Source organism: Micromesistius poutassou (genome assembly GCF_964030765.1).
Source record: "Micromesistius poutassou genome assembly, chromosome: 23".
Lineage (NCBI taxonomy): Eukaryota > Metazoa > Chordata > Actinopteri > Gadiformes > Gadidae > Micromesistius > Micromesistius poutassou.
Window position 1 is genome coordinate 3481120 of NC_140293.1, and position 72089 is coordinate 3553208.

Sequence of the window (72089 nt, forward strand, 5' to 3'; positions counted from 1 at the left end):
GGTTATCTTGGAGAGTATAAGAACTTCAGAACACGCAATGGATATGGCTGTGTAAGTCAAGTAAAACTACCCCAACAAGTACCACTTACTAAATGTACAAAAACAAGTCAATGCTCCAGTTAGGGTAATACTTTTGACAAATGCATCCAGTGGTTTCACAAAATGGGTTGGAGTTGAAGGCAAGACCCAATCAAGACAACCCCAAAGAGAAGCACTTATGGAATGAAAATACCACCAATGCCTCTATTTCAGATTATCTTGGAGAGTTTAAGAAAGTTTTACGAAGATGCAGTTGATATGGCTGTGTAAGTCAAGTAAAACTACCCCAACAAGTAGCACTTACCAAATGTACAAAAACAAGTCAATGCTCCAGTTAGGGTAATACTTTTGACAAATGCATCCAGTGGTTTCACAAAATGGGTTGGAGTTGAAGGCAAGACCCAATCAAGACAACCCCAAAGAGAAGCACTTATGGAATCACAATACCACCAATGCCTCTATTTCAGGTTATCTTGGAGAGTTTAAGAAAGTTTTACGAAGATGCAGTTGATATGGCTGTGGAAGTCAAGTAAAACTACCCCAACAAGTAGCACTTACTAAATGTACAAAAACAAGTCAATGCTCCAGTTAGGGTAATACTTTTGACAAATGCATCCAGTGGTTTCACAAAATGGGTTGGAGTTGAAGGCAAGACCCAATCAAGACAACCCCAAAGAGAAGCACTTATGGAATGAAAATACCACCAATGCCTCTATTTCAGGTTATCTTGGAGAGTATAAGAACTTCAGAACATGCAATGGATATGGCTGTGTAAGTCAAGTAAAACTACCCCAACAAGTAGCACTTACTAAATGTACAAAAACAAGTCAATGCTCCAGTTAGGGTAATACTTTTGACAAATGCATCCAGTGGTTTCACAAAATGGGTTGGAGTTGAAGGCAAGACCCAATCAAGACAACCCCAAAGAGAAGCACTTATGGAATCACAATACCACCAATGCCTCTATTTCAGGTTATCTTGGAGAGTATACGAATCTGAGAACATGCAGTGGATAAGGCTGTGTAAGTCAAGTAAAACTACCCCAACAAGTAGCACTTACTAAATGTTAACAAGACAAGTCAATGCTCAAGTTAGGGTAATACGTTTGACAAATGCATCCCTTGGTTTCACAAACTGGGTTGGGATGGAAACAAGACAATCCCAAATACTTTTGAAATCAAAAATCCAACCTTTCTGGCTTCTCAGTGTTGACTCACCTGGTGAAAAACATGGAATGATGTGCCAGGTTAGAATCTGCTCATCTCATATAGAGGATGCTCTGCAAGGGCCCTCCCCTTTTCTTTGTTTGCAAAGTATCGACTATTTGGGAGACGGTTGCTAACGACCAACATTTTGACCTGGGTGAACGATTCCTCAAAACATTCAACTAGTATCAAGTACAATTTGCATTCGATGAGGTGACAATCAAGACAACCCCAAAGAGAAGCACTTATGGAATCACAATACCACCAATGCCTCTATTTCAGGTTATCTTGGAGAGTTTAAGAAAGTTTTACGAAGATGCGGTTGATATGGCTGTGTAAGTCAAGTAAAACTACCCCAACAAGTAGCACTTACTAAATGTACAAAAACAAGTCAATGCTCCAGTTAGGGTAATACTTTTGACAAATGCATCCAGTGGTTTCACAAAATGGGTTGGAGTTGAAGGCAAGACCCAATCAAGACAACCCCAAAGAGAAGCACTTATGGAATCACAATACCACCAATGCCTCTATTTCAGGTTATCTTGGAGAGTATAAGAATCTGAGAACATGCAGTGGATAAGGCTGTGTAAGTCAAGTAAAACTACCCCAACAAGTAGCACTTACTAAATGTTAACAAGACAAGTCAATGCTCAAGTTAGGGTAATACGTTTGACAAATGCATCCCTTGGTTTCACAAACTGGGTTGGGATGGAAACAAGACAACCCCAAATACTTTTGAAATCAAAAATCCAACCTTTCTGGCTTCTCAGTGTTGACTCACCTGGTGAAAAACATGGAATGATGTGCCAGGTTAGAATCTACTCATCTCATATAGAGGATGCTCTGCAAGGGCCCTCCCCTTTTCTTTGTTTGCAAAGTATCGACTATTTGGGAGACGGTTGCTAACGACCAACATTTTGACCTGGGTGAACGATTCCTCAAAACATTCAACTAATATCAAGTATCAATTTGCATTTGATGAGGTGACAATCAAGACAACCCCAAAGAGAAGCACTTATGGAATCACAATACCACCAATGCCTCTATTTCAGGTTATCTTGGAGAGTTTAAGAAAGTTTTACGAAGATGCAGTTGATATGGCTGTGTAAGTCAAGTAAAACTACCCCAACAAGTAGCACTTACTAAATGTACAAAAACAAGTCAATGCTCCAGTTAGGGTAATACTTTTGACAAATGCATCCAGTGGTTTCACAAAATGGGTTGGAGTTGAAGGCAAGACCCAATCAAGACAACCCCAAAGAGAAGCACTTATGGAATCACAATACCACCAATGCCTCTATTTCAGGTTATCTTGGAGAGTATAAGAATCTGAGAACATGCAGTGGATAAGGCTGTGTAAGTCAAGTAAAACTACCCCAACAAGTAGCACTTACTAAATGTTAACAAGACAAGTCAATGCTCAAGTTAGTGTAATACGTTTGATAAATGCATCCTTTGGTTTCACAAACTGGGTTGGGATGGAAACAAGACAACCCCAAATACTTTTGAAATCAAAAATCCAACCTTTCTGGCTTCTCAGTGTTGACTCACCTGGTGAAAAACATGGAATGATGTGCCAGGTTAGAATCTGCTCATCTCATATAGAGGATGCTCTGCAAGGGCCCTCCCCTTTTCTTTGTTTGCAAAGTATCGACTATTTGGGAGACGGTTGCTAATGACCAACATTTTGACCTGGGTGAACGATTCCTCAAAACATTCAACTAGTATCAAGTATCAATTTGCATTTGATGAGGTGACAATCAAGACAACCCCAAAGAGAAGCACTTATGGAATCACAATACCACCAATGCCTCTATTTCAGGTTATCTTGGAGAGTATAAGAACTTCAGAACATGCAATGGATATGGCTGTGTAAGTCAAGTAAAACTACCCCAACAAGTAGCACTTACTAAATGTACAAAAACAAGTCAATGCTCCAGTTAGGGTAATACTTTTGACAAATGCATCCAGTGGTTTCACAAAATGGGTTGGAGTTGAAGGCAAGACCCAATCAAGACAACCCCAAAGAGAAGCACTTATGGAATCACAATACCACCAATGCCTCTATTTCAGGTTATCTTGGAGAGTATACGAATCTGAGAACATGCAGTGGATAAGGCTGTGTAAGTCAAGTAAAACTACCCCAACAAGTAGCACTTACTAAATGTACAAAAACAAGTCAATGCTCCAGTTAGGGTAATACTTTTGACAAATGCACCCAGTGGTTTCACAAAATGGGTTGGAGTTGAAGGCAAGACCCAATCAAGACAACCCCAAAGAGAAGCACTTATGGAATCACAATACCACCAATGCCTCTATTCCAGGTTATCTTGGAGAGTATAAGAACTTCAGAACATGCAATGGATATGGCTGTGTAAGTCAAGTAAAACTACCCCAACAAGTAGCACTTACTAAATGTTAACAAGACAAGTCAATGCTCATGTTAGGGTAATACGTTTGACAAATGCATCGGTTGGTATGGAAAGAAGACAACCCCAAATACTTTTGAAATCAAAAATCCAACCTTTCTGGCTTCTCAGTGTTGACTCACCTGGTGAAAAACATGGAATGATGTGGCAGGTTAGAATCTGCTCATCTCATATAGAGGATGCTCTACAAGGGCCCTCCCCTTTTCTTTGTATCGACTATTCAGTGGTTTCACAAAATGGGTTGGAGTTGAAGGCAAGACCCAATCAAGACAACCCCAAAGAGAAGCACTTATGGAATCACAATACCACCAATGCCTCTATTTCAGGTTATCTTGGAGAGTTTAAGAAAGTTTTACGAAGATGCAGTTGATATGGCTGTGTAAGTCAAGTAAAACTACCCCAACAAGTAGCACTTACTAAATGTACAAAAACAAGTCAATGCTCCAGTTAGGGTAATACTTTTGACAAATGCATCCAGTGGTTTCACAAAATGGGTTGGAGTTGAAGGCAAGACCCAATCAAGACAACCCCAAAGAGAAGCACTTATGGAATCACAATACCACCAATGCCTCTATTTCAGGTTATCTTGGAGAGTTTAAGAAAGTTTTACGAAGATGCAGTTGATATGGCTGTGGAAGTCAAGTAAAACTACCCCAACAAGTAGCACTTACTAAATGTACAAAAACAAGTCAATGCTCCAGTTAGGGTAATACTTTTGACAAATGCATCCAGTGGTTTCACAAAATGGGTTGGAGTTGAAGGCAAGACCCAATCAAGACAACCCCAAAGAGAAGCACTTATGGAATCACAATACCACCAATGCCTCTATTTCAGGTTATCTTGGAGAGTATAAGAATCTGAGAACATGCAGTTGGTAAGGCTGTGTAAGTCAATTAAAACTACCCCAACAAGTAGCACTTACTAAATGTTAACAAGACAAGTCAATGCTCAAGTTAGGGTAATACGTTTGACAAATGCATCCCTTGGTTTCACAAACTGGGTTGGGATGGAAACAAGACAACCCCAAATACTTTTGAAATAAAAAATCCAACCTTTCTAGCTTCTCAGTGTTGACTCACCTGGTGAAAAACATGGAATGATGTGCCAGGTTAGAATCTGCTCATCTCATATAGAGGATGCTCTGCAAGGGCCCTCCCCTTTTCTTTGTTTGCAAAGTATCGACTATTTGGGAGACAGTTGCTAACGACCAACATTTTGACCTGGGTGAACGATTCCTCAAAACATTCAACTAGTATCAAGTATCAATTTGCATTTGATGAGGTGACAATCAAGACAACCCCAAAGAGAAGCACTTATGGAATCACAATACCACCAATGCCTCCATTCCAGGTTATCTTGGAGAGTATAAGAACTTCAGAACACGCAATGGATATGGCTGTGTAAGTCAAGTAAAACTACCCCAACAAGTACCACTTACTAAATGTACAAAAACAAGTCAATGCTCCAGTTAGGGTAATACTTTTGACAAATGCATCCAGTGGTTTCACAAAATGGGTTGGAGTTGAAGGCAAGACCCAATCAAGACAACCCCAAAGAGAAGCACTTATGGAATGAAAATACCACCAATGCCTCTATTTCAGATTATCTTGGAGAGTTTAAGAAAGTTTTACGAAGATGCAGTTGATATGGCTGTGTAAGTCAAGTAAAACTACCCCAACAAGTAGCACTTACCAAATGTACAAAAACAAGTCAATGCTCCAGTTAGGGTAATACTTTTGACAAATGCATCCAGTGGTTTCACAAAATGGGTTGGAGTTGAAGGCAAGACCCAATCAAGACAACCCCAAAGAGAAGCACTTATGGAATCACAATACCACCAATGCCTCTATTTCAGGTTATCTTGGAGAGTTTAAGAAAGTTTTACGAAGATGCAGTTGATATGGCTGTGGAAGTCAAGTAAAACTACCCCAACAAGTAGCACTTACTAAATGTACAAAAACAAGTCAATGCTCCAGTTAGGGTAATACTTTTGACAAATGCATCCAGTGGTTTCACAAAATGGGTTGGAGTTGAAGGCAAGACCCAATCAAGACAACCCCAAAGAGAAGCACTTATGGAATGAAAATACCACCAATGCCTCTATTTCAGGTTATCTTGGAGAGTATAAGAACTTCAGAACATGCAATGGATATGGCTGTGTAAGTCAAGTAAAACTACCCCAACAAGTAGCACTTACTAAATGTACAAAAACAAGTCAATGCTCCAGTTAGGGTAATACTTTTGACAAATGCATCCAGTGGTTTCACAAAATGGGTTGGAGTTGAAGGCAAGACCCAATCAAGACAACCCCAAAGAGAAGCACTTATGGAATCACAATACCACCAATGCCTCTATTTCAGGTTATCTTGGAGAGTATACGAATCTGAGAACATGCAGTGGATAAGGCTGTGTAAGTCAAGTAAAACTACCCCAACAAGTAGCACTTACTAAATGTTAACAAGACAAGTCAATGCTCAAGTTAGGGTAATACGTTTGACAAATGCATCCCTTGGTTTCACAAACTGGGTTGGGATGGAAACAAGACAATCCCAAATACTTTTGAAATCAAAAATCCAACCTTTCTGGCTTCTCAGTGTTGACTCACCTGGTGAAAAACATGGAATGATGTGCCAGGTTAGAATCTGCTCATCTCATATAGAGGATGCTCTGCAAGGGCCCTCCCCTTTTCTTTGTTTGCAAAGTATCGACTATTTGGGAGACGGTTGCTAACGACCAACATTTTGACCTGGGTGAACGATTCCTCAAAACATTCAACTAGTATCAAGTACAATTTGCATTCGATGAGGTGACAATCAAGACAACCCCAAAGAGAAGCACTTATGGAATCACAATACCACCAATGCCTCTATTTCAGGTTATCTTGGAGAGTTTAAGAAAGTTTTACGAAGATGCGGTTGATATGGCTGTGTAAGTCAAGTAAAACTACCCCAACAAGTAGCACTTACTAAATGTACAAAAACAAGTCAATGCTCCAGTTAGGGTAATACTTTTGACAAATGCATCCAGTGGTTTCACAAAATGGGTTGGAGTTGAAGGCAAGACCCAATCAAGACAACCCCAAAGAGAAGCACTTATGGAATCACAATACCACCAATGCCTCTATTTCAGGTTATCTTGGAGAGTATAAGAATCTGAGAACATGCAGTGGATAAGGCTGTGTAAGTCAAGTAAAACTACCCCAACAAGTAGCACTTACTAAATGTTAACAAGACAAGTCAATGCTCAAGTTAGGGTAATACGTTTGACAAATGCATCCCTTGGTTTCACAAACTGGGTTGGGATGGAAACAAGACAACCCCAAATACTTTTGAAATCAAAAATCCAACCTTTCTGGCTTCTCAGTGTTGACTCACCTGGTGAAAAACATGGAATGATGTGCCAGGTTAGAATCTACTCATCTCATATAGAGGATGCTCTGCAAGGGCCCTCCCCTTTTCTTTGTTTGCAAAGTATCGACTATTTGGGAGACGGTTGCTAACGACCAACATTTTGACCTGGGTGAACGATTCCTCAAAACATTCAACTAATATCAAGTATCAATTTGCATTTGATGAGGTGACAATCAAGACAACCCCAAAGAGAAGCACTTATGGAATCACAATACCACCAATGCCTCTATTTCAGGTTATCTTGGAGAGTTTAAGAAAGTTTTACGAAGATGCAGTTGATATGGCTGTGTAAGTCAAGTAAAACTACCCCAACAAGTAGCACTTACTAAATGTACAAAAACAAGTCAATGCTCCAGTTAGGGTAATACTTTTGACAAATGCATCCAGTGGTTTCACAAAATGGGTTGGAGTTGAAGGCAAGACCCAATCAAGACAACCCCAAAGAGAAGCACTTATGGAATCACAATACCACCAATGCCTCTATTTCAGGTTATCTTGGAGAGTATAAGAATCTGAGAACATGCAGTGGATAAGGCTGTGTAAGTCAAGTAAAACTACCCCAACAAGTAGCACTTACTAAATGTTAACAAGACAAGTCAATGCTCAAGTTAGTGTAATACGTTTGATAAATGCATCCTTTGGTTTCACAAACTGGGTTGGGATGGAAACAAGACAACCCCAAATACTTTTGAAATCAAAAATCCAACCTTTCTGGCTTCTCAGTGTTGACTCACCTGGTGAAAAACATGGAATGATGTGCCAGGTTAGAATCTGCTCATCTCATATAGAGGATGCTCTGCAAGGGCCCTCCCCTTTTCTTTGTTTGCAAAGTATCGACTATTTGGGAGACGGTTGCTAATGACCAACATTTTGACCTGGGTGAACGATTCCTCAAAACATTCAACTAGTATCAAGTATCAATTTGCATTTGATGAGGTGACAATCAAGACAACCCCAAAGAGAAGCACTTATGGAATCACAATACCACCAATGCCTCTATTTCAGGTTATCTTGGAGAGTATAAGAACTTCAGAACATGCAATGGATATGGCTGTGTAAGTCAAGTAAAACTACCCCAACAAGTAGCACTTACTAAATGTACAAAAACAAGTCAATGCTCCAGTTAGGGTAATACTTTTGACAAATGCATCCAGTGGTTTCACAAAATGGGTTGGAGTTGAAGGCAAGACCCAATCAAGACAACCCCAAAGAGAAGCACTTATGGAATCACAATACCACCAATGCCTCTATTTCAGGTTATCTTGGAGAGTATACGAATCTGAGAACATGCAGTGGATAAGGCTGTGTAAGTCAAGTAAAACTACCCCAACAAGTAGCACTTACTAAATGTACAAAAACAAGTCAATGCTCCAGTTAGGGTAATACTTTTGACAAATGCACCCAGTGGTTTCACAAAATGGGTTGGAGTTGAAGGCAAGACCCAATCAAGACAACCCCAAAGAGAAGCACTTATGGAATCACAATACCACCAATGCCTCTATTCCAGGTTATCTTGGAGAGTATAAGAACTTCAGAACATGCAATGGATATGGCTGTGTAAGTCAAGTAAAACTACCCCAACAAGTAGCACTTACTAAATGTTAACAAGACAAGTCAATGCTCATGTTAGGGTAATACGTTTGACAAATGCATCGGTTGGTATGGAAAGAAGACAACCCCAAATACTTTTGAAATCAAAAATCCAACCTTTCTGGCTTCTCAGTGTTGACTCACCTGGTGAAAAACATGGAATGATGTGGCAGGTTAGAATCTGCTCATCTCATATAGAGGATGCTCTACAAGGGCCCTCCCCTTTTCTTTGTATCGACTATTCAGTGGTTTCACAAAATGGGTTGGAGTTGAAGGCAAGACCCAATCAAGACAACCCCAAAGAGAAGCACTTATGGAATCACAATACCACCAATGCCTCTATTTCAGGTTATCTTGGAGAGTTTAAGAAAGTTTTACGAAGATGCAGTTGATATGGCTGTGTAAGTCAAGTAAAACTACCCCAACAAGTAGCACTTACTAAATGTACAAAAACAAGTCAATGCTCCAGTTAGGGTAATACTTTTGACAAATGCATCCAGTGGTTTCACAAAATGGGTTGGAGTTGAAGGCAAGACCCAATCAAGACAACCCCAAAGAGAAGCACTTATGGAATCACAATACCACCAATGCATCTATTTCAGGTTATCTTGGAGAGTTTAAGAAAGTTTTACGAAGATGCAGTTGATATGGCTGTGTAAGTCAAGTAAAACTACCCCAACAAGTAGCACTTACTAAATGTACAAAAACAAGTCAATGCTCCAGTTAGGGTAATACTTTTGACAAATGCATCCAGTGGTTTCACAAAATGGGTTGGAGTTGAAGGCAAGACCCAATCAAGACAACCCCAAAGAGAAGCACTTATGGAATCACAATACCACCAATGCCTCTATTTCAGGTTATCTTGGAGAGTATACGAATCTGAGAACATGCAGTGGATAAGGCTGTGTAAGTCAAGTAAAACTACCCCAACAAGTAGCACTTACTAAATGTTAACAAGACAAGTCAATGCTCAAGTTAGGGTAATACGTTTGACAAATGCATCCCTTGGTTTCACAAACTGGGTTGGGATGGAAACAAGACAACCCCAAATACTTTTGAAATCAAAAATCCAACCTTTCTGGCTTCTCAGTGTTGACTCACCTGGTGAAAAACATGGAATGATGTGCCAGGTTAGAATCTGCTCATCTCATATAGAGGATGCTCTGCAAGGGCCCTCCCCTTTTCTTTGTTTGCAAAGTATCGACTATTTGGGAGACGGTTGCTAACGACCACATTTTGACCTGGGTGAACGATTCCTCAAAACATTCAACTAGTATCAAGTACAATTTGCATTTGATGAGGTGACAATCAAGACAACCCCAAAGAGAAGCACTTATGGAATCACAATACCACCAATGCCTCTATTTCAGGTTATCTTGGAGAGTTTAAGAAAGTTTTACGAAGATGCAGTTGATATGGCTGTGTAAGTCAAGTAAAACTACCCCAACAAGTAGCACTTACTAAATGTACAAAAACAAGTCAATGCTCCAGTTAGGGTAATACTTTTGACAAATGCATCCAGTGGTTTCACAAAATGGGTTGGAGTTGAAGGCAAGACCCAATCAAGACAACCCCAAAGAGAAGCACTTATGGAATGAAAATACCACCAATGCCTCTATTTCAGGTTATCTTGGAGAGTATAAGAACTTCAGAACATGCAATGGATATGGCTGTGTAAGTCAAGTAAAACTACCCCAACAAGTAGCACTTACTAAATGTACAAAAACAAGTCAATGCTCCAGTTAGGGTAATACTTTTGACAAATGCATCCAGTGGTTTCACAAAATGGGTTGGAGTTGAAGGCAAGACCCAATCAAGACAACCCCAAAGAGAAGCACTTATGGAATCACAATACCACCAATGCCTCTATTTCAGGTTATCTTGGAGAGTATACGAATCTGAGAACATGCAGTGGATAAGGCTGTGTAAGTCAAGTAAAACTACCCCAACAAGTAGCACTTACTAAATGTTAACAAGACAAGTCAATGCTCAAGTTAGGGTAATACGTTTGACAAATGCATCCCTTGGTTTCACAAACTGGGTTGGGATGGAAACAAGACAATCCCAAATACTTTTGAAATCAAAAATCCAACCTTTCTGGCTTCTCAGTGTTGACTCACCTGGTGAAAAACATGGAATGATGTGCCAGGTTAGAATCTGCTCATCTCATATAGAGGATGCTCTGCAAGGGCCCTCCCCTTTTCTTTGTTTGCAAAGTATCGACTATTTGGGAGACGATTGCTAACGACCAACATTTTGACCTGGGTGAACGATTCCTCAAAACATTCAACTAGTATCAAGTACAATTTGCATTCGATGAGGTGACAATCAAGACAACCCCAAAGAGAAGCACTTATGGAATCACAATACCACCAATGCCTCTATTTCAGGTTATCTTGGAGAGTTTAAGAAAGTTTTACGAAGATGCGGTTGATATGGCTGTGTAAGTCAAGTAAAACTACCCCAACAAGTAGCACTTACTAAATGTACAAAAACAAGTCAATGCTCCAGTTAGGGTAATACTTTTGACAAATGCATCCAGTGGTTTCACAAAATGGGTTGGAGTTGAAGGCAAGACCCAATCAAGACAACCCCAAAGAGAAGCACTTATGGAATCACAATACCACCAATGCCTCTATTTCAGGTTATCTTGGAGAGTATAAGAATCTGAGAACATGCAGTGGATAAGGCTGTGTAAGTCAAGTAAAACTACCCCAACAAGTAGCACTTACTAAATGTTAACAAGACAAGTCAATGCTCAAGTTAGGGTAATACGTTTGACAAATGCATCCCTTGGTTTCACAAACTGGGTTGGGATGGAAACAAGACAACCCCAAATACTTTTGAAATCAAAAATCCAACCTTTCTGGCTTCTCAGTGTTGACTCACCTGGTGAAAAACATGGAATGATGTGCCAGGTTAGAATCTACTCATCTCATATAGAGGATGCTCTGCAAGGGCCCTCCCCTTTTCTTTGTTTGCAAAGTATCGACTATTTGGGAGACGGTTGCTAACGACCAACATTTTGACCTGGGTGAACGATTCCTCAAAACATTCAACTAATATCAAGTATCAATTTGCATTTGATGAGGTGACAATCAAGACAACCCCAAAGAGAAGCACTTATGGAATCACAATACCACCAATGCCTCTATTTCAGGTTATCTTGGAGAGTTTAAGAAAGTTTTACGAAGATGCAGTTGATATGGCTGTGTAAGTCAAGTAAAACTACCCCAACAAGTAGCACTTACTAAATGTACAAAAACAAGTCAATGCTCCAGTTAGGGTAATACTTTTGACAAATGCATCCAGTGGTTTCACAAAATGGGTTGGAGTTGAAGGCAAGACCCAATCAAGACAACCCCAAAGAGAAGCACTTATGGAATCACAATACCACCAATGCCTCTATTTCAGGTTATCTTGGAGAGTATAAGAATCTGAGAACATGCAGTGGATAAGGCTGTGTAAGTCAAGTAAAACTACCCCAACAAGTAGCACTTACTAAATGTTAACAAGACAAGTCAATGCTCAAGTTAGTGTAATACGTTTGATAAATGCATCCTTTGGTTTCACAAACTGGGTTGGGATGGAAACAAGACAACCCCAAATACTTTTGAAATCAAAAATCCAACCTTTCTGGCTTCTCAGTGTTGACTCACCTGGTGAAAAACATGGAATGATGTGCCAGGTTAGAATCTGCTCATCTCATATAGAGGATGCTCTGCAAGGGCCCTCCCCTTTTCTTTGTTTGCAAAGTATCGACTATTTGGGAGACGGTTGCTAATGACCAACATTTTGACCTGGGTGAACGATTCCTCAAAACATTCAACTAGTATCAAGTATCAATTTGCATTTGATGAGGTGACAATCAAGACAACCCCAAAGAGAAGCACTTATGGAATCACAATACCACCAATGCCTCTATTTCAGGTTATCTTGGAGAGTTTAAGAAAGTAATTTGTCCCAGAAATTATTGCAACAAGCGATAATATTGCTGTTTTTAGACAATTTTCAACTAATATAATGATAATGGCATAATAAAGCAAGTACAACCTTTCAAAGATCAATAAACTGTTATTTCTAAAGAATATTTAACACTGGAACTGGAAGACATTTTAAATATCCAAAATAAATAACCAAAAACAATAAATAAATTTAAAATAAAAATTACAATACGGACCATGCCGGTTCGGCTCGGTCCCTAACTACATGAAACAAACTACAACTGTCTGTGAGTGCGCACCATTCGCACTGTCCTGTTTGTACTTTGTTTGTCGACCAAACACCCCAGTGATTGTGGACTGTCGGGAAGACGGAAGACGTCCCACGATCTGTTGTATTTTTTTTTCCCAGCTGGAAAAACTGCATTGGATGATTATGCTTTAGGTGCAGATGCATGTTTGTTGTATTGGCGTGTTTAGTTGCTACCGTTTTACAACAAATGCGATACACCGGCTCGCACAGGTTAAGTGGTTCACCACGGTCATTCGGTTTGAACCCGAAGTGCTCTCACACGGCAGCTGTCACATTTGAAACCAATTCCATCTTTGTTTTTCATTCCTCCAAATCTCAACTAGTGTTTTCTCTGGCTTGCTACTGCTCACAGGGCTCTCATGCTGCTCTCTGGCCGCGGGAAGACGCGCGGCAGACGGGCATATATATGTCAACCAGACAAGTCAATGCTCTACCAGCTGAGCTATCCAAGCTTTTAAAAACTGTTATGATACCCTGAATTAAAAAAATATTTTAAGTTTCCATTAAAGGTACCAATGCCAAATGCAGGGAGTTCAAAGCCACAAATTCTGGTTGCTTTAGGGAACTGCTTCTAATATTAAGGGAATTTAAACAGTAGGGGGAATTAGCTCGCTTAGCATGTGAGCGATACCGCATGTCTTGCGATTTTCACTTTTTTTTTTGAGAATTTCTATTTCAATGACTGTAGTATATTTTGTTGGATAATATATTGTTCTTTGCCCAAAACCTCTGCAGCTGAGAGGTTAAACCAAATAAAACACATCATTCAGCATTTTAGACAGTGTAAATTACTCAATTTAAATAGACACAAGTAACTTGTTACAATTGGCAAGATTACAAGTCTTCAAGAGTGTATTCTTGCACTCATTGACCTGTGCTGAAGACACACTGTTAATGAAGCTATTATAAGTAAAGTACCGCCTGAACAGGGACTTGAACCCTGGACCCTCAGATTAAAAGTCAGATGCTCTACCGGCTGAGTAATTTGTTAAACTTGAAATTGACAGGATTACAAGTCTTCCGTTTTTAAATCTCTCTGTAAACATTCAATCTTTCAAGAGAATGTAGCCCTGTGCTATATTTTCCCTTCATTTTCTTTAAGTTAAAAGGTGTTAATAAATGTTTAAAATGTTTTTGTATGCATTATGCAGAATGTTTATTTTCCTATGGCCTGTATTTTATTTTTATTTAAGTATGTACATTTTTGGTTGATATCTTGGTCAGAAGCTGGGAAGTTAGCAGAAGGAAGAAGGGGTGTGAAGGAAGAGGGTGGACGGCTAGTCCGAGCTCGCTATTCATTACCATAGGTATATGAATACTCTGTCTAGAATATAGGACTAAAGGTATACTGTTTCCGGTTGTCAGATAGATAACTACCAGATCAGTGATCGTGTATTCAAATTTATGTTGAGGTTCAGAAACGCTAGATATTGTGAACGTTCTTCTGAGTTTTGCTGGAGATGCTGAACCTGCGTCCAGATGTGGATGTGGCGAAGGCTGAGTGCTGCGAAGTGAGATACGTGCCGAAATGAGGATCTTGCCGGTCGTTTGGATAATACGAAGGTAAAGAGAAGACGCCAGCGTGGACCAGTCGACACGAGGACTGTGACTTTCCGCTTGCTTCCACACGCACACCCACACAACTCTCCTCCAAGTGAGGTAAAAGGTACATTTTTGTGAGTGAAGCGGTCGTTCTGTTTTTGGCCTCCACCTACTCAAGCGACGACATAGGCCTGCAACGTGGGGATAAATCTAGTTTGTGCCGGTATAGGACTCTGTTTGCTTTATGCATTCTTTTTCCTGATTGAATGTGATTCAATGTATGAAGTGGTTTACTTAGTGTGTTGATGGAAACAATGATTTAATTTATGTTTAACAGGTAATACAAAGAAACATTATATTTTTCGTACTAAAAAGGGTGTGTGCTTTTATTGTAATTACCATGCCAGCAATTCCCGTTCATTAGGGGCTAGCTGAAAAGGGTATAGTTATATAAACTCTACGAGACACTACAATACTAATAACATAAATCGTGCAATTTGATATTTTTAGTGCATGACATGCACTTTTGCGTACTACAGTAGTCCATGTGATATTGGTATTTATTGATTTACATGCAGTTGCACTTGTGGATGTGTTGCATTTGGATTTCTGTTAATTGTGCGGTCAACCTAGTTTCATATGGTCAACTCCGTGGTCAACTCTGCTGTAATTATCTGCTCTGACATCATACTGATCCACCTATTAGGTGGTCTAAATTAAAATATCATATCTTGAAGACCCTATTGTCCTCACCACTTTTGACACAAACTCCCAACCTTGCAAGTTTAGTCTTCAGTCATTGCTGCCAACACAACTTCACCAAGGGGTGGCAGTATTACCTTTCTAGCTGGAATGTCCAAGGCTTAAAGAGCAATATGAAAGGAGGGATATTTTTCCCCGTCCAAAGTCATTACCTGGAAACTAATATCAAGCGCACTGAACCACATACGTTAAAATGTAGCTGGATTTCACTGATATTTCAATTAATTTTTTCTTCTAAAGCCATTGCCATTGGTGTTGCTATATTAATTCATGGAAATATGCCATTTGAACAAAAAGTCATAATTTCAGACCCTTTTCAATCAATGGTATTCAATAATGTATTGTGTTTGAGTAGCCTAATAACGGCACAATTAAGAAGTGTCAAAAAGAGGTCAGTGTTGAGCTAAATAGTTAATAGCTAATACAGGAGGGCTCAGGATAATTTAATTAGGGTATTGATGCATCACTCCGCCTGTCATTGTTTCAAGCCAAGCAAAGAGACTGACTTGGAAAGCAATTTCCCTTCATGCAGGGAAAGCTTTCCCTGCATGGAGAAAAGTGCTTGAATTGACATTAAACCACCTTTTGCTCAAATGTAGTGTAAGACTACAGAGACGAAGATAACCTTAGTTGTACATGCAGCTGCAACAAGAGGACGTAGATGAAGTAAAGAGGCCAGCTGCTCATAACCGCAATGTTCTTGAGTGGTGTAAATTGGACAGCATCAGAGAAGTCGATGATGGCCGATGAGCCAAAGTGTAGTGGATGTAGCTGTTGAAATTAGAAACCAAGAGGAAAATAGACAACCCTTGCAGAGGAGAGGTGCCCTGGAAAAGTTCTTGCAAGAGCACAATTTGAATTTGCTCAGTGAGTCACTCTAGGAACGAGCAATATACTCACTCCCCGATTCCCCTGGCCCAGAACATTAACCAATCACATCGGTGTATCTGATATAGGCGGGCTAAAAGCGTTGCTGTTTTACCGTCCGGATACGGCAAGAGTTTTATCTATTGGTTAGCTCCGCTGGTCTGGATACGTCACCCCTTGTATTCTTCTGATTGGTCGTAGTGTTATCCAATTGCGTGCAGTGATATTACTCGTTGCCAGAGCCTACAGCTTTGTAGATGTGGGTCTGGATTTCCAGGCTAGAGGAGAGGTAAGTTGAAATCATAAAAGAAGGCCTCAACTATATCATGGAGGATGCTCATGAAAAGGCTCCACATTAGGATGCAAGGTAGGTCTACCCATGGACCTCTGAAAAATAAGTCCTGCCTCCGAGGCTCCCGGTTCCTCTGTCAAATGTCTATGGGAAATAAACATGCAGTTTTTGAATGATCGTACATGACAAACTCTGTCTGTGGTGAAGAAACAAAATCTGCTACACACTTTTCCCATCTAGTTTCGACTGGATTTTGGATTTTCGGTGCCGTTGAAGTAGCATTAACAATCGTTTACTACTTTAACGGCACCGATCATCCAAAAACCGAGTCGAAACTAGATGGAAAAAGTGTGTAGTTCAAAACTTGACGCAGCTTATCTTATTATCATTAAAAAAAAACATGTTATTTCCCATAGACAAGACCCAGCCACTCTCCAAAACAAAAACAGCAGTTAAAACCACATTCTTGAGGAAAGCAACATGAAGAGAGAAGCATGGCAAGTTAAATTCAATTCAATTGTTTTTGTATAGCCCTTAATCATGTTAGTTATGACACCCCCCTGACCCTAACCCCCCAAGAGGGCAAGAAAAAACTCCCTTAATTAGCAAGGAAGAAATCTTGAGGAGGAACGCAGAGTGGGGGATCCCTCCTTCCAGGGATGGTCAGGAGTGCCATGGGTGCCATAATTGACATACATACATACATATACTGTATGTATACAGGCAAAACATTTTAAATCGGTGATAGGGTTGCTGGCCGGTTAACAAAAAGGAGAGTCCAGGCATCCAGTCGCAGTCTCCGAAACACGCTAGCACAGACAGAATAATGAATTAGAATGGAAAAGTGCATACTGGAAATATAGACTGCTGCTGATATAGTAACAGCACAGACAAGCACGAACAAACACACATTGATACAGTCAGAAACGTAATGTTAATGAATCACATAAATTTACATTTATTTCAGTTTAATTAAATAGATGTCCTTCAAGTGAATTGCGATGGATGACTGCTGCTTGTTTACTATTATTTGCTCTTTTCATATTCATCTCCTAAAAGTGATCAAATACAGTCATCAAGCCTGCACACCACCAACAACAGCCACATGTTTTGCCGTTCTTTCTCTGAGAACATTAAACCAGGTAACAGACCCAAACCAGCCATTAGGCATCATTGTTTCATTAAAGGACACGATCATTGAGTTAAATTACACGCCAACTCTGCCCACATCGCCAGAGTTGATTGAAAACATCATGATGTGTGTTTTGTGAGTTGGTTCATTTTTGAGTGAGTCGTTCCAAAAAAAAATTCCTGCTGCAAAACTATGTTTTCAGTCTGCTGCACTTGGTGTGTGTACAACATTCATATCATCTGAGATGATATGAGACTTGAGAGATGAGATCTATCAGCAGAGATCAGGCTCTGCTGATTATACCGTCACTTTCTAGACTGGAATGAGCGGAAGGGGAGATTAAAATTACTTGTAAGTGAGTATATAGGTTTGTGTGTGTGTGTGTGTGTGTGTGTGTGTGTGTGGAAGCTAGAAAGAGTGTGCATGTCATTTGGAAAGAGTCGTTAGGGTGGGCCAGGCAGATGGAGAGGGTGGGGGATCAACATGACATGCTGTTAAAGCTGAAGAAGATGAGTGCGAATAGCATGTGCTCACATATATACAGATGTATCTATATTATAGATTGATAGATGGATAGATAGATATATCCGTGTGTGTGTGTGTATGTGTGTGGTGGGTATGTATGTATGAGTTTTTGTGTGTGTGTGTGTTTGTGTTTTGTGTGCATGTGCTTGCTTGATGAGTGCATGAATATGTGGATGTCGTTACTTTGGGGAAACGAATGAAAGGCTTGCAACCTGGCGGGTGAACAAGCGAGGGAGAAACTGGGAGAGAGGGAGAGAGAGAGAGAGAGAGAGAGAGAGTGCAGCAGCAGCAGGTAGAGCAGAGCACAGGGGGGCGAGAGAGGAGAGGAGGGGGGAGGGAGAGATGCGTCGAGGAGCTGCACAGTGCGCCCGTGGATGCGGAGAGATGAACGACGGCGGTGACTGCGCTCCACAGGCACTCCCGTACCCTTTCCTCTGAACTCAGGGGGGAAGATGTGAAAGGACGGAGCGGACGGACCCAGCATCCCCCGGAGGAATATCAGGGGCTCATTCAGGCCCGTCGACGGCGGCGCTCGACGGTCGAAGATGGAAGGATGTCCCTGAATTTGTGACTTCTGCCGGTTGCACAGGGTAAGCCACCTACCATCTTCTACTATTGGAAGTTTTATTTTATTTTTTACATGTGATTTGAAGTAAGATGCAATCATGAACTCTGTGTTTGTGTGTGAGCCCACTGATGGATGTGTTGTGGGTCTGATTATTCAGACAGATGTCTTAATCAAGGCTTGATTCAATTGATTGTTTGATATATTACCTAGTTGATCATATTAACAATATGATCTGTTAGGTCTGGCTGATTGTCCCATCTTCACTTTTCCCACTCTACATCCTTAAGGCTAAATGTTTGAAACAACCACAGAGTTCCAATGGTGCCTTTGATAATATGTTTTTGTAAAATGTACAGATTACAGTGTGTGCCCCCCATTAGACAGATGTATGACACGGTAAAGCTACTATCCCTGCCCCAACTTCAACACATTTATGGAAAAAAGATCAGTATGACTTTCATCTATTAAAACAAGCTGGTTACAATATTTCAATCGATATATACAGTATATTCATTTTGCAAATACGACAAATGTAAAAAAAAAATAAAGACAAAAACATCACTCAAGATTTAAATTTACTACTTGAAAGTTGACACTTGATATCAACTACCAAGTAACTATCAACTATCACAGATATCTGAAACTTGATATATATATATATATATATATATATATATATATATATATATATATACACATACATGATTTGTGGGCACTGCTCACTGGGTCACAGGTATTATGAGTGAGCCACATAATGAAAAAGAGCCTTTTCACTTCAAGAAAGGCGGCCAAATAGCTTGCAAGGGTTCTGCAAATAAACGTGTGTATCCCTGGGCGACGAACATAGCTCAGAATAGAAAGGGTGCAATAGAGGGGTGAGGTGAGTGTGGTGGTGATAGGGGAGAGGAGATAAATGGATGGGCGAGGAAAAGAAGGATTTCAGATGGGGAGATGGAAATACCTGGTACACATAAAGCAGATGATTGTCCTTCATACGTAGACCTGTGATCATGCGCATGGACTGAACAAGATACCATCATGTTTTGTAAATGAACATTAGCGAGATGGTTCATGTTGACACTGATACACGTTGTGATGTGAGGCAACAGCAGTGGTATTTTATCTGGAAATACCTTGCATAATATTCTCAGGTGTCGGAAGCATTGAGACGGTGCTGATATTGTCGCACATCGACAGTTGAAATGAATACTGACTAAAACAAAGCCTATTATCACAAATCTGTGTGTGTATCATTTGTGTGTGTATATACATATAGGAAGAATTGGGTGGACCTTCAAGCTTACCCTAACAATGCCATATGCATCCCTATTGGCCACTTCAGGGGATCCATGTTCAGCACGTTTTCGGCTCTCTCCCTCTTCATCTTTCTCAAACAAGAGAGGGCATTCATAAAATTGAATCTCGTTATGCACAGCCAATGTGCATAGTCTTGTTGTGCACAGCCAATACAATCATTTATTCACTGTTGCACATGAAAACAGAAGCCATATCAATCGAAAGAACTGTTTGTATATCTGCTTTAGTGAGTAATTTGATGTTTGAGAAGGTCAAGAGGCCCTCTAGTATTAATGGGGATATTGTCCACATTTATCCACATTTAACACAACAAACTCGAGGCAAAAATCCATTCCCAAATCCACGATAAATTATTTCCATTCCCTGTTTTCCATTGATTTGATTGATTTATTGTCAAAGTGGACCCAAAAAAGTGGCGTCTTATAGCTGGAACCCAAAGCGCACGGCCGTGTCGGGACGGACACAGATAATGTATTTGAATTGTCGCATCCAAAATAAACCATGTTCCCAAGTGGAATATACAATCCTGCTACATTCACAGCATGTGTGCTTTTCTCTGTTAAAAATCAAAGCAGGACTCTATTTTTTGGGGGTTGCTCTCCAAATGGGAATTTGGGGTCTGTGTGCTCTGGACTTCAGTGTCATTCAATATAAAGGTCGGGGAACCAACTGTGCACGACCACAGAGCAGCATCTTCAACATGTGATAGCAACATGTGAGCATGGAGTTTCTTCACACCCCCTCCCACTTATAGATAGGAACTGTCATAGCCACTTATTTGGGGGGCGGGGCTGGGGAATGAGTGCCCAGGCTTCAGAAGCATTAGATGCTGTGGCGGAGAGAACTCATTTATCTGAGGGAAGCATTTAGAGGCACCATTAAAGAGTACTCTCTTCACTCACAGTCTATTTGCGTTATGATTGGAAATCGGGGAGAACAATGCGACAGGCCTTCTTGTGTTCTCGCGCTCCGCTCTCTGTCGTGGTGTCTGGGGCGGACTGGTTGAGCATCGTGTCATTCCCACCACATGCTCCCTCAAGTCTGCCATTGTCGCAGTAGATGCTAGCTATTCAGGGCTATCCCGTTCACCTGTAAAAGAAAGATCATTAATTCTCAACATGTTCTGATAATAGAAAGGACGTTCAAGTTTCCTTTCCCACATTTTAAGTAGTCTTGGTACAGCCTTGAGACAGCATGAGACATAGATAACGCAGGTGAATCTATCAACTTAATTAACACATCCAACGTTTTATCTTACACAATTGTAAATTGCCACAATCCATTCGGGTCCAGTGCAGCGGTTGGCTCACGTGGCAATTAAGATAAGCCGGTCATTGACACATTGCTTTCTTTAGGCAAACCATTTTCGTTTTTAAGAAGAGCAACAAATCAGATAACAGTCAAAAGAAAATGGACCGTTCAGGGGGCTATATCATGGACGTGCAGAAAGAAACTAATTAATTAGATCAGACAAATGCAATTGGGCCACAATGCAATTGCTTTCCTCATTCCTCGGCCGCAACAAGGCTCAGGGAGTCCTGTGCTCTGTCCTCCACTGGGCGGTGTGACAGACGGCTTGTGCAGTCTGGTTGCTTATCGCCCTGTGTAGCTTGAAATGAGACGTGATGCCGGCGATCCCATGATCCATGATGCTGCAATGCCAGGAGAGAGGCGGGCAGGGAGAGAGGGTTGTTGAGAGAGAGAGCCAAACTAAGTGGGAGAGATGGATTGATGGAAACTAGAAAACAGAAATATCAAAGGCTAAGGGAAATGAGGCAGCAGATGTTGTACAGGTATTGTGTGTGTGTGTGTGTGTGTGTGTGTGTGTGTGTGTGTGTGTGTGTGTGTGTGTGTGTTGTGTAAGTGTGTCCCTCTTCCTGTTCTTATACCTGTTCTTATACCTCTTATCTAACCGTCTTGCCAACAACACCTTAAAATGTTAGGTAGTAAAAATCCCGCTTGGACACTTTAGTATATTCCGTCAAATTGGTGCTATCGAACTTCACAGCATCACTTCCAGCCCGTGGCAACATTGCTGTTATCTGCCTCGTCCACCAGGGGGTGCTGTCTCTTTGTCTCTCATTGACTGCCAGTCAAGATGAAACTATTTGGCTGCCAGCCAATGTGTGAAACGGCTTCTCCGGAGTTGACCACAATCTCCTCTCGTTTACATCCATAACCATTGTGTCTGCCACAAGGGCTGTCTGTCTAGCGTTTGTTTTACAATGGTCCTGGTATTTCACAATGACTCTAATGAGACCCAAATGATGGCAGAAGAGCAGAAGATGAGAAAAAATAAGTGATGCGCTGTAATATAAAACACAGTACAGATGGTCCATTAACTGTGAAAACTGAAAACTCAGCAACAGAATGGATGGTGCACAGACACAAGGATGTAGACAGACAGTCAATGTGTTTAGACTTTTAATGCCTCAGTATTTTGTTAACTAAAAGTTATTGAGCTAATGCTGCAAAAGTGCTTTGGCTGTTCACATCGTGGCTGAGGCAGAGGGCACGATGAACACAATCGGTACAACCAAGTATTTTCAGCAAATGATATTGGTAGCGGAAGTTCTGGTGAAGACAGAAGAGATTGTAACATTGGTTTCATCACCAGACCAGCGTTGTCCTTCAAGAACTCTGTGTGGCAGAATTACTTTTTTTTATGAGCAAATCCACCAATCCTGTCTAACCAAAAAGGATGTTTCAATCCCACTATCTCTGTCCCTCTCATCTTGTGTGACTGGGTCTTAACGGGACAACGTGTTGGATTGTACATGCATTAATCGCTTTAAATTGACAATATATGAACAGGTTGTAATTCAACAAAAAAAATTGACCTTACCCAAATCTCTCAGGCCGGCTTTGCCAGGAAAAACTAAAGGAAGAATGTTTAAGAGTGGATAATGGCAAAAACAATAATACTTTTTAATTTGTAATAATTTGTAATTTAATGTGCATCATATCCACTCACGCCAGTCGTATTGTGTGTTCATAACTAGCATTTATTTATTATATAACTAACATAAGATTGTTATTGTCTCAACCCGCAGAGCTCACTCTCCTGTGCTCTCATTGTGCGAGCTCCAGCTGGCTGCAGTTCACTTAGCAGCCACAGGGGTCAGTAATGAGACAGGGAATGAGACCTTTCGGTTTCTTGTCCTTTTCTTCTCTTTCTCGCTCTCTCTCTCCCACGCTGTTGCCCATGCACCCTTCACCGCCTCAACCAATCTTTTGGGGCTTTCTTTTTTAAAACTGTGCAGTTTAAAATTGAAAACTCTGCTGTGGATCCATATGCATTTTTTCCCGCTCCGAAAAATACACCCTCAGATGATGTTCCTTCGTGGTTGAGACATGGCTGAGTTAGTGAGAGATGAAAGATGGCTGGATAGAAACAAAATCAACATGGTGCTAGAGAGATGAAAGATATCAGTAATATTGCTTTTATGTGTGCCACTTGCCTCTTCCCCAAAGACTTTACCATAGCGATAGGCTTGCACATTAACACATCCCCACACAGACACAATACATTAGTGATGGCCCCCACATAAATGGTCCTCATTTATATAGCGCTTTTCTCCAAAGCGCTTTACAGTGTTGACTGGCATTCACCCATTCATGCACACATTCACACGCCGACGCCGAGTCAACCACGCAGGGCGACAGCCAGCTCGTCAGGAGCAATTAGGGTGAGGTGTCTTGCACTGGGACACCACGACACTCAGCTAGGAGGAGCCGGGGATTGAACCAGCAACCTTGCGGTTACCAGCAACCTCCTGAGCTGTAACATATAACCTGCCTACATGTGAAAACCAACCCAAAACACAGCGCAAAGTCACATCCACATCTTGTTTGATTGGGCTTTTGTTTTGGTGATTATTCCCTCCTAATACACCTTTTGTCATTCTCTTCACATATTGGCTCGACAGCTGCCAATTAAGAACAATTCAGAATCCACGATTAATGCATTTAAAGCCGTTCTGACTGAATTTGGTCAACACATGATGGCTCACCTTTTTGCAATGCTATTTGCATTGTTTGTTTTGCGGCTTTCGATTCATGAAAAGACTAAAGAACACGATTAGGTCATTCAAAAGGGTAATTCTTTATTCTGTATTCTCAGATTGGTATTCGGCTGATCTATATACATATTGCTTGAAAGCAATTCACAGCCCAGGTTTTGAATATGATTAGACTGCTGTCAGAAGGTGCCATGACATGCATAGCCTCCCTGTAATTGGACTGCACTCATCTTTGTTCTCATCTTATGGCAATACACGTACACTATCTCTTCCGCTTTCTCTCTCTCTCTCTCTCTTTTTCTCTTTCTCTCTGTCGCACATACACGCACACTCAAATACACCTACAGACACATACACACTAGACACAAACCTACACACACACACACACACCCGGCTATAGAACAAAGTGATGGAAAAAGAGCATTTTTCATCAATGTTTACCCATTTTGCTCCATAAGCAACCCGGCATTATGAAGTTTCTTTACTTTTTCAGTTTGTGTTTGGTGCAGCAAAAATAAGCGACTGGGAGTTAATGGAATCACGGTTATTCGTGGCTGGGGGATCAAATGGTCAGAACACCAGCGTTTTCCAGTCCGATGTAGGGAAAATGATAATGATACATTATTATTCATGTCCATGGTGTAGCAGAGACTAGGTGGAGGGGGTCAAGTAACAGTCAAGTAATTGGTAGCATCTACAGCCCATCCGACGGCAATGCTAACTACTGCTTGGCAACGGTTCAAAAGAAGATAATCTGTTGATGTACGCAAAGGGGTCGCATGTGCGTTCAATGAGGGAAGATCCAAAGTAAAATAGCATTGTTTATAAAAGCTTATGATGAACCAACGCAGGCACACACACATGCATACAAAGCCAATGTCGAACGTTTTTGGACATTGTTCAGAAACAGGCCTAGTGATGGCTCTCTTGTGTTTTTTTTGTGTTTTGTTTCAGCCCCATTGGATTCACTTCAAAGACAGATCCTGGGAAAATAAGGACACTCAGCCTGAAGTACCCTGCGATGCTAGTCGGTTGCAGGTGGGGGTTCTGCCTCAGGATGACGACCGTGAGTGACAGAGAAGATCTCATCAGAGATGCGCAAACATGATCACAGGACAGAGAGGTCCGTAGAACCGTCGAGGAATTCAACAAATCAGATAATCCCGCTTTTCAAACACCACATATTCACCATCGTTTAAATTCACGTCAAAAAAATACATTTGATAAGCTCCTCTTTTGTTCCGTCGATGTCTGTCACGTTCTGCAGGAAAGAACAATCACTACACAGCTGATGCCAAAGGCAGGTGTCGAAACGTCCCTTTATTTGTGAAAACAAATCCGAGGCAGCTCTAGAGAGGGAGACGTTGGGAAACACAACGGCTTACTCCCCTCCCTTCAATTAGAACTGAAAGCGGCTGAAAATAGAATCTGTGATATTGTATAATGCGCACAGATTCCGCGCCGTCACCGACTCCCTCGCGTAGCGCCGAACACTCGCGATAACAAAGCATGGATTTCAACGGGAGCCGAGAGTACGCCTCCAGCCCGACGGGGTTCCCCTACAACTCGAGCGCCGACTACGACGACGACGACTACCTCCAGGAGACGGACGCCAGCAAGATCATCATCCCCTCCATCTACGCGCTGGTGTGCTGCGTGGGCCTCACGGGCAACGCCATGGTCATCTACGTCATCCTCAAGTACGCCAAGATGAAGACGGCCACCAACATCTACATCCTGAACCTGGCCATCGCCGACGAGCTCTTCATGCTCAGCGTGCCCTTCCTGGCCACCTCGGCCGCCGTGCGCCACTGGCCCTTCGGCTCCCTGATGTGCCGGCTGGTGCTGAGCGTGGACGGCATCAACATGTTCACCTCCATCTTCTGCCTGACGGTGCTCAGCGTGGACCGCTACGTGGCCGTGGTGCACCCCATCAAGGCGGCGCGCTACCGCCGGCCCACCGTGGCCAAGGTGGTGAACGTGTGCGTGTGGGCGCTCTCGCTCCTGGTCATCCTGCCCATCATTGTGTTTGCCGACACCGTGCCGGCGCCGGACGGCGGCGTGGACTGCAACTTCCTGTGGCCCGACGCGGCGTGGTCCGAGGCCTTTGTGGTGTACACCTTCCTGCTGGGCTTCCTGCTGCCCGTGGCCGCCATCTGCCTGTGCTACTGCCTGATGGTGGCGCGCATGCGGGCCGTGGGGCTGAAGGCGGGCTGGCTGCAGCGGCGGCGCTCTGAGAAGAAGATCACGCGCATGGTACTGCTGGTGGTGGCCGTGTTCGTGCTGTGCTGGATGCCCTTCTACGTGGTGCAGCTGGTGAGCGTGTTCCACCGACCGCCCGACCCCATGGTCACGCAGCTCTTCGTCATCCTCAGCTACCTCAACAGCGGCGCCAACCCTATCCTGTACGGCTTTGTGTCCGACAACTTCCGCCGCTCCTTCCAGCGGATCGTGTGCTTCCGCTGGCTGGAGTCGGGCCTGGACGCCGAGCAGGTGGACTACTGCGCCGTGGCGCTGCGGCGGCAGGCCACCTGCGGGCCCAAGGACTTCCCCAAGGACTGCATCGCCTCAGACGTGGTGTTCCGCAACGGGACGTGCACCTCCCGCACCACCACTCTGTGAGGGGGGCCCCGCAAGGGGACCCCCTCACAGAGTGGTGGGGGGGTAGGGGCGGGGCAGTGCGGTGGCAGGCTGAAGGAGACGGGACGCTCTAGGGGGGATAACACAATGAATTGTGGACTCGACTGGTGATGGTGGGTAGCAGTAAAAAGAGTAGTTTGGAGGGGCTGTGGGAAGGACAGTTAGATATTGTGTGTAAGATGTATGTACAAATAGAATTCCCCTTGTTTTCTGCACAGACCTGGACAGGGTCTTAAGACAGACCTTTGGTCTCAATGGCGTAGAAGAATCCATGCACACAATCGAAAACGAATGTAGAGTAACATTATTTTCATTATGATAGCGAGGTATATGTCAGAATAAGAGAAAGTCAAATTCACTTAATTGTGTTATTTTTGTGTGATACCCGTGTATACTGAGGCATATGTGATTTCTTCAGGATTTTAGTCGTGAATCTGTTCCTCACAATCTCAACTTTTAAATGCAACTCTGTTTGTGGGTATTAGACAGCAAGAATCACACTGAATGCTATATAAAATGACAGGAAAAAATCTGAAATACAGTTTGGTGTACGTGTTCAGACAGCCGCCTGAGGGAAGACAGAACAAAGCTTGACATGTACCTTTTATTTCATTGGCTATTTGTATTCACCGCTCCAGGGATGACTGCTGTGTTGGTTGTAGCTTTAGTTTGTGTGTGTGTGTGTGTGTGTGGTCTGTGGCGATTCTATTTGTTCTTTTGTTGTAGATGCATTTTTCTTGGTTCCTGGTCCTTTTTCTTTTTTTTTCGCTGTTGAAAAAAGCCAGCTTGTTTACACAATTTGCAGTAATAACTTTCCTGATTTTGCCAACAGTACTGTTGTGGTGAATGACTATGGGCGTCATTATCTAGTTGAACTATGTTGAATATATGTGTGTTGAACTCAACACAACAAACCATGTATAGAGCTTATGCTGGAATTCTCTGCTTAGCACATTATTTTTGTATTTGATTGTTTCCTTCTTTCTATTGTGTGAGATGTCAACGCAGGTAACATACGCTCCTGTAAAAGAGAGAAAAAAAAAGCTCAAATAAATTTGTAACTTGCATACATGATTCTTCTGGATGACTGAACAGTACAGATATAATCAGGGTTGCCTTACAAGCCTATCTGGGGATTAAAATTACGATTCATTATTTCAAATCTCGTTATCATTGACATTATTATTGTTTATTGATATTCCATCTTGACGCCACCGAAACCGAGTTCTTACCCTCTGTAGTTGAGCATGGACACTGTTCTGGAAGGCATCTGCTCAACAGCATCTGTAAGAAAACACACTGAACTGAACATCACATGATTCACCCTGCAGGAGAACAGCATATACCGTAGCTTATCACTGCCTTCACCTCACACTTCAAATCAATAGTTCAGTGCAATCACTCCCCTAACCCTAACCCCCAAGAGGTCCCCATCACACACACACACACACACACACACACACACACACACACACACACACACACACACACACACACACACACACAGAAGCTGTTTTATCAATCACCCCCAAGAGATCTGCATCACATGCATGCACAACCACACACTCACACACAGATACACACACACACACACACACACACACACACACACACACACACACACACACACACACACACACACACACACACACACACACACACACACACACACACACAGAAGCTGTTCAATCAATTGCTTGTGGTCTGCTAATGTGACAGCATCTCAGAGAAAACAATACATTAAGATTGTTTTAAGGATGAGTCCCTCAGGGCTGCAAGTCAATCATACGTCAGCCACCATCTTTTGGACCATTACACACAGACAATACCACGTTGTTTACCCTTTCCAAACACAATCAACGTATCTGTCCTAATGAGGTTTACCATGATAGATTCACCTTTTCCACAAAGCCAGATGTTCCGGGAGGACGGTACCACTGCGCTCCCTGCCTACATCATATTCATCCTCATTATTTTCTTTAACTTTTTGTTACCCAAAATGTAATCCGTGGTTTTTCACTTTATCTTTGGTAATTCCTGCTATTTATTTAAAGTATTGACTATGGAGTCAGGTGTGAGGTAGGGGTTAGCGCATCTTTGCTCAAGGGTGACCACAGATAGACACTGGGGGGTTTGAACCATCCATCTGAAAGTTCTTACAGTCTGACCGTCATCAAATTCCCCCCTAATAGAGTAGTCCACGTATCTTATCCAAGACAAGAACAGGTACTCAGTTCTACCGTCAAGCATCATCCAAACAATAAAATATTGTTTTTTACAAAAAAATGGTTTAGTCTGGAAAATTATTCTACTGAATACAAGGAAAGACACTTAAGAATGAGGACCTGCAAATGAAAAGACAACAAGTCAAAGGCAAGACAGCCTTCAAAGGAGACGGCAGCATTGTGACTTGATAACCAGAGAGAGGAGACCAATTTAAGACAAAGACATCAATTAAATTCAATTGGATTAATTTAAATTCAAATAACTTTATTGTTCCGTTCTGAACTTTGTTTGCATGGTAACGATGCATTTAAGATACACAGATACAAGGTACAAGACAGCAAACGAGCTGTGGTCGTGTGTGTGGACCATGTCTGGCTTAATCAGCCTCACCTGGCGGAGTCTGATTGGACTCTGGGGGCTGGGTGAGGCTGCACACCTGTTGCACATTGAGTAATTGAGTGTGCAACAAATTCAACCAGCCATCACCACACACACACACTCGAGGAGATCTGCTGGATGGCAGCAGAGCACCCTGGCCATGTTCAGCATCAAAAATGTTTGCAATAAATCAGATTTTCAACACCCTGCGTCCTTTATCTGGAGGAGCCCACAATAAGTCACCTAGGTGGTAGTTAGTAATGGACTTTGCCACAGAAGTGCACGTTAAAAGCAGTGTTTCTGTTAAGTCCATTATATTAAATGTAGAACAAGGAAACACTGAGTGGATAAAAACTACTGGGGGTACCCTGGTGAAAATTAAGTGCACTGAAGTGTAATAAAAATATATTTCCAAAGTACATAATTCATTCAAAGTAAATTTTTCAGAAATATTCATGTGAAGTATATTTTAGGTAGACTTTTGGAAAAGTATACATCTTCTGAGATCTATTTAAGTTCAATTTAAGTGTACTTGAAATAAATATACCAACGCTAATGTACTTAAAGTGTTGTTTCGGTATACATCTTAAAAGTATACTTAACTGATATTTTAAGTTTAAGTTTATTTACAATATATTTCAGATAACGTGTAGGATGCCAGGATGTCATTAAGCTCAACTGTAATATACTGAAAATAAGTTTACTACTGTTGTAATATTTGAACTATGATTTCAGCATACTTCTTAAAAGTATACTTAACTGATCTTTTTAAAAGTTTATTTAGAACATATTTCCGATAAAGTGTATTTTGGTCAGGATGTCATCAAGTGCAACTGTAATATACTAATGTTAAGTATGCTACTGCTGTAATAATGTCAATTTGGAGGGAGGTTCGTTCCGCCTTGCTCCGCTCTGCTGACCGACGCCACTCCCAGGCTCCCAACTACCTCCCAGGGCAGAGGGCTTGGCTCTCCTCCAAGGATCTACCCCTCAATCCAGGAAACTCAGCCCCCGTTGTGTGGGCCCTTTTCTGATTTGACCCTACAGTAGTCAAACTAAAGCTGCCTTCCCATATGAAGGTTCATCCCACATTCCATGTCTCTTGGTTGAAGCCTGTTCTCACCAGCCTCTGCCCCCCCCCCCCCCCCCCCCCGGTTGCAGCCCCTCCACCACCCCGCATCATGGATGACCACCCGGCCTACACTGTCCGGGGGCTGCTGGACGTGTGCCGACGGGGGCCGGGGTTACCAGTACTTGGTGGACTGGGAGGGTTATGGCCCTGAGGAGTGCAGCTACACTATGTAGGTTTAGAGACGGAAGCCGCATAGATCTGAGGTGAGGAGATGTGGGCTTGTGACAGCCCCTTCAACACAGCCCGGCCAGACCATGCATGCATGTATGAAAAGAAATCCAAAGAGAAAGGGCTGCTTGTTATTGGCGAGAAGGATATAATGATGGAATTAGTTGAATAGGATTCTGTGAATTAACAATCCATCCAAGCTTACCAAGGGGACGGTGGAATTAGCAGCTCTTTGTCTCTCTTGAATGAACACACGCACGCACGCACACACACACACCCTATGGATAAACCAACAATGTAACAGAAATAGTCACTATGGACTGCGGGTGATTGTTTTAACAAGCTGAGCACTGAGCGAGAGCTGTGAATGTATTACTCGCCCTTAACCTTCACCAAAACGTTCAAACCTTAACTTATTTTAAAAGCCCCTAAACTGCATATTTTTGGACTAGGGTTCGATTCCGACCGCGATCCACATGCTGCGTTTCATTCCCTCTCTCTCTCAACCCACTTTCCTGTCTCTCTACAACCTAATGAAGGCATGAGCGCAGTGTATTTAAAGACTAGTTTAGCACTAGTTTAGCACTATTAGCACTAGTTCAAATATGCAGCCAATTAATACATGCATATATGTGTGTGTGTGGGGTGGGGGTTCTGTGTGTGTGTGTGTGTGTGTGTGTGTGTGCGTGTGTGTGTGGGGCACGACCAGTCTAGCAACTGCGTCGTCCCCGGCTCTGTCATGAGAGATTTAACAAGGTGTTTTAAAGGAAACATAAAGACTTAACTTCACCACGGCTGTGGCTTTTACGGTGTGTAGGGCTGTCCCCGGGCCAATTTGTTTACCGGTGGCCCTTCAAGTCTCCCCCAGCAGAGCCATGCCGGAATCCAAGCCCCTGACAAACCACAACATTTCCTTCATTATCCGTTTTGAAAATACCTCAAGAAGTCTGCGTCTTAAACGGACACATTTAAGTGGAGACATGCTCCTAAGCGAGGGAGGAAGTGGTGGAACTTCACGACTGACGGCTTATTCTAGTGCGAGATAGCATGCTACGAGACTGGAAAAATAAAGAACCTGAGATGGGTCTCCTCCCACTCTGCTCGCTCCATCAGGGCAGAGTGGAGTTCCTCCGCCATTCAGAGGCGTTTCATTCAGGCTGTGAATGCCCCAGGTAGGGATGAAGGTTAAATGTTTGAATAGCCATTCATCCCAATAACTGTCTTACCCAGCAGAGTTAAAATACAAGAGCAGTCAAAGAAGTCTAAGCCAAGACAAGAACAGGGACATTTTACAGTAAGGCAATCATCCAGCAAATAAAATGTTTTTTTACAAAATACGAGTTTTGTCCGGTACATTCTACTACTGAATAAAATTAAAGGTAAGTAAAGACACCTGTGATTGACACGCAAGATGGCTGACGGATGGGTATGGCATTACAACCCAATTACACTGGTTGTAAATTATACCTACAGCACCTTTAAACACATCTGTTCCCTGGCATGTTATTCTTTATGTTATTTCACAAAGAAACTGTAATATTGCTGTGATGCCAACTCAAGTAGACATGAACACAGTAGGCCTACTCCTCTTTCAGACAAATTATGTTAATGTAATCAGGAATAATAACTGCTGGATTTCTAACTCAGAAATTAATTCAATCATTGCAAACTTCCTCTCATTACAGACAGAAACAAAAGGACTATCAGTGTGTGTTACCACTTTCCTTGTCTCACATTTCTTGCCTTCATTGATTTAAAGAGAAAAAACATTTAACACCCTTAATATATGAGAAACTCAACAATGTGGCAAGATACATCATCATTAGTTTAGACTCTGTTATTCAGTTGTTGTTTTTTCCTGTAAGTCATTTGTTGGAGCTAGGACAAAACCCCAATTAAAGTTCTAGTAATCCAATTATCTGCCACAGGATGCTTATTTGCCATTTGTTTTTACAGACTTCTTTTATAGTCCGTGAGGAACTAGCATTAGATCCATTTCTATATTAAATTACAAAACACACCTACAAATACAAAACAACAGTCAATGTGAGAGCGTTGTTCTTTATTTGTTTGAGAGTCTCAAAGTCACTCTCCAAACCGCAGAAGGGTTTGACACAAGAACAAAGCCCCTCTCCACAGCAAAGTCACTCTGCAGAGTCTCCACTCTGTGGACACTCTTTGTCTATTGTGTGTTGCACAAGGATCCTGCAAGCGAAAGTATGCAATGCTTTATGGCGGTGTGTTGCAGGTCTTGACTGCAGCACCTGCGTGGGAACACAGGTCAGGTCAGCTGAGACGGATCACCGTGTCACAGCCGCAGGAGATGAGAGCGTTTAGATGAAATTGCTCCATGTGGTTTTCGTTGTTCTGTCTTCCTCTGTTTTTTTTAACTTAAGAGACATCTGGTCGCAGCAACAGGACAGTGTGTGTGTGTGTGTGTGTGTGTGTGTGTGTTCGGCATGTGTTTATGCCCGTTTGTGTGTGTGTATCTGTGTGCGAGTGTGTTTATGTATGTGTGTGAGTGTTTATGTGTGTGTGTGTGTGTGTGTGTGTGTGTGTGTGTGTGTGTGTGTGTGTGTGTGTGTGTGTGTGTGTGTGTGTGTGTGTGTGTGTGTGTTTCTGTGCGCATGTGTGTTTATGTATGTGTGTGTGTGCACGGGTTTCCATGTGCCTGTGTGTGGGTCAGGGTTTTCATTTAAGCTGTAATCACTCGTCTTATGCGATAAGACGGAGGTAGGAGTGGGTTCGATTGATTGATCGATTTACCTAATTTGATTGATTAAATGGCCAATTGATTGAGTACATTTCACACCGCGGCATCCCTCTTGATCACTTGGAGGCGAAGGCTTCTTTCGAGAACGTAATTTCACAGGAATTTGTCAGAGAAAACATAGGACTCAAGCTACAGGTCCAAACGGAGGGCATCCAATCAACCGCCAAGGATCAGTTTCAGGAGCAGGGGGGAGAAGTGTCTCATAGAATATACCCCCACGCCTTGCCTATTCAGTTCCTCCGTCTTGCGTAAGTGGTCGGGTAGCGAGGTGCCTCCGTGTTATTATGAAGAACTGCATGTGACCCACGCTTATGGAGATCAAGTCGAGTTAATGCTGAGGTATTGTGAAGGCTCAGGCTAATTTATTTGGCCATTCAGATGATGAGCCACATTCTTCCCCTCGAAATTTGAATTAGAGTACAGAGGCGAGAAAGACCCCAGGATGACTCTGAAACGTTGCAGCAAGGAGCACACAGGTTAAAATGAGAAATACGTTCAGCAAATTATTATCTTGGGTTGTTTTTTAGTTGCTTTTATGTTGTCCTAAGCCAACACCTTACTTATGACACCCACATCTTTATGACATTAAAACATGATTTCAACCTTTCTCAAGCCAACACATCCATCTTGATTTAAAACATTCCTTCAGAAAAACCGGTATTACACAAGTTTTATTCACAAAGTTATGATCAAGGTCATTGGCCCCCATTAACCATCAATGTGGGTTTTCATCGGGCTGTCATTTGGTATTGCATAAGAGTTGCAGTAACATTGAAGGTCAGAACATCACAGCAACCTCAACAAAAAGGGCCTTGCTAACAAAACTGTCCCGTGGGATGTATCTCTGCTGTGGCAGAGCCAGACCCTTTCACACAGATCCCTTTGGCCCTAAAGTTAGTGTCTGCATGACAGAATGTGTGTGTAGCATTTCAAACTAAAAAAGTTTGCATGTCGAGCCTTCAAAGGAAGTGGTTTGACGTCACATTTCCTACACAGCACTTCATATACAATCTTGTGTCGTACAGTCAAGCCAGGCCGTAACCAAAACAGATGGGATCCATATTTCTACGCGCAACTGGGCTGCGCCACCTCAAAAAAAAAACCGCAGGCTCCATTTGTTTGCTAGAATTGAAGCATGTGTTCAATTCATTCCGTTTTGCAGACACTGTCGCCTTTGAGTTTGAAAGACGCCGAACCAGGGCTGGCATTTCTTCCCCCACAACTTCTCTCATCCTCACGTTCAGGCGCCGCCATTTTCAACACACTTTTTTCCGCTAATTTCCGGGGGTGGGGGGGGGGGGGGGGGGGGCCCACGGCACTTAAACCCAGCCATGCGTCCAGCCAGCTCCTCCCGGGCTCTCGGTCACGGATCATGTTTCGGACGGATCTCAGGGAGGTGTCTGGTCTCTCGCTCCCACGAGAAACGCAGCGAGGGGCTGACGGATGGTCTGCGATGCCAGACCCGTGGCATCACACACGGACGCCCGACCTCGGCCCGACCCTGACGAGAATCACTCGATCAGAGATAGCGTGGTCACGCGTGGCTGTTATGGGCGGGGGGGGGGGGAGTGTCTCGTAGGTGGTAATGGAGGGAAGTTTCACTCCACTGCTTCCTTTTGTTTTATATCTGTATATCGGGTCGAGGAAATAATTGCTTTTCTTCAAACCCGTCTGCTGCTGCAAAAAAGCATTTCTTCTTTGTCAGTTGGAAATTTAACACGCTGACAAAACGTCTAGGGCTTTTCGTTCATTTTTTTAAACTTTTGTCAAGTGTCGTCTAACTGCAGAGATAAGGCGAGGGGGGGCCCCCCGATAGGGGGGGTGTCAACCGCGGAGCGCTTTGAGAAACGAGCCTGAGACCCAGGGGAAGGTGTTGTTCCCTCTCATTCTGATTATCCCCTCACTCTTCGCTGACTCTGAGACTCCTTTGAGAACGCGTTTAACGAGAGGAGCGCAACAAAGAAATCCCCACACACACACGCGCGCACACACGCCCAACAGACACACACAAGCTGTAGTCAGCCTGACAAGACGGTGAGTCTGTCTCGAGTTAATGACCAAAAAAGACAAGAGAGCTAAACAAAGCAAAAAGCGCTTGGCATCTGAATCGAAGACATGTGGACCCACGCATAGGCCCTTCTGTGTGTGCGGTGTACGACAGATGTGTTTGGTAAATTGCAGTGTCATTTTATTCAAGTTCCAGAAAAAAGTGTCCTTGGCTTTGAATTGATCCTTCCGGTTAAAGGCTTGTAGGAGTAAAGAGAGGGGTTTGATGAATCAATGCACCTAAAAGTGTTTCAGGATCAACGTGGACTTACTAATTGTATTCTCTCAGAATGACATGATGTCTGGACGAGCGAGAGAGAGAGAGAGAGAGTGAGAAAAAGAGAGAGTACAGATACAGAGAGAGAGAGAGAGAGTCGATTGAGAGAAAGAGAGAAAACAGAGAGAGAGAACAGATAGAGAGCGAGAGAGAGAGAGAGAGAGAGAGAGGCTAAGAGCAACACAGTGTGTGATAGAGTGGTTATTTTGCAAGAGGTTGACCGTCTTCTTTCCTGCCTTCTCCTCAGCGTTTTTTGTTTTGTTTCTGGAACACATTGGCAGCCATTGCCAGTATTCACAAAACATCTGGTTTTCATATCTCTTCTTCACTCGACACCCCCTCCCCCCCACAACACACACACACACACACACACACACGTTCGCCTCCCTACACAAACCCCACCCCCCCCTCCCCACACACAAGCACACGTAAATCCCCCCAACACACACACCTCCCTACACCCCCTCCCCCCCACACACACACACAACACACTCACAAACGCACACACACACGTACACCCTGCCCCAGTCACACACCTCTCTACACACATACCCCTCACAAACGCGCACACACACACACACACACACACACACACACACACACACCTCGTATCCAGGGGTCAGTTCCAGCTTGCCCGCCTGCTTGGCTGTTGTCTTTGCTGGGGATGGATGGCCGCTCCGTACTTGGCAGCGCCTTCGGGGACGCACACTTCAGCCGGACACCTCTGCGGGTGTGAGAGTGTGAGAGTGTGCCCATGGATGCCTGCACACGCACGCCTAATGCATCTGTCTATGTAGGCTAGCACGGGCTGTTGTACTCTTTTGTGTTTCCATTACTCCAAGGCCTATATATATATATATATATATATATATATATTATCATTATTATTGATATGTTTTCGTTTTTCTTTTACTGCAAATTCATTTCATGACATTTTTGGAGGTGAAAAAGAAAGCAGAAAACCTCTTTGTTTCACAAAGTGTTTCGGTCCAAGGGTGAGAGTTATCAGTGACGCTGCCCCATCAAACCGTCGGCTGTGAGGCTTCTCTCCTGCATACAGTGTTTTGGTAACGCTCCCCCGACACTGAAAACTTTCGCTCCAGATCAAAATTTACACTTTTTTGCCGTAGCCCTGTAGATGGTGGAGCGGAGGATCAAAAGCAGTAGGAACCCCTTGATGAAGTCTCTCTTGCCAAGTCTGTGCCAGCAGGACATCCTAGATCATCGCTGACAGAATCAGAGCACACCGCCGCCATGGATATCCCTCGATACAAATCTTTTTGTGCACTTCTAATTCCCAGAGACACACACACACGGGGAAGGAGGGGAATACCCAGACCTCGATCTAGACCCCGACGCATGATTTGTTTGTATGACACTGTAGAACTCGGCGCTAAGCCACGGAGACCTGGCTATGAACTTTTGGGTTCTTTTTTTGGCGGGTTTTCTTGCAAAGTTTATTATCCTGCTTCCTTCAAACTGCAAACACAAAAAGGGTTCATCAAAACTGTGAACTCAACGTAAGCCAACGTGTGACCCTGATACCCTGAGTAGGATAGCAGAGAAGGTTGGGATGGACTTCAATAATAAATGGGCTGTTAAAAATGCATTCAATTATGGAAGGCCGTTAGAGCAAATACCTTCTCAGAAATGTCGCATTAGCACGACTTTTGCATGTTAGCACGTAGAGTTTGGTCGCGTTAACATGTCATATTTTGAGGCCTGCACCAGTAATTTTTGCACACGTCAATAATTTAAACGTGTTCTTTTGTGTTGCTGTTCATCATTGACAGAACCTCATCATGAATATGTATGACTGCCTTGATTCGAGGTCCCTCATTGGCCACAACCAGAAACGTGTCAATTTTTCATGACCAAAAAAGTACGCGAAAATTTGATTGTGTTAATCCGACATTTCTAAGACATTATTTGCGCTAATGGCCTTCCATGTTAAATCAATGATGTGGTTTCTGCATGCGTCTACTTTGGGCTGAATACGCCCGTGGAGGAGAGTGCATTGATGCATTATGCGAGCCGGGCTAATGCTGGCAGCATCAGAGGCTGAATGTGGAGCCTCACCCATGGAGGATCATAAGAAGGACACTCTTCGCACTTCACATGGGAATGAGTTTCCTCAAATGAAAGCACCTCTTCAAAACCCTATCTTTCCTATTCTTTTTTTTTTTTGCACCATCTTGTCTTTGTTTCAAATGAATGGTGGGTGGGTGGGAGGGGGGGTGGGGGGTCAGGATAGTGTGGGCGCAAACTTTGACTAGACAGCTCATCTCTCCTGAGCCCAGTCAAGGTCATTTTAAAGGAATGGAGCCATGTTGGGGGGCTCGTTAGTCACCGTGACCCCCTCGGCTGCCGACGGGGAGGGGCTTTTCAAAGGAGCAGGCCCAAATGTCCAAGACAAAAACACTGTTGGAATGATCAAAGTGTCATCCCCGTCTTGCAAGAGCCATGACCCAAGCATCTGCTCCAGCACTTGTCAGTTCTAGAGGCAGAGGATCTACGCCTGACTGCAAAGAAGCACAGAAACAACATGTTTGAATATTTCAATGATCTTATTGCTGCACTATCACGTTTGTGCATGCTTGTGTGTGTGTGCATGCATGCATATATCAATGCATGCATGCATGCGTGCGTGCGTGCGTGCGTGCGTGTGTGTGTGTGTGTGTGAAATGTGTGTGTTGAGGGGAGGGGTGTGTACAGGTCGATAGTTGACGTTAAATGAGAATGCAGCCTGGGAGATGTGTGTTCCACACTTCCTCAGTGAATCCAAGAGACCACTCTCAGTCAATCCTAACTGAAGTACTTAGTGCTAAGAGAGCCTGATAGGATGAAGGAGAAAAACGTGTAGAGGATGCTGGTCAGCTATGTGCTTCACAGGAAATGCAAGCCATCACCTGGGGCTGTTACAGGATGCAAAGCTATAAGGGGGTGCAGGATTATTATGTTGCTGTTACAAAGTATTCCCTAACCCTTTTGATGTAGGCGCCCATAAAATATGTACAACACTCTTCCCTCCCACAAACCTGTTTAGACTGGTTATTGTGGGTACGTTTGTCGATATAAAGTCTTTTGTTAAACCTATAAGGCCCAAGGTAAACAGAGGGTGATCCTTACCCAGTGAGTTTCATTGATTTAATCTGTCAGGCACTCTTACATGGAGACACCTAAGCTGTTAGGACAATCCATGAATGAGCGCTACGTTTACACATAATGGATGAGGTCACGCTTTCCCTGTACCGCCATCCGCCAAGCCACGCCTTAATTACTATTGTGATGTTTTCAGAGGAAGTGGAAAAGTGATTCCATGTGTAGTGAACGGATGGACAGTGTGAGCCTGTACTTTGGCAGATGATGGGCAAGGAGACAAGGTCATGTGATGCGAAGATGGGCCTGGGGAAATCACTGGCGCAAGGGGGATCACACTAAGGCAGGCTTTACAGTTCAGAAACACTTTTGATGGCCCAAAATATGTATTTTCAGATCAATTTGAAATATTTGATTCAACACATGATTTATCTAACACATAACAACATGAAATGATGTGATGAATCTGTGTGTTTACTATGGATTTGGGTTGTTGTTGTTGGTGGGTTTGAAACAGCCTCACCTGGCCTGAATCAGGCTAATTGGACTGTGTTGGGTTGGGTGAGGATGCACACCTGTGGTGCATTCAGTAATCAAGGCACACAGGTTAAACACTGCGGGAAAAGTCGGGTTTCTGTCGTTAAGCAGGTCGGCAAATTGCTGTGGGAGTGCAGGTTCACGACAGGTTCAAGAATTTGTAGGCAGCGCAGAAAACTAGCAGCAACGGTCAGGAATTGATTCGTCAAACAGCAATTAACAGCAGTGACCACCAAATTGCTATGCATGGAGCAGAGGCTGGCTGCTTAGGACGTGTGGCGGAGATGATGAGGAAGAAAGGAAAAGACAAAATAGTGGTAAGAAAAGGTTTGCAGTGGTTAAATGAGCCTACAAACTGCTTAAACATGTATGTATTCGTTCACAGAAGTGACATTTTTTGGCTTGTTGTATTTTATAGGATTTGAGGGGCTTACCCTCTCCAGTGTGACCAATAACAACAGATCTAACGACCAATCACGAGGGATATTTCTTTTGAAACGTCCATGCTTTCATCCAATGCTGAGCCAGGTAAGGTCCAGCTTGACGTTTTGGAATGCTAGTCAGACGCTCATTAGATAACACGTGACACGCACCCATGATTCTTTATCGACAATTTATGGCAGAGGTGAACGCAAAAAAAACAAGTCTTTCTTTTTTTTTGTGCAGTGAAAGCAGCCATCACCACACGCACTCAATGGAGCATGGAATACGTATTCTGCCTGTAATATTTGTCCGTCTACAATAATAATAATAATGTTTATTTTATAAAGCGCCTTTCTCACACTCAAGGTCGCTTTACAAGTGTCATGAGCACACAAGGAGCAAGACAGAGCAACACGAAGTTCAACAACAAAAATAATATAAATAAATCTATATAAATAAATAATATATACAGAGGGTCTATGCAGTGGTGGAAGAGGGGAAGTGTTCTTGACACAAAGGTCTTGAGATGAGCTTTAAAGAGAGGGAAGGATGGACAGTCACCGAGGGATTGAGGAATACAATACTGATTTATTCAATGCCTACCTGTGTCCTGGTGATGGAGGAGTCTGGTAAAGCCAGCTACTTGTGGTTAAATGCGGTGGCCGAGACGTGCGGATTCCAAAACCAATTTCCAAAAGAGCCTTACAATTTGAAGTTGTGTTGTATAACTCTTGCTATGAACAGACTTGATATCAATTCTATGGTTGTCTCCAATGCCAACCTTTCTGATGGCAAGGATTGTATTCCCCTCACCACTGAGACACAGAACACACACACAGAACACACAGAACACACGTTATTAGTCTTCAATGCCCTGCCTGAGAATCCACACGGCCATCGTATTGTTCTGCTCAGACTTCTGCTGATGAACTGGATGAATGTGATGTTATGAAAAGCTATGAACAATCTAGCCTTTTTAACAGGAAAACCTGCTTTGGGCTCAGGCAGGTTATGACCCCAGCTTATGACTGGCGGTACAGGAACATGCCAAGTTACCCTATAGACCCCGACTATTTTTTTTTCCTTAAATACACTTTGGTTATTAATATTTTCTGTAGCAGTGCACTTTAATCTCTTTACAGAGCCAGTAGCGTTACGTTAAGCCTTATGGGAAAGCTTGATGAGAATGCTTCCAAGCATTTCAGAATGGATAACGTATGCACTGCGACAGGCAATGTAACAATGGTCTCTATTTTCTTACGGAATACATGCACACAAATAGACCTGACGGCAGATCATGAAATAAACAGATGTGGGATCACACTGGGGGGCTTTCACTTTCCCTCACCACACACACACACTCTCTCTCTCTCTCTCTCTCTCTCTCTCTCTCTCTCTCTCTCTCTCTCTCTCTCTCTCTCTCTCTCTCTCTCTCTCTCTCTCTCTCTCTCTCTCTCTCTCTCTCACACAGAGAAAGGCACACAGATACACACTTGGACAATGACACATAAATATGCGTAATGCACACAAACCAGCATCAATATCAAAGCACACACAAAGGCTTGCAGGACACAGCTATATACACAGAATCCTCCCACGCCCCCCCCCCCCCCCACACACACACACACACACACACACACACACACACACACACACACACACAACTCCCACCACACTGTTTCAATTACAGGAACGGAGAGAGTAAATCCATTGACAATCTACACTGCAACCAGACCTCCTCATCCACCTTGTCCACATGCCCTCCTCCCCTTTTGCTAACTAGCACATACCAGTCCTCCGATTTATTGAAGCGCTGGACTCAGAGTTGTGGATATGGCTCCTTGGCAACCACCCATGTACTTTTTAAACAATATTCAGTCCCTCAGCAGATGCTTTTATCCACAGGGTTTACAGAGGAATTGGGGCGTCTGGCCCAAGGGTAGAGCTGTCTGCAGGTCAGGCTGCAGACATTGGGAATCTGACCCATTTTCACCACTGCACTAGCCATATAACAACATTGCAGGTTTCAGCTCATACCTTAACGTGTACCCGCCAGTGTGTTATGATACAACCCCCCGCTGGATGGGGTGTCTGGCAGGTTCAACGTTTGCCAAGAGAATTGCCTTGATGTAAACACTGGCAAGGAAACAGGTTTCTAATATTAGGGAATCAATTATAAAGGCTTTTGCATCAAGCTTTTTGATCTCCATTACTGTTAGAACAGAAAACAGAAAAAAATATTGTAGAATATTTCACTGAATATTTTGAGAGAGAGAGAGAGAGAGAGAGAGAGAGAGAGAGAGAGAGAGAGAGAGAGAGAGAGAGAGAGAGAGAGAGAGAGAGAGAGAGAGAGAGAGAGAGAGAGAGACTCTTTCCTAAACTTGAAAATGAAGCCACTTTGGAGATGAGACGGTATTTACAACTGTTTTACTGCGTTGGCCACGACCAAACCATGACATAATGTAGCTTGTTTGCTACGACCACATCGGCGTTCCCCTCCGGGAGCAGCCGGCTCGGTGTCCCGTCTGCCGCCTTAATCCTGCTGGAGCGCTCCAGCCAGTCCCAGCCTGTCCCCCTTCCACCGCACAGGAAGAGGCGAGGTGTGATGAGCTCAGCGGCCAACTTCCCTGTCCTCGTTATCGTCAGAGCGTCATGGTATTCGCTGCATAACTTTTCCTTTTTGCACATGCATAGGATGAACCTTTAGCCTGGTTTATATAGACGCCTTCATCTATGAGAAATATAAAAACAATGTATGCAGAAAAAGGGCACAACATGGTGTATTTTAGTACACAAGTTCTTAATGATTAACCATGACTGTACACCAATATCAGAAATGTGGATAATGGTATTGGAATCAATATGTGAATAGATTGTCAGGGGGCATTTGGATCAATGTGACTTTATTTTGTCCCATCTAATAGACAATGGAGACATGATTTTTATCCTTTTCTATCAAATAAACGTTAAAAAGGACGGCACATATGCTTTCATGTGTTAAACGTCCTCTCTGATGGTTATGATTGACTGGTCTGGAATAACTTGCCAGCTCCACTAGAACATCAAATAAGCCCAGACGATACGGTCTTCCTATTCAAACCTGAGGCATATTTCCAGAGGCATCTCGCTGCTATTTTATAGATCCTTTCTGTAAAACTAAATGGGTTTCTATAAAATGTATCATATGGCAAATAGAAAAGAAGAGATTTACAGCAAGATTATTTCGTCTGTGTGTTTAAAACTGTATAGGCACTTGTATTACCTGTTAATGTCAAAGCTTTCAAACATACTGGAACACACAGAGAGAGAGAGAGAGAGAGAGAGAGAGAGAGAGAGAGAGAGAGAGAGAGAGAGAGAGAGAGAGAGAGAGAGAGAGAGAGAGAGAGAGAGAGAGAGAGAGAGAGAGAGAGAGAGAGAGAGAGAGAGAGAGAGAGAGAGATATGCATTCGCCCCCGCCTGAATAAATACCTTTTGCAGGTTCACATTAATCCAAGGCCCGTGTGTGTTCACTTTCTGCTGAACCCATTCAGGACCCTGACTATCTTGGAAGCCAAAAGAATGTCTGATGAGGAAAGCGAATGCCTTACCCTGAAATTCAGAACTCCTTTATGAAAAGGTAGTCTCGGCAGTCTCGCTGTCTCAAGGTCCATCTATTTAGCAATAAGCTCTGTATGGTGGTTGGTTTACCCAGTCTCTCAACTTTTCCACAGCTAGTCAAAGATGGGGGCGAGCAGAGATGTTATTTTCATAATTTTTTTTACGTGATCTTTAAGGAGAAAGCTGAGGTGATGCAGAGCTTCCTGCCACGATTTGTCAATTACCACCCACATGTGTCAATAGCAAACCTTGAACGTGATTACTTAGTATTTTCTATCCTCTATAAATGTGGCCAGCCTTTAGCTAAATACGCCCCGGTCTGGAGTGAAATACTCTAGGCTGGGAAATTGGTGATTCATACGATTTTGTTCTGAGAATTTAGTGTCAGTGGAATTGCATACAGATCTTGCCAATCATTTGGGTTTAACCCATTATATATATGGATCCCTGTTTTGTTTATCCCTTTATTGTTGTTGTTTATAAGTGGGTTGTAACCATGGGGGATAACAAATTGAGTGATTAGTTCAGGCCAGAGTATTACTTATGGCAAAGGAAATGCAACAGCTTTGCAGTGTCAAATGGCTTGATTCATCCCTGGTGCTACTTATTAACTTTGACCATTGCATGAATTAATGCATAATTTGACCGTTTATTTAATCTGGTTAATCCCCTTGCGATCAAAGAGCTCTACGTTTGCGTTATCGTAACCAGGATAATTAGGCCAGAACCTACTTAAGTCCACCATTTTGACAGTGCAGGACTTCAGTGCTTCAGTACAGCTTCTAGTAGGAGCCCAGACCCATGAGCAGAGTGAGGTGAGCGGTATTCTCTGTGGGAGTGACCCTGAGTGTCAACCGGGAAGGGGGAAACCACTGGTGTATAACCTCTCACCCAGTCTGAAGCTTCATTCAAGGCAATTTGCCTTGACTTCAAACTTGACTTCAAACAATTTGCCTTGACTTTTAACATTACGCTTCACAGGTAAAATTCTTATGAATCTCATTCTCACAACTTGGTGTATCTCAAGACTAAAGGCCTACGGGGACTTGACTATCAAACAATGTTCCAAAGGGTTGTAATGCAAGCAAGCAAGCAAGCCTGGGGTTTAAAAACTAAAGACCACGGGGCTGCAGAGACTGAAGACATGATTGGATGGAGGTCAGAGGAGGTGTGGGGATGCGAGGCGGGACCCTTCCTACGCTCTCCCAGATAGCCAGGACCTGGTTCTGATCCTAGCGTGCCTTAAGCCATCCTACCAGCAGGGGATGACACACAATCAGGAGAACATCGGCCAGCTCACTGCATGGGTCCTTGTTGTTAAATGTAATAATCAAAACAATTGTAAAAGCAGAATTCCCCTTCCACCAAAGGTTCAAAATAAAATGTTCCAGCTGTACAGACACCCGGCCATCATATTTTTGATGGTTTTCACAAGCAACGTTCCAATTTAATTCAGGATGTGTGTGTGTGTGTGTGTGTGTGTGTGTGTGTGTGTGTGTGTGTGTGTGTGTGTGTGTGTGTGTGTGTGTGTGTGTGTGTGTGTGTGTGTGTGTGTGTGTGTGTGTGTGTGTGTGTGTGTTAGGGTATATTCAGACTGTTGTGGGTTGATCTAATTGTCTATAGTGCTCGACTGACTGACTCACTGTCACTTTAACCTTCACTTTAACAGGCCATTAAGAGCCCCGCAAGAATGTGTCTACTTATCTAAACTTTGTGTCAAAAGTTCACTGCTAAATGCGCACCGCCCGACCACAAATGAATCACCAGCCTCCATGAAACTCTGAGCATTTTAATAAGCAATGGCTTCAAACTGGGACAGGAAAAGAAAAAAAAATACTCATCAAAAAAACATGAAATGGCATAAATAGATAATTCACCCCTTCACACAGTGGCCACGCGGTCATAGTTTGTGTCGTTCAACTGAGAAATACATTTGGATTGTCTTCACCGAAACGTTCCCATCGCTTCCCCCCCCCCACCCCCAAAACCAATCTGTGCACCAAAAGCCACAGCACCACAACCAGTGATTTAGGGTAAACCAAAAAGTAATGTGCTGTTAGTTTTTGAAGAGCTTCAAACAATGGCAAATTTATGAGAAAATGTCACGGCTAATGTGAAATCTAATGAGAAGTGGCTCCTTCTGACCCCCTCGCCCTCATTGCTCCCAACCGACATCTGCACTTTAACCCGCTTCTAGGAAAGTCAGACAGGAAAGCCGCTCGTAAATTTAACCTGGGATGGTGGAGCAAGCACTCCCTAGGAGCAACCCCCCCCCCCACCGCCCCTCAAAAAAAAAGCCCCTGTATAACACAAGGTTTGATGTGCTCCATAAAACAAAATGTACCTAATTTAACCCTGCTGACATGACACATGTTTGAATAGGTGCTACAAGTGGTAGGTGTGATACAAAACAGAAGGACAGGAGAATTACAAATACATATTTACATCGATTTTGCCAACGATGGTTTTAAAAACGATGGCTTTCCCAGCATGCAATGCACGATACACTTGTACCATAGTCGCCAGAGTGTGCGTTGTCAGTTTGGGTTGTTTCAGGGTTGTTTATAATGCTCTTAGTACCGTATGCAGTTTAATTCAGCAATCCAACACATTTCATGGCAAGAGCAATTCAACATACTGTCAATGTGTGGTTAAGGTTGAAATATGAATTGGATGTGGTTGTGTCATTTTCAAAATTATTCATACATAGTATGTTTCCAAACAATGTTCAGATGAGATATTGACTGAATGCCATTGTGGGCAGTGTTGAGTATAAACCATGATGAAATGACTGTGTAGTCTAGTGCAATCCTAAAACTATCAGATTATACCGTGCGTTCTGCATATGAAACATTGCTGGCATTGATGCCATTGATATTATTTTTTTAATAATTCAATCTGCCCACACTCTTCTGTCATAATAATTTTTCTGCAAAGTTTCCAAAGAGTGGGTAAAGTTCAGGTAAAAAGGTATGCCGTAGGCGTGTTGTGACACAGAAAACCGCTCAACCGTGTATATACACATCAGTACAATTGTTTATTGGGTCCCGTTCCCCCTCCTTGGGAGTCTCTCAACCAGAGTCTTATTAATCCACGTCTCCCCAGCCTAGACATGGGACTTGCCTGCAGCCGAGGAGCTCTGGGCGTTGGGTTTGTCGTGGGCCCCTGATATCCAGTGGTAGCAGTCAGCGGTGCTCTTACCGCGGGGCTGAATGGCACAGCGGGTGCAGTAGACCACGCCCAGGGCCACCATCACCACCACAAAGATGCAGATGGGAACCAGCAGTCCGACCAGGAGCCAGGTGCTAGTGCTCTGCTTCACCACTTCACTTTGGTCACTCTGCGCCGAATCCGAGGCGGCCTCTCCCCTCCCTGAGGTGGAGGTGGTGTGCTGGACATTGGCAAAATCGTCCTGGCCTCCTCCTGCATTGTCTTTTTCATCCTCTGACGATTTTGGCTCCTCTGAGGAATATAAAACTCTATCGCCATCTTTCTCCACCTCGCCAATATAATCTAAGGCTGGAGAGATGTTATAATCCAAGACTGGTTCTCCGTACTCCGTAGTTACTGGTTCATGACTGGCAGGAGTGAACCTGAACCAGTTCCAAGCTCCCTCGGAGATGGTGGTTGATGCGGGGGCAGTGGGGACGCTGGTGGTGGCGTCTTCCTCCTCGTCGTCATACCAGTCTGGAGTAGGGGTGGGGCTGATAGCCAGTGGTGTTGTGTGGGTGGTGGGGGCGGTCGGCTGTGTTGTGTGGGGGGTTGTGGTTGGTGGTGTGTGGGTGGGGGCGGAAGATGTCTGCTCAGGCTCTAACTCCCATAGAAAAACGTTTTGGAAGCTTTCTCCCTCTTTTTCTTCAACGTGCCCCAGGCCGTGTTCAGGCTCTGGGCTGGAGGGGTCCATTGTGACATGGAGGGGCATTCCCTCCTGTGGGGCGTTGGTAACCCATATGACATCAGAGCTTTGGACACTAGGCGGGTCAGTCAGCCAATCCAGTGAGTCGGGCCAGTCGGTCCGCAGTGCCCAGTTGAACAAATCCGGGTTCCACACGGAGTCGGGCTGTTGAGTGAACCAGGGGAAGTCGGGCGTGGCGGTGGGTCGGCCGTCCCCCACCTCCGTCTTCAGACAGGAGACGTGGTCCGGCCCGAGCTCGTAGCCCTCCTCGCAGTAGCACACGAACCCGCCCACGTAGTTCACACACATCTGCTCGCAGGTGCCCGGGATCTGGCACTCGTCCGTCTCCTGGCACTGCCGGGGGTCCTCGGGCATCACGGAGTAGCCCATGTGGCAGTGGCAGAAGTGGGAGCCCGCCGTGTTCTCGCACGTCTGCTCGCACGGGTCGTTCATGCACTCGTCCACGTCCTCGCACTCGCCGTCGTCGCCCACCCGGTAGCCCTCGCGGCAGCGGCACTCGAAGGACCCCGGCGAGTTCACGCACAGCTGCTCGCAGGGGCTCTGCAGGCACTCGTCCACGTCCAGACAGCCCTCCTCGTCCGGCGCCAGCATGTAGCCCTCGGGGCAGGCGCAGCGGTAGCGGTCCGGCAGCGGGAGGCACTCGGACTCGCAGGGCGCCCCGTGGCAGACGTCGACCTCGCAGTGCCGCCCGTCGTCCGCCAGCGCGAAGCCCTCCGAGCACTGGCAGTAGTACTGGTCGCCCGCTTCCCGGCAGAAGTGCTCGCAACCGCCGTTGTCCTGCCCGCACCAGCGCTTGGATACCGGGGCGGCGGCAGAGGAGGAGCAGAGGGGGCCTTCGCGCGACCAGCCCGCCGCCACTCCGCCCTCCTTTGACATGCACAACACAGTCTGGTCTTCCTTTGTGCCCGCCGGGCAGGGAACCGTGGCGACGGAGCCAAAGGGCAGGTGGGTGAGCATGGTGGTCAGCAGGTTGAAAGGCGTCGCGTAGAGGGTGTTGCCGCCGCCCTCGCCCGGCAGCGCCGGACACATCCCCTTATACGTGTAGCGGCAGAGGTAGCCGTCGGCGGGGATGAAGCAGGTCCCCTCCAGCCACTCAAAGTTCCCGCTGTGCTCCGGCAGGGACGAGTCGTACGCCATGACCACGCAGCGCGGCGCCGCACACGAGTCCACGGACGCCTCGGCCTCCTGCCAGTTGGTGTACTCTGTGTCCTGGTCGCCGGTGGTCCAGGTGAACCCGCGGAGGGGCCGCGACGGCTTGCACTGCCGCGGCTGCCGCTGCAGGCCGATCCACACGTGCACGGCGGCGCCCAGGTCCCTCAGATCGGCGTTGGCGAAGAGCGTGGCGATGGCGGCCGCCTCCTCGGGCCGCTTGACAGTGGCCAGGTTGCCGCCGTCCTCCTTGCAGGCCCGCCAGGCCTCCAGGAAGGTCTTGCGTTGGAAGTAGACGACATAGCAGCCATGTTCGTTGCACAAGGCGTCTCTCTCCCTCAGGTCCTGACCCCGGGGACTGGTTACTCCACCGATGGAGGACGACAGGAAGCTGACGAGAAGAGTGGCAGAGAAGAGCACGGTGGAGCCCATACTTCAGTAGCCCCCCCCTCCCCTCCTCCTCAACTTTAACAGTCCTCTTCACCAAGCTTTGGTGGTTGCAATTGTTCCTCTTCTTATTTCTTTTCTCCTTCCCTTTTTCGTCCGGAATCCGAAAGCAGTCGATTTCTCACTTCAGCCTTCTGATTGTCCACTGAATCCTTCTGCCATTTGCAATCTGTCTACCGCCGTCTCACACCCCTGGCTGCCTCTCCTCCTCTCAGCAGCGTGCTCCTCAGCCCTGCCTGGGTGAAAGAGTTGTGCGCTGGAGTTGAGTGTGTACAGATTGTCCCCAGATCTATGGGAGAGTGAGGGGGGGTGCGAGGGGAGGGGGTAAAGGAGGGGAAAGCCGGGGCTGGGAAAAGAGGGCGGGTTGGCGGGAGGTATAGCGAGAGGAGAAGGGTGGGAGGGAGGGAGAGGAGCAGGGAGTTTAAGGGAAGGAATTGTATGTTTTTTTGAGAAGGGAGGCGGGGATGACGATGTGAATATCGGGGCTGGGGGGGGAAGGGTGTTTGGATTATTCTTTTTTCAGAGCATGTTGCATGGTTTTCATAAAGCCGTTTATGGACATGGTTTAGGACCTTGCTATTAACACTGCACACACAAACACGCATCTAATAAACACTATTGGTATATGCCAGATAACCAAATATATGTCTGAACTGATAATTGGATATTTTGGTTTTGAAAAGTAGAATTAAGAAACCTTCCTCTAACCTATCTTTGGGGCTATCTTCCCGCTGATGTTTTTTCTTGCTTTTGTGCCACTTAACACAATGCAGTTTTCTTTCTTCTCAGCCCCCATAGACCTGTGTGGAGGTTTTCACTTCATCTAGTTTGGTTGGGGGAATCATAATGATGTTAGGAGGAGTTCAAAACTCGTGTGTGTGTGTGTGTGTGTGTGTGTGTGTGTGTGTGTGTGTGTGTGTGTGTGTGTGTGTGTGTGTGTGTGTGTGTGTGTGTGTGTGTGTGTGTGTGTGTGTGTGTGTGTGTGTGTCTTGTTTTTGTCAGACTATCTTAGTCTGTCAAAACAATAAATCCTAAAAAAGGACAGGAAGAGAAAAAAAACAACTATTTTTGTTCATCTTACAGAAGTGCTTTAGACATCTTTCTCCCAAAAATGTGCGTTGTTTCTTCAAACCTGTGAACCATTCAGAGAAGGCCCTGGCTGTTTATAATGCTCATATCGAAATATGAGGAAGTAGTAGCAGTCGTTTCGGGCCACACCAGAGCTAAGGAATGGGCCCCCGAGTTTCCTAGGAAAACAAGGGCAGCCTCACGAAATGGAGACTTATGTTACCAAAGGGGGGGAGTGGATAGCTAGTCTACAGAGGAAGAGCAGCAGGGGTTGTAGTATAGTTATGCTCAAAATAAATCTTAACTGGTGTGTGTGTCCGTGTGTGCGTGCATGTGTGTAAATTAAACTCTGAAACTACGACTTTTAGACGACACTTTACTCAACACCCGTTTCAATGTGTTGACGCATGTGTGCTGGACTTTTGTTTGTGTCCAAGAGTGATCCCCGTTCTTTTGCAATTAACCATACACACCAACAACGAACCCAGGTGAGAGGTTCTGGGTTCGAGGTCCCATAAACATCCGAGCAATCAACAGATTGAGAAGAGAGGTGAGAGGCTTTGTTCCTTAATTTCTGACCATCTTAGGGTGGACACAAGCAGGAAACGGGAGATAAACAAAGCAACAATGACACGCTGTATTTTACACAACACATTCTGTTCAGAGCTCCTTTCAGTTCCATTCAGATGCATGTGTCGCTGGGGGACTGTTGGGCCAAACTCTGACTTTAAAATCAGTACATAGAAACTCGATCAATGAGGTGCCCCGTATCATCCCTGGGTCGAAAATCAAACATGACATGATGTCTCTCATGAATCAAGGGGGACTATAATATAAAACAGACTTCTGACAAACCGAAGCAGATGGTATGCATAACCGGAGCAGATTGGGTCTTTTTGAAAATAATTCAAAGAGGGCCATCCTGAACATGAGATTATAAGGACATATTGAACATTAGGGGTCCTATTTGTTGTTGGGGAAAGAGTTTTTGTAGTAGCATCACTGGTGATGGGACCAGGTCTATACAAATGAAACAAATGTGTGCGGACACACACACACACACACACACACACACACACACACACACACACACACACACACACACACACACACACACACACACACACACACACACACACACACACACACACTAAACAAGGGGGTATGATGGCCATACATCAGTGAGTGTAGAACCTACTTTTATTTTTTTAATGACTGACCGTAGGCTAACAGTTTGAGATTCAAAAGCACTCGCTAAACTTGGCCACACCCTAACTTAAACAATCAAATAGCTAGCTTCACCAGTGAAACATATTCATCAGTGATCTACAGATTACAGCCCAACTAAAAGATCACAGCTTAAGAAAGCTTCAGTTTGCAATGAGGCTTAATTTGTCTACTGGAAAAACGGTTTGATTTGTGTGTGTCATATTTGGGAGGGAATTTCTGCCTACAGGTGTTTTAACCTATTGGCATATGTCTTAAATAAAAAAATATTGCAAATCAATGCTCACTATCTAAAAAAGGTGCGTCCAGATTTCACTCTGATGAGAATCACGAGCTAGAGAATCACAAACTATACTAATGCATACCAGAGATTACCAGCCATATGCCCATAACCATAGGAGACCAGTATGGAATTTCCCATTTGATTTCTTTCCATGGCCCACAGAGCAGTTGAATGCAGGTTCTGCACTGTCTGGCCTGCATTCATGACTCAATTACATGGTCTGTAAAGCACCTCAACTCGAATTGAATGGATGCTCGCTTGAGAAATGTCGTGTCAGAATCACTTAATCCTCAACCGAGATGCTTTTAATGGCTTTTCTGTCCCCACTCTACCAAGTAGTGCCAAATAATTTATTTTCTTTTTAATTTCATCGAAACTTTGTTGGCCACAATGAACGGAAAGGAGCTCGACTCAATAACGACAAACTTGACGAGAAGATGAGGGCAGACGGGTGGAAACAACAGCGGGGTTGAGCACCTCCAGTTGAACGATTGGCGCATGAATAAAATTAAAAACGTGAGTGGACGTGGATGGGGGGGCGGCAGTAGCTCAGGATGTAGAGCGGGTTGGCTGGTAACCGCAAGGTTGCTAGTTCGATCCCCGGCTCCTCCTAGCGTGTCGAGAAGTGTCTGGGTGTCTCTGAGCGAGACGCCTCACTCTGAGTGCTCCCGACGAAGCTGGCTGTCGCCTTGCATGGTTGACACCGCCGTGGGTGTATGAATGTGTGCAGGAATGGGTGAATGTGAGGCAATATTGTAAAGCTCTATATAAATGCAGTCCATTAACCATTAATCGATCGGGATCAACGCAGCGGCTGCATTCGATGGAGGACCTTTAGAGGAGAATAAACTAAAACATGGTCTACCAATACAAGCGTCTTCTATTTCAAAAGAGTCGGGAGGCGGCTGGTGAAACGCCGGCTGGGTTTGCATTCGTCGGCCGCACCGCACACCCTCTCCCCCAGAAGTAAGGGGTTAAAGGTTACCTAGTAGTTTTTGTGTACCCATTGACCTACCGTGTGAACAGATGTGTTTGAACCTCGCGTACGGACCCACGCACATGCCGTCGGGACGGCCTGCCAAAGAGTTTCCCCCTGCCCCACCCGTCTGGGGAAAAGTGAAAAGGCGAAGTGGTAGAGGGATCCGATTCCCATTGAGGATGTGTATTGTTTTAGGGTCCCACACAGTTTCCCTTTTTCCCCTAAACCGCCAGACCCAGTTGAAATGTCAGGCGCAGGCGGCCAATGTGCTTTCCTCCTCAGTGTCTTTATTGCATCCGCATGTGTTATATCCTCACCTTTTTTAAGCTGTCCTATTCTCCATTCATCCTTCGTTCCTCTTTCTCTCTCACCTCCATCTAACCTCCATCGAAGCGAGGCCAAAGTCAAAAACGTCCCGTCCCCCCATCCCCCCCCCCGCCGCAAACTTTTAACTGTGACCTCGCTAAATAAACGACTGACAACCGGCCCAAATCCAACCTCAACGTCCTCGAGTCGGTGTGTGTTCCTCAACTCCACTCTTAATGGGAAACATTTCTCCGGCTAACAAAGCCACATCTTTTTAATTTGATGAGCTTGCTTGTCAAAGCGTGACTCTGCGGAGACAGCGGATGAGACCACATTGGTACATAAGAATGCCTTCTTGAGGCAGTTCGGCAGGCTTATCGTCGAGAGGACGGGAACCAGGGTATCCAAGTTTATTATTAATAATTAATAAATTCATAATAAGCTTAATAGCTTAAGCTTATTATCTTTTTTTCTTTTTTTCTAGGTCAGAGACAGTGTCAGAAATATTTGGCCCGTTAAGCCCTTTGAGACTGTGATGGTGATTAAAAGCTATACAAATAAAATGGAATTTAATTATTTATTCAGTCCTCCATTCACTCTCACCCACTCTCACCTGCTTTCATTCCTCCTGCCATCTGCGCGCTCTTCCACCGTTCAGTCGCCGTATTTCCTTCAACGGCTAGGAGACGACATCATAAAGACGCCCACTGCTGTCCCTGCTGTTTTGTGTTGAGTTCCTCTGCCCTGACTCACACTCAACACGGCTTAGGAATAGCACAATGTTTTATGCTTAAGTAACACGGTGAGATTTTCTAGTGTTGCGCAACTCCCTCTGTTTACATGACATGTACACGTTGTTTTAAATCACAATGAATTTCACAACTTACCGTTGGCGACTGCTAGACACTTCCTTGCGTCGAAGGAAACCTTTTACTTGGCAGCTCAGGATAAACAGAGTTTATCCTTATTTATGTTGTATAATTTGACCTCAGCATAGGCAAAGTATGCAACTTGGCGTTTACTTGACAACTTGGCAAAAAAAAATAGATTTTAAGTCAGAATTATTCAGTAACTTTGGTAAAAAAAGAATATCACTGTAATGCAGGGTTCGGGAACATTTTCAGTTGGCCAAGCCATAGCAAATGTCATTATTGGAAATTGTTCCTAGAAGAGACAAAGAAGAGTTTACATCGTTCAAACCTTTTCGGGAAGCTATCGTATGTCATTACCATCTAGAAAGGGAAAAATAATAATTACTCATCTTCCGATCTCTTTTCATTTCCATATTTTTATTCTGGTTAGGATGTTATCCCCTGCAAGACATCTACCCAATTATCTGTGGCATATAAAATGAATGATCTTCAGCCTTTGTTGGACCAGCCACGTGCGATCACTGAAAGGAGACGCAAATCCCCTCCGCTGGGATGAGGCGCCGGCTCTAACCCAGTGGATCCCAGCCAGCACACGTCTACAGACCAGGGCCGTAGGACGCTGGCTGTGGGGGGAGTCCTATAATGGGAGCTCACGCAGGAGGATTTTTACAAGGTGGGAAAAGAGGAGGAATGTGAAGCGTTGATACATTGTGATAATAAACAATATGCTGGGTTTGGGTTTACAATGTTCAAGGCCTGACCGAGCTACTGAACTTCATAACATTGAAACAGTTCATCTCCATCAGTCCCCTTTCGCCACGTCGTTTTGGGTTGTGTTTTGGCCGACATGACGCATTTAATCATCACAATAACATGCTTTTTTGTTTGGTTGAATACACCCGAAACACTCTACACAGTCCGCAGTTCATAAAACTTGGGAAGATACTTTCCTCACCCTTTGGCACACACACTCTTGCTCTATGCTTATAACTACCATGATCAAACAGCAGCAGCGGAGGGCACACTCGATGCACCGGTCCTCCTTTTTGTTGTTGTAGTTCTGCACAGCCATGGAGTTGATTGTTCTCGGCGTGCGGCTGTGTTCTCAGGACGATCTGAATACACGAGTGTGCCTGGCCTGTATTGTTTCTAAGCCATCCCCACCGGCTGCCAAGTTTGGGCCAGATTCAGACGTCTGTCTGCAACCCTTATCTCTGAATCACGTCTCTTCGTTCTCTTTGTTCTCGATTGTCTGTTTGTGCTCGTCTCTCTTTCAACTCCCTTTCTCCTAACCTTTTTTTCTGCACACGCCAATATGGCTCCCTACAGCGAGCCGGTGTTCAAAGAGTGACAGACTCTTCTTCTGTTCCTCTTCGTTCTCTTGATGCTGCAGGACCCCTATAGAGGAGTGACAATGTCTCGGCTTCAAGTGTTTATTGATTCTGTTTATCGTTGTTTTGTAATTGATGGTTCACTGGCGGTGAGTCGAATGGAATAATTGTTTTGCCGACAATATAATGCGCGTTTACATTTCAATAAGCAATAAGCAAACAATTGTTTGCTTATTGAACTGGGAATCAATCAACAGATTTGAAGAAGATGCCTCGACACAAATTAAACTGTATAGCGGCTTGAGATGAGCATTTTTCCCCGAACCAAAAAATCCACTTTCGATTCGCTGACTCTAACTGCTATCCCAACAAAACCCCAAAGTGGGTTTGGTCAAACAGGAAGCAATGGAGTTTACATGAAGAATACAAAAAATATGTTTTCTCTTCATCATCGCTTCTCCGCCCCTACCATGTTATTGTTCAACATACATCCGGTGTCCGTGTCCAATAAGGTTGCTTCAACCATTTTGAGTCAATAAACACTCGCTTTGCTTCCACCGGTCACCTGATCTCGATGGATTCCACTACGAGGCACGTCATTGCCTGCCAGGGGCCTTTTACCCTGCTCTGCCCGGCTCCAGCCTTCATACTCAGGCCTGCTGTCCAGGCCTGTTACCAGAAAACCGCTGATAGGCACTATCGCACTTCAGCCCACCCCTTTCCCACGGGTAAAGCTTCACACACGTCAAACGCTCTTTGCGTTGGGTTCTCTCGGCCCCTCAATTCCAGTTTCAAACGAGTCTCCCCGATTCAGACTGGAGATAAGTATCTGAAGTCTGGTGGCGGACGCCGTTTGAATCTGGGTCAACTCTTTCACTTTTTTTCGCTTCATATTTTTTTCCCAACCGATGCCGTTGTTGTTGTTGCCGGAGGCGTTCATCTGTAAGTACGTAATGACGGTGAACAAACTCAGTCAGCAGTAGTAATCTGTAAACAGTTTGAAAATGAGTCTGTAAATGTTTCAAATCAACACCTTGGAGACTGGCCACTTCAGAAATACCCTTATTGGAATCCTCTTCTGAAAGCGTCATTCACTCGCAAAATTTAGTTTTATTTGCTCGAGTATCTCCGTAGCAGGGAACAAGGCGTCACTCCGCCCCTTGGAGAACCAAGCTCTGTGCCACCTCCCCCCCCCCCGCCCAAAGTAACTGGGACTATATACTTAAGCCGCCACAACAACTGAAGAGTGTGTGTGTGTGTGTGTGTGTGTGTGTGTGTGTGTGTGTGTGTGTGTGTGTGTGTGTGTGTGTGTGTGTGTGTGTGTGTGTGTGTGTGTGTGTGTGTAAGGAGCAACGGGGGAGGGGGGGGGGGGGGGGTCTGCCATACATCCCACGTCTGTGTTTAGACGAGGACCTATAAGCAAAGAAAAATACTATGTACCCTGCCAAACTGAATGTACCCTGACTGCAATGTTTACAAGAGAGGTAGGGCATCACCAGTAGTGTGTGTGTGTGTGTGTGTGTGTGTGTGTGTGTGTGTGTGTGTGTGTGTGTGTGTGTGTGTGTGTGTGTGTGTGTGTGTGTGTGTGTGTGTGTGTGTGTGATGCAGGTCTGAGGCATTTGTGTGTATGTTAACGGCACAGGTGTATAATTGAATAACACATGTGTTCAAATGTCTTTGCTTTCTCGGTCACTGCCTTTACTTATTCACAACACTATAATGTCGTCAAGGTATTTTTGTTTTTGGGCCTTGCCTCTCGCCCAATCTATGTGGATCAGCAGACTTTCCCACCACCCCTTTGATGTGGGTCGTGTGTGTGTGTGTGTGTGTGTGTGTGTGTGTGTGTGTGTGTGTGTGTGTGTGTGTGTGTGTGTGTGTGTGTGTGTGTGTGTGTGTGTGTGTCACATGACTCACAGAGGGGGTGGGTCTCTCATAGTGAGGTGGTGGTGCTCAGGCAGGAGGGTGGAGGGGGGTGGAGGAGGGTGGGGTGGAGGGGGGGGGGGGGGGGGGGGTTGTTGGTGGTGTTTCTAACAGAGAGCAGAGTGACTGCAGCAGACCCTCTGGGGTGCAGATAAGAAAGGTCCCAGCGGGGAGGCTCTCCTCGCCTGCCGCGCCACAGAGCCGATAGAGTGAAACATCTGAGGTAAACGGCCAGCCGGGTCGGCAGTAAGAGACCACGTCCCCCCCCCCACCCCACCCCTGCCACCCCCTTGCCAGTGGGGGTAAACAAGATGAGAGGAGGGTCAGCGAGAAAATAATAATAAGATAAGGTGGTGTACTCAAACAACACCAGCAGGATGTGTTGGCTGGCCCCGGGCTGGCATAGCACTGAAATACTCCAAATAGTGCAGGGTAATGGAGTGGAAAACACTGGAGGATGGAGGATGGATGTGAAATAGTTTCGGGACAGAAGCATCCTGTTGTTTTGGTCTTCGATAGTACAGGTGTAGCTCATTAAGTTAATGATGGGTCGGTAGTCATGGCGGCGGCTGTAATTGACGCCATCTGACACACCTGTGTTTGCCCGTACCGTTACACACTCTGTGATGAGGGCCTATGCGTTTCACCAGACCTAATTCTGCCCTAAACCGTCTGCTGAACGTCTTATTTTGTAGCGGTGTGGGTACTTAAATTAAATGGCTCGATAGGGTGTTTGGGCTGTTTTTTTGTCACTGTTAATATGCAACTGTGTTCTTAGGTAGAGAACCAATAAATATATATTAAACAATGTATAACAGTTAATATATAAAGAATTGACCATTATAATTTGCAATAAATATTATATAGGCTAGCGTTCTCAGGCTATATCTACTGCAACGTTTGCCGCATGTATTTCTTTGTGGCTCAAAATGGACTACTAAACACCAACCAGGGCATTCAGTGCAAGACCCGCTCAGTCCTATTCAGCGGCATGTACACAGGACACCATCCCCCCCCCGCCCCACCCCACCCACAAGGATGAAAGCCGGCTGAGCAATTTTCAGCTCATCTCAGTTACTTTGGATTGATTTTTAAGTGGAATTACTTTCAACCTGCTTTCATGAGTATCTGACAAAATAATTTTTTCTTCCTCGACGTCTTTGATCTACAGTGTACTGTCTGGACTGAGCTTAATGTCCAGGTTTGGATGGGATGAAAATATCCATAAATTGATTTGAAGTCTGCAATAGTATGTATATAGTATGAAATAAAAAATATCCATAAATTGATTTGAAGTCTGCAATAGTATGTATATAGTATGAAATAAGTTGTTTTTGCTGGTGATGGTTCTTTTATTATTCCATTATGAAATAGCCCGTATAATCATGGCCTTTATGTCCTGGCCTTGCATTTCTTTTTCTTTGGCATCACAGAAAGTGTGTACGCCCGTCTAAGGTTGAATGGCAGAATTGACATTGAAAGCCATTTAAATGGCAATGAAGACATTCTGCTTTGAATGTTCCTTTGAAAATTAAATTTTGCAAGAGTGTTCCCACTCTTACAAACTTGTAAGAGCGGGAGTGGTTCAACCACATTAAAAACATTAAAGTTTTTTTATAATTCAATTACCACACAGCCACCCCCCTCCCCCCAGTTGTTATTTGATATTGTGCTTTGGATTATGCTTCAGTGTTCCTCTGATGTCCTCCATTATCACAGTAAATCCTGCAGAAATGAAAGTTTGTCTGCTTCCCTTCAAGCTGCTGTTGCCATGACATTGTGTCAACACGTTGTTGACACATGATGGCTATGTGCTCCCTGGCCCCTATTGTCGTGGGTGGAGAGACGGAAGCTAATTATATCTCTTGTGTAGCTTTACAATGTGCTGCACTACCTCAAGTACACGATACACAACAGCGGGGGGGGTCTGATTGTATTGCCTCATGGTTTCACTGTTCCAGATGGGATGTGGACGGTGGGGAGATTCAAAGTAATCTTTGTGAAAGGGTTGTCATGGTTACCTTGACAGGATGAATAGTAATTTAAACACTTTTCAAGTGCCCACAAAGCTACAGCAGCGTGACCGATCTACCTGCCGACAAAAAATGACCATTTTATGAAAATTATGGAATTGGAAACACAAAACGCATTGGACCAAATATGAAAAAAAAAAGAAGTAATAAATACATTGAAGACCTTGAAAATACCCATTTATACACACACACACACACACACTCTACTCGATGTGTGACACTGGGTCTTGTGACTGTGCTAAAATAGGCTTCAATAGACTATCCAGATGCCCAACACCTCTCCTTTTACTCCCAGTTAAACGTTTGTGTGTGTGTGTGTGTGTGTGTGTGTGTGTGTGTGTGTGTGTGTGTGTGTGTGTGTGTGTGTGTGTGTGTGTGTGTGTGTGTGTGTGTGTGTGTGTGTGTGTGTGTGTGTGTGTGTGTACGGACGTTTAAATACATTTATATAGATATGGCGTGTGACCAGCTCCACGCGCTTGCTTCAAAGACAACCTCATACGCTTTAAAATATGCCAAAGTATCATTAATAGAATCATCTCCCAGCCCTAATCTTTCTTGAAGCCACATCCTGCCAGAACAGGGTGGATTTTAATATTCACAGACAAGCTGTGAGACCAATTACTGACTTGCCTTTTTCAAAATCCACATCGCATTTTAATGAAGCCTGACAGCGTGACACGCCGAACTAGAACGGCTCAATCTACTGGGCCGCCGCCCTAAAGGAACGCCAAACAACGTCTGGTCTAAAGAAAGAGAAGAACCTCCACCCGAAAAGACGACACACGTGTACGCACGCCGGTCGGGACGGACTGGAACTCATCAACGGACAGACGGGAGACAGACAAGCGTCTATCCGGAGGTTATTTGCTGCAGGCCTCTCCCACCCCCAGCACCAAATGAAGGGGGTCCTAATTTAAGAAGGCACCTCAAAGTCCCCTCAGGGCCCGCTGGTCGTTCTATCACCCCCCCCTCCCCCACCAAGTGGGACCCTGAATTTAAACAAGGAGCCCCTGACTGACATATTTTGACAGAGGATGAGTGACAGAAGACTGAAGAAGGCTTTGTGTCGCCTCCTTCTGCCCTCAGCTTCAAAGCCCCTGGAGGTTCTGCCGGGTCAGGAGCCACGAGGGAGCCCTGTCTTGAGAAGCAGTTTGAACCGGGTTAAAAAGTTTGCAGCCCGACGGACCGGCGCGATGACACGTAGCCGCTTGAACAACCTGCCAAAACGGCCCCTTACCCATAAGAAGCAGGGACTTGCAAGCCAGCCATACACTTTTTTTTTTTTCCAACGGTGGCATATTATACCACCAGGTGTGAATGTGTTTAGCCGTCACAAGCAGTTTAGAAAATCTCTCTTCTGACATCACAAGTGGGCGTGTCCACCTAGATGTGTGACTGATAGATGAGCTACAGTTTTGCTACGGTCCACTGGGCGGGCTGGTAGACTGATCTATCCAGCGTACATCTAGGTGGACACACCTACTCACTAATCACACTCACACCTGGTGGAATACTATGTCACCATTTAAACGTGCAGGCGGGTAACATTCCGGGCGTCGATCCAAGTGGATACGACCCTCAAAGGGGCGACGTCAGAGAACCAACCCAGGTGTGGCTCATAACCCTAATTACGGTTCTCCTTTTATGTAGCAGGGCACCGGGTGGAGGGCCAAACTAATGACCTCCCGGTACCAAGTAGGAGCCAGCCCAGACCCTCCCACACGTGTGCTCCTTGTCCTTTCAGAAGGGGGACAGCATGTAGCTGTGGGCCAGCGTGTGCCTTTGAAGAGGGCAGAGATGTTCAGCCGGTGAAAGCCCTTCTATCCAGTTCAATAATGTCCGACACTGAGTGACCGTTCTTTCAGTAAAAACCCAGTAGGGAACATGCCGTGCATTTTTCCCATTCACGTCATGCTTAAAATTCAATATGTCATCATGATTCAGAGTCCTGGGAATTGTGTGTGGGAATTTTTAGGGAGAATGGTGACACATTAAATTTTAAACATGACGTGCATGGGAAAAATGGACGGTATGTTGAATGGTCGTAATAACGCGGGCGGGAGGCGCCTGCGGGGGAATGAAGAGTTTTGATGAGCGTCTTTATACCGAGAACGCGAGGGGTAATTGATAACAGCGGTGGCGGGAGATGGATGAATGATCAAAAGGCGGCTGAGGCGTCTCAGCATGGCACCACAGCCCCGGTACTATTTCTCACTAGGTCTCCATGTCCCACTACATCAGAGTACCAAACTTGCATCGCTGGGCCCGAGGTGTTCTGGAATTCGGTACGCAGCAGGCGTTCACGCAGTGGAATGATACGAAAAAGCCCTAGCACCGGGTAACCAGACAAACAGTCATCGCTGGATGGGCAGGGAGAGACGGGGGAGACAGACTGTTGGACGTGGTGGCAATAGCAGACACAAACGCAAACAGCTCCGAGCTTGAGTTCCCACTAAATGTCGCTGTGTTGAAAATAAAACCCTTCAGTCATACTTAGTAAGCCTGATGACATAGAAAATAAACGGGTCAGAAATAAACTATAAATCCTACGACCCCGGAAAAAGCAACAAGCTCCCATGACTGTCAGCGGCACACAACAACATTCATTACACAGTCTCTCGTCGAATCCGTGACGGAGTGTGTCACGACTCAGAGAGAAGGGGGATTGAAGTCCGCTCCAAGAGCGGAAGCGCCACGTACACAGCACTGGTGGTTTTAGATGATGCCGCCACACCAGCTGCTGAGCACCGCAAAGGGAGAGATTAGGAGCAGGAATATGCAGGTGCTCTGTGTCCCTGGGCGGGGCTTGTGAGTGATGGACGGAGGGTGGAGAGGGATTGTCACGGTACTCAAGGAGATTTGTAACGTGCGTGCGTGCGTGCATGCATGCATGCATGCATGCGTCTGTGTGTGTGCGTGAGAGGCTAGGGACTCAACAGAAACGAAATTGAATGTGCTCAGAATATGGAAGTGCTGCTATTGTCGAGTGGGGAAAAAAACAACTCCAGCCTTTCCTTTTGAAGGGGGATAAGAAACCAGTGTTGATGTGAACAACCCTGCTGCAATATGAGCAGCAGGGATATTGTTGTCATGTCATTGGTGAGTTGTAATAGCGAGCGTGCATAATGCATGTACACCAAAACACACGGGGGGAGCTATGCTATTTCAAAATAATTCCAATGCATTTATTGATCCTGTGGGGGAAATAACTTTGGAAGTTGACATTTCATCAAGCCTTGAATCATTTCCCATTTTTACATTCCTTTGTTCAGTCTGCGCGCGCGCACGCACGCACACACGCACACACACACTCCTACTCCTTATTAATGTTGCCTCAGTTTGCTTAGCTTAGTTCGGCTTTGGGCTTGAACCGTCGCCAAACCTCTGTATCACTGCATGGGAGGTCTCCGAGTCCGCATGCACACACACTCAGGAACCTGGCTCACCCCCGGGGCAATATGAGTGCTTAAAATTGCACCATTTGTGGAAAGCCCCCCCCCCCCCCACCCCCTCCCCTCTCTGCTTGCTCCCCCACCGTGTTTGTTTACACGGTGGGGGGGTCGACATCATGATGGAAGACGGCCTTGTCTGCACAGCAGCCCTGGGAGTGACTGGTTTGGGACTGGTTTGTCGCGTGTAAACACGTCCATTACGACGGCCGTGAGCAAATGAAAAGGCACATAAACACTCCATGACCCCCCCCCCCCTCGGCCTCCCTCTGTGTAGGCTGGGCTGTCACTGTGTTGGGGGACGGAGGAGGGCTACTGTGGAGCCATCAGTTGGAAACATGGCTAAGATGAAGCTAACAGGAGAATGTTGTTGTTTTGGGGACCGGCACTCGTACGGGGTGGGGGGCGATGGCCGATGGCGGCGGTGGGGCAGGAGCGTTGAGCGTGAACATGTGTCCATGCGGCGTGCTCACCGCGGGCTCGTCCGTCAGGCGCTGCCTCCCCGCTGAGGCGCGAGAGAGAGAGAGGGCGAAGTCGGACCGCTAACCCCAGGGACCGCCAGGCAGCCTTAATGAATAGCACATGCCTTGCTCAAGGGCCCCCCCGGCTCACGCTCTGGAAGAATGCAGGAGCGCTGCGAGGTACACCCTCCCCCCCCCCACCCCACCCCACCCCTCCCCTCCTAATGAGTTTTGTTTTGTAAAATGAAACGTGAACAAACACATTGTGGGGGGGGGTGTCTGGTTTGAATCGCGCTAGTGGGCTGCAACACACTTTGTTTTTGTTGGGCAGTACTGTTGCGGTGGCAGTCAGGGAGTAGTGGATCTACTTTTTGAAACTAGGTCATGTCGCGTTGACCCTCTTTTTGGTTTATTGGTTGTACCTGCTCCAATTCTAATTGGATGCTCTGATTGAGCTTTTTCTCAGCCTCAATCGGAAGCACTTTGGGTGAAAGCCTGCTTTGAATGACGGAATCCGAACGTAAAAACGTGAAAACCTTAAATACGTCACGGGTGTGAGGCTGGACATTAAGAGGAGTGGGTTCAGGCAGCGAGCGGGACGGGGAGCCGGGGTTAAAGCACAGGGCCCAGTGAAAGGGAGCAATGGGTCTGGTGTGCGGCGAGATGAAAGGTTGCGTACAATCACCACCAGGCCGTCCACAGACACGGAGATAGAGGAGGTGAGGGGAGGTCAGCGCAGTCCCGCTGATAGAGTGGCGGTTTCACGAGCAGAGTGGGGGGGGGGGGGGACATGGGGAGAGAGAGAGACCCAGACAGCCAGATATGTGTGAGAAAAACTAGGCCGACACAAATTGACACTTTTTTTGTTTTCAGACAGATAACAACATCAACATCAGTGTACAGAATATGTTTACTTGTTTGTGTATGGTTTGGGGTTGGGGGGGGGGGGGAGAGACAGAATAAAAATAATTTCTTAGGTTAAACGTTTTTCCTATAGCGCGAAAAGATTAAAATGAAAGATGCATTACCTCTCTGCACGTCTTGCCCTATATATTGCCGGGGAGAGAAATGTGTCTGGAGGAATTAAAACGAAAACATATATGTTTTCGTTTTAATTCCTCCAGACACATTTCTCTCCCCGGCAGGGATACACAGAATATGTATGGAAGCATTTTGAGGACGATAATTGAATGAACACGCATGGTGAACATGAAAATGCCCTAATGCTTTTTATTTTTCCCAATACGAACGTATTGGGAAAATACGTTTGTATTTTCAACTCAAATAGTCCATCGGGCTATTTGAGTTGAAAATGCAATCATCCAATTTTCATTAGCCTTTTCCAATAATGACCCGCTATGAGGTCGCCAAGGACTATGAACTGCATACTAAAATCTTCCAATTTTGCATTTTCAAAACATGGCTATACTCTCTTTAAGAAACCAAAATGATGTATTACATTACTCAACAGGTATTTCAAACATCTGGAACCATGAGCTCCATGTGTGTTGGGAATCCCCCAGTTCTCGTACACATCCATACGCACTTGTTTACGACCGACAGCCATCACTTCATTCTTTGTAAAATGCACACACATATGTTATATTCACACAAAATCCTACCTAGCCTGGGGCTAAGAGGGAGGCTTAGCGCGGGGCCAAGAAAGTGTGCATGCTACATTACTTTTAGGGTGGCTAGCAGCAGCCATAGCCTGGGGCTTGCTTGCCCTGCTCCAAACCACTCGTGGCTAACTCCAGAAATTGCTTTAAAAGACGAATGAATCAGGGGCCAAGACACATTCAAGTACCCCCCCCCCCTTAGATATCCTAGCCTGGGGCTGTGAAAGACTCTGAATTATTGAGAGGCGCTTAAAAAGCACACAACACACAGACAACATTGATTAACGATGAAACCTTTCAGAGAGAGACTTTCTGGGCGGAGGCCTTGGACCGGAGATGATTGGCAGGTTTTCTGAAATGCATCGGTGTGTGAGCAGGAATCATTGTCAGTCCAGGACAAGCACTGAGAGGCATTCATAATTGTGTAGAGATCCCAGCAGAACAGAAGCTCTTTGGATACCAGGTTGTAAGTCTGAAATTAAAAGGAATGAAAAGGAAAATAGCTAAGCCTTGTTGCCCGAAGGAGGCTCACATATTGTGGCTGATTGCTCAATACCCCAAATAATAATAAAGCAGCAATTTATGCTCCTTTTGAGAAATTAATAAAGAAGAATGGAGGCGCACTTTTAGATAATAATAATAATAATACAATAAAATTGAATAAGTAATACAATACAAACATGCAACTCCTTGTTGTAGTCGGTCAACTGAAGGGAAAAAACAGCAGCACAACTACAAGGCAGAAGACGGAGCGGTAGTATGGAGGGGAAGGGAGTACGCACAGGGCTCACAAGGAATCATACCAAACCATTTCCTAAAGAAACACTGGGGGATTCATGAATAAAGCATGTATGTTTATGTAACAGTCAACGTCCATAAAGGAGCACTCACATTAAGTGTATGGGAAATAGCAGACTCAATTAATGAGAGAGAGAGAGAGAGAGAGAGAGAGAGAGAGAGAGAGAGAGAGAGAGAGAGAGAGAGAGAGAGAGAGAGAGAGAGAGAGAGAGAGAGAGAGAGAGAGAGAGAGAGAGAGAGAGAGAGAGAGAGAGAGAGGTTAACATCTTATTTGAAAGGACAAATCTCGTGAAACCAGCTGCAGACGTTTCTTCGTTAATTGACATGCGTACTGCTGGTTCAGAAAACACAAACTCCTCTTGCTCATCCTGGCTCTACACCAGTATTACCTGTACCCCCCCCTCCCTCTAATGGAAGATGTTAGGGTGGAGGCAGCCATCATGGCGGCAGAGTGCTTCATTGTGAGTGTCTGAGTGTTTAATGGACAGCTGGATAATGTCAACCAGAGCTGCATTTCGTCCATTATGAACATAATTATATCCTGCCAACATAATTCAGTCTTGCTGATGCTCCAGCGGGGAGATTACTTTTGTATAAGTCGGCGTGTGCATTCGGAGTGTTTACGCCAAAGCCCTGGTTTAACGGATAATCATATATTAATAATGAAGATCACTTTTGGAGAGGCAAACATGTTTGTGGTGTTTGAGACTTTTTAACGGAGACTGGGTATGCAGAATTTAGTATTTTGGTCCTGAAATGGCTTTGAAATATGAATTAAATCTTTCTATTATGCATTAACAAGACACATTTTCACAGTTAAATCCTCATTAATGGCCATCGATTTCCAAGATCTGCTTAAAAAACATTAACTCTAAACCAAACCCATGTGAATAATCCCTGATCACAAGTAAAGTAACTGCCAATCGTGACCTAGTCAACCTACTATATTCACGAAGGAAAACGGCAGACGTGTGAACTTTGCCGTCATCGTCATGAGCGAACTGCGCTTGGAATTCATGTTATTTAGATGGTGCACTTTATACACCTGGTTTAGTAGCATCAAGCTTTTTACAAAGTGATGGAATGGTGTAACCAGGGGTTTATTTTGCAGTTCAAACAACATGTGTCACTCCCTGCTTCCTTTTGGCTGTGATAAATGTTACAGCCACAAATGTTTGAATAGGGTTTGGCAACGGTGCTTTTTGTATCTTTGAATAATAAATTCAACTTATACTGTCTTTCTGTCTGTGCGTCTGTCTGTCATAATGGATTTGCTTAATGTAATATCCAATTTAAATAATCCCCTTTATTGCATCTCGCACACAACAACTTTGGCGCTATACTCCGCTCTGCCCAGACTCTTGAGCAACGTGCGGGCAGATCGATGCAGGGGGAACGGGGGAGGGTTTCTATCCAAGCCGGTGCATGAGACACGTGACTGTGACAATAACCCAAAGGTCCTGAACCTGTGGTGTTTTTGCACATATAGCCTCTGACGTTTGATTATGTTTGCGCTGCGTCGTATGAATAATGCAACAATCACTGGCACGCCAGGCCGGCTGGGATTTGTCTGTGCATTTGTTTGATGTTTTCCCCCGGCCGCCCATCAAATATGATTTATGCAGAAGAGCAACGGCGGCTCCTCTCCAGTTATCGGTTTCCCTCTCAGAACACCTTCCTCTGGAGGGGGTTTGACTCAGAGTGACTGGGTGAGGAGGGGTTTTGGCTGCTAGGGCACGCACACGCACGCACGCACGCACACACACACACACACAGACAGACAGACAGACAGACACCTACAGACCCACGCACACACACCTACACACACACACACACACACACAGACACCTACACACACACACACAACCACACACATACACCTACACAGACACCTACACACAGACACTCCTACACACACACACACACACACACACTAGCGTACAGCCTGGCCTCACCAGCTGTTCCCTGGAAAAGGTTATGTTTGCAGCATTAAAGTAGCTTGACATCGGCCTTCATCTTAAAGGTGCGCTCTGTCACTTTTCCACTGCTGCTATCCACACCATTGAGATATATCTGAACAAGAAAGGTTGCTCATAAATAAAAGGCAACCCCTCACTACAACTCAAGGTGCTAAAGGTTGGCCCAATGTGCAAAACTGCAAACACTTTACAGTGATACTTCACAGTCGAGTATCAACTAAGTTTCACACTTGAAATAATATTGAAATATATATATAATATTTATTGTTACGTGAGTAGAAATGGTCAATCTTTACACTTGTTTCGGTTGACTTGTGTGGTGAGATTTGGGTTAACCCTAACCTACTAACCCTAACTAACTAACTTACTATGCTCATGCTACACAACCATTGTCATTCTTGAATCAAACCAATATAAACAAATGGTTCATTCATTCACCATTATCGTCAGGTGTCACCGTAAAATGCCAAAGCAGAACCCGAGTCTGGATGATTACAGTAGGCTGCAGCCTTGGGACTCATCCCAGATCTACGTGAAGGAGACGCCTCTATAGAACGGTGTCACCGAGGAGGGAGGGAACCGCTCAGGCAACTTCTGTTTCCAATCGTGCAGAAGATAATGGAGTCGAGACGGCACGCTGACCCCGCCATTCCTGAGACAACCGACTACTCTGAGGTGTCCGGTACATTAACACGTTGCTGCTCACGAACCGTCCACCATCTCCGGAGTAACAATACACAATGTTTTGTCAAACCCCAAAAGAGACAGGGAGGATTTTCTATGTATACACAGAAACGTGAGGGTCAGATGGCCTGTGAGGTCTAGCATGCCTACAGATTGGGGTGTGTGTGTGTGTGTGGGGGGGGGGTCTGTGGGCTTTAGTGAATCATGGAGCAGAGCCAGACCGAGACGGACTGTGGGAGAACCGGGGGAGATGTTTACCATATACCCCCCCCCCCCCCTATCTTCTCCCAGCAAACTGCCTTTAGAGAGGTTGAGTAGAATGCTCAATCAAACATTAGGAGTAATTACCCCCCCCCCCCCCTCAATTCTAATGGTCGGATCTGGAGTCGTTTTTTTTGTCATTCTCCCACCAACCAACCGACCGACCACCAACTCCCGGTCATGGTCGAGTTGGGCGGGGACACTCATTTTGGCAGCTGTGAGCATGTGGGGATCTGTTAGCCATTTTGGATCTCTCTCTGTAGTCACACTGGCACCAGTTAACACGAGAGTTTCAAAGCAGACAAAGCGCCGTCTCAACCACCTGGGAAGGTGGAGCGCGTGAGCGTGAACCGGCCACGCCCTGCGTATAAAAGGGGGCGGAGCGCGTCGTCAGCGTGTTTCCACTCTTGTGTAAACGGGGGGGCCAATGATTCCCTCATCCTGCTGGCATCCATGACCCCCCTGAACCACTTAGAGCACTGAACCAGGGAAGCAATTAGTCCGACATGTGTGGTTAATTAATTGGTAAGAACAAGAGTTTCCATTTTAATGACTGAGCCCTGAGGATTACGATCCTTTGCTTGTTGCAGTTATTTGCTTTGGCAGAGACCGGGAACATGGAGGCAGAAACAGGGCTGAGGGGGAGAGTGCCGACCAAATGGACTGCACTTTCTTCCAGACCCAATTTATCGAAATGGACCGTAAGGGCTCCGCTGAGTGGATGGATAAACTCATGAATTCCAATTGCAGTCCCTGTGTCTCTCTGATCTGTGCTCTGTATGGCTTGAATTAGAGAGTGTGTGTGTGTGTGTGTGTGTGTGTGTGTGTGTGTGTGTGTGTGTGTGTGTGTGTGTGTGTGTGTGTGTGTGTGTGTGTGTGTGTGTGTGTCTCAAATCCCTTTGGGACGGGTCGCCCCGGGTTCCAAAGACGTTCTCACGCTCTTCTACCCAAAATACAACAGGATGTAGAGGGTCTAGCAGTGTGTGTGCGTGTGTGTTTGCATGTGAGTGTGTGTATGTTTGCGTGTGTGTGTGTGTGTGTGTGCATGTCAATGTGCATGGCTGCTCGAGTGTGCCAAGAAAAGTCATTTAAATTAGCTAAACACACACACGGTTCTTTCCCGTCCATATATGCCTATTCCACTGGCTGTGCATCATAGCCTCCCGTGGGACTCACACACACACACACACACACACACACACACACACACACACACACACACACACACACACACACACACACACACACACACACACACACACACACACACACACACATCCGGCCCTTGCTCCTCCAATAAGGGCCATCCAGGAGCTGGGGGCTGAAGGCAGACCCTATAGTCTGCCCTCTGGTTGAGGAGTTCTGTTCCTCTCCAGCCCCGTTTGTCTGCCGCTCCTCTCGGCAGACAACGGGGCTGGTAAATGCTAGAGAAGTGAAGCATTGCTCAGACGCTCCTCAAACAAAAACCATTCAGATCGGCCAGATGATGACAATAAGCCCCTTTTACACCTGCACAACTTCTGCACTCGATGTGTGCATGGCAGAATAGCCACCTGACGCCTGCTTCGGCTATCCGGTCTTCGTCTGGGATCTCGGCAGCTCTTCCTTAAGGCCCTGACACATCAACCGGGTTCTCGGTCGTCCGACAGTCTGGCGAGCTCGGTGACCCGAGTCTGTTCGGTGTGTGCTGTGCGATCGGCCGCCGTCAAAGCCGTCAGTGACCTTTTCAAGCCTGTCTGTGTTCTAGCCGATTGCACATGTTGAATCGGCCACGACCAGTCAGAATGGTGTGTCAGGGACTTTAAAGAGACAACAAAAAACAGAGGGTCACACGACTTCCAAACTAGGCGCCCGCAAGCCACGTTCCCACATCCCCCGTGACCTCCCTGATGACTTCCTCCCCCCCCGCTCCACCCCACTTGACCCTCTGTCCTGGCGCCGAGAGCCCTGGAACACAGCAGAAGACTCTGTGACTCATCCCAATATTTACGTCCTCAGATATGTCTTGGTGTCCCTTGAATACTAACCGTGGTGTGCAAGGGCAAGCCGGAGCCCAGAGAGGACGGGGGGGGGGGGGGGGGGGGCGGAAGTGGTACGGCCATGATACTCTATTCACATGGCGAGACCTGCCACAAGACAGAACGAGGTCTATTCTTTATTTTTTTGGTTGTAAAATTTTTATTTTATTAAGGAATGAATTTCATTTAACTGAAATATCGAAGGAAATGACACTCCTCTTGCATAGTTTCACAGCATTATCGGTACAAAGACTATAAATTCCTTCGTGAGACTCTTGTTAGGTCAAGGACCTTTTTTGTCAGCTAATACCAAAAAATACACATAGTTGCATTGTAAATATTTACAACTAAACTATTGCAGTATTTATAAGACTCATCAAAATAATATTACTTCAGGGCGAAGGAGACAAATGGAGGAACAAATAGATAAATCTGAACAGATAGACATGCAGAGGGGTGACATTTTTTGGAAAGACAAATAATGCAGAGCTGTCATTCCCTAAGGAGCTGACCCTATATGAACCATTCATCTATGCCTGAGTCCTCCACCACAGGAATGCTGCCAGAATCCCCCCAAGTCTTCTCTGGGTGTGTAACCCCTATAAATATATCTGCCAGTGACAGAACAAGCTGTACACAAAGACCAGAGCCAAGCTTGGTGGGAAATCACTGAGCTCCCCAGAGATCCTGAAGCCCAAATCCAGACACACTCTCTTCTCCACGTTCCACCAGAGTCCGAGGACTTCCTCTGTCAAAAGGGGCATAATAAATGAATGGATGAGGCAGAAAAGCCTGGATGGATGAATAAATGTAAATTTATTATGAATATATTATTCATCCATCATCCTCATAAATGTAATAAATGTATTTATTTTGTTGTGATATGGGGATAATGGGGGACGCACACACACACACACACACACACACACACACGTACACACACACACATACATACACACACACACACACACACACACACACACGTTATTCTCCCAATTATTATTACACAAAACAATAAAAAAAAACATATTTTGTTAATTTGTACAAGAAGCCGTAGAGACGACTGTGACAATGCTCGTCCACACTGGCCAGGAAAACCATGTTTTTACACCCAGCCCTGTGGACATCAGGCCTCAGGCAGCTGTTAATCGCAGCATTAAATTGAACACTGTGGCGAACTCCTTTCTGTGTAATTGAAGGAATAGACGCTAAAATATAGCTGAATCAAAAACACACGCAAAACATCCTGGGAGCACACATGCGCACGCATACGATTCACAAATAATCAATAATCATGATACCACTTTTGTCTCCCTTCCATTAATTTATGCCTGCTTAAAACGGGCGATTGGCATAATCGTAAGACCATATTTCATGGCACGTTTTGCAATTTCATGGGGAGAAAATATTTCCATGTATTTCTTTTAATTTCCTCCAGATCGGCTTCCATGTCTCAGACAGGAGATGAAACGTTGGACGTTAATGAGCAAAACAAACCGTTTCCTCGGGTTGGCGCCGCTGCCTTTATAGCCTCTGTGTGCTGCTTATCTCGCCGGTAGGGATGCAGCGATACGCATCGTTTCATGGGAAGCGACGCGTTGTGATTCATGTGAAGCTGGGGCCGAAGGGAGGAAGAGAGGTGGCTGGGTGGGTGACCAATCATCCCTTGGACGTTTAACCGGGAAGCAGGGAGACGTCTCGTTAAACGTCTGCTTAACGAGACGCAGAGTCGCCTCCCCTGTTCTGTTTGAGACGGCCTACGTTGCCCTCAAATTTCCGTTTGATTGATGAGTTGCAAGCCCCATGATTACCGGTAGTGAACAAAGCATGCGCACGTACACACACCACCCACATCTATAGGTGAAAGATGAAAAGACCTGTCATTAGAGGGCAGTTGTAATTATACAAATTATTTTTGTGAAAAGTGTGTAAGAACCATGACTGTAGTGGGTCGGTCTAGCCAGGTCAATTTTAAGAGAACAAAAGGAGATCATCAGCTGTGTCTAAACCGAGTTTAGACTTAAAGATAATAAAATCGA

At 44.8% G+C, this 72089-nt stretch overlaps 2 protein-coding genes across 2 annotated transcripts; one reads left to right on the forward strand and one right to left on the reverse strand.

Moving 5' to 3' along the window:
• Nucleotides 1–25463: 25463 nt before the first annotated feature.
• sstr1b (somatostatin receptor 1b) lies at nucleotides 25464–26576 on the forward strand (the record flags this gene model as incomplete). The annotated part of the gene is made up of 1 exon (XM_084487173.1): nucleotides 25464–26576. One exon carries the CDS (start codon nucleotides 25464–25466, stop codon nucleotides 26574–26576), a length of 1113 nt encoding a protein of 370 aa, XP_084343299.1.
• An 18665-nt stretch (nucleotides 26577–45241) lies between these two features.
• Nucleotides 45242–48975, reverse strand: cd248a (CD248 molecule, endosialin a). The gene has a single exon (XM_084487581.1). It carries the CDS (start codon nucleotides 48745–48747, stop codon nucleotides 46357–46359), a length of 2391 nt encoding a protein of 796 aa, XP_084343707.1. The 5' UTR covers nucleotides 48748–48975; the 3' UTR covers nucleotides 45242–46356.
• Between the last annotated feature and the right edge of the window lie 23114 nt (nucleotides 48976–72089).

Bases quoted from the DNA above. Each gene is read 5' to 3' on its own strand.
- cd248a (XM_084487581.1), bottom strand. From the start codon at position 48,747: ATGGGCTCCACCGTGCTCTTCTCTGCCACTCTTCTCGTCAGCTTCCTG.